Source organism: Mesocricetus auratus, unplaced genomic scaffold (genome assembly GCF_017639785.1).
Source record: "Mesocricetus auratus isolate SY011 unplaced genomic scaffold, BCM_Maur_2.0 Super-Scaffold_100013, whole genome shotgun sequence".
Classification (NCBI taxonomy): Eukaryota; Metazoa; Chordata; class Mammalia; order Rodentia; family Cricetidae; genus Mesocricetus; species Mesocricetus auratus.
Window position 1 is genome coordinate 31,002,226 of NW_024429196.1, and position 72,089 is coordinate 31,074,314.

Sequence of the window (72,089 nt, forward strand, 5' to 3'; positions counted from 1 at the left end):
GATGTAAAAACAAAAAGGGACAATGGAATAAGCGTCATGTAAACAGGAAGCATTGTGTACAATGTTGACAATACACTACTTACAAAGTGGAATGGGCTGTGTGATTCCCATTCCTTAAATATGAAAGTAGAGAAAATAACCATTAAAATTTTTAATAGGTATAGATGAAGGCAGCCCAAAATATAAAAAGAACAACAGAAAACAAATGTGGGGGACTTGCTTATCTCAGAAACATGGCTTTTCAGTGTGATACTGAGACATACAATTTTTTTCAATTGTCGTACCACATTCTACACATCATTATTAGGAATTTTTCAAACTTCCATTCCTTTATATGGAGACACTTACATGAGGTCTTAGAAATAGAGAGGCTCCCTTTTAAAAAGATTTTGCCAGTGTCTATTGTCAGCCTCTAATTCTTGCCTTTCCACGTGCTCCCTACCAGCAGGAAGAGCACAGACATCATAGCTGGTTTGATTCGCAGCTCTGAGTCACTTCCTGAGTCTGTTTGTGTTCAATTACCGTGTCAGGCCCTGCCAGATCCCTCCTGAGTAATTGTTCAGGATCCAAAATGTTAAGGGCCAACATTACAGAAATTCAGGAAACAAACAACAAAAGACCTAAACTGAACAAAAGCATTAAGTCATCACTAGCCTCCACCTGCCCATTTCTCTCTAGAACATTTCTAAAAGCTTTCAAAATGGAGTTGAAAACTACACCATAAGAAAAGTAAATAATTAATACCTATTTGCAATCATGTCAGAATTATCTCTAGTTAGTTCTTAAGTATCTTTATGCTATGTGTATGTGAAAACTGAATGTATAACATAAAATAATATATATTACTTATACATGTAAATATTTCTGTATGCATACATGTATTTATGTTGACATTTGTATATTTTACCTCCAGGAATAATTATACACACATCCATTTGAACCAAGGATGGTTAGCAATCATAATTACATTGTCAGATTTGTGTTTGTGATTTTTTTGCATATTGTATTGTCTGAATGTTGATTTTTAACTGCATATCCACAATTCACTCCCATCCATCAATGTTGTAGGAATACTGGTTTTACTGTAATTGTTATACTTAGTGGTAAATATTTGGGTTTTATTGACACAGAATGAAGGCTTTGTAATATTAATTTATTTCTATATCTGCAGTCCTGAGAATCACACCCAGGGCTTCACACATTAAGCAAGTAGATATGTCGAAGGTTTAGATCCCCAACACAGGCATGAGGCAGGTCCTATGTGAGATTTGAATACTGATATTGTCACTTTTGAATCTCAGGATCTCAGATTGATATTTTGAATCATTTTCTTTTTTATTTTGTTCCCTGGGAAAGAGTAAAAGGCATGCAATAATTAAAGCAGTATGTGTGGGATGACATGATAGAAAATCATATGAGTTACTTAAAAGCTAAAGCATATGAAATAATTTATCCTTCATAGATATCTCTATATCCATTTGTTCAAGCATAAATTAGGGTCATATTCAACTAAGGAAGTGAAATTTTCTTACTGTTCTCCTCATGGAAGCTGCATTTACCATGTGATTTACTAATACCCTCTTTTAACCTATGCCCCTCTGAAGCTGGCTTAAATGATTGTGGCCTTTACATCACCACCTTTTGCATTCTTCAAGTGCATTTCTGGGGCTGAACAACACCAATTTCATAGTTTTAAATATTTTTGAATGCCCATGTTATTTTCAAGACTTTCAACAAATATATGTAAGGAGAAACAATTAATATTGATACCTGTAGTTAGGTGGGGATAGAGTTCTAGATTCAATCAGTTTATGGTGACTTTCTTTAGCTGGTCAAATTGGAGTGTTATGTAACTCAAATCCTGAAGATGAGAACCTATCATTATTCATTATTTCACTCCTACTTAAATACATATAAAAACCTGTGTAGGTAAAGTGGATTTTCACACCTTTAAAATTTCTACTACTGCCACATGTGGTGGTCCGTAATCCTAGCACCCAGAAATCTAAGGAATGAGGCTCACAATTTTAATGTCAGTCAAAGTTGTATATCCAAACAGTGTCCCAAAAGAATTCCAAAATTCGGGTTGGAGAAATGACTTCTTGGTTAGGATGCTTACTATATAGTCATGAGGTCTGGAATGTGGCTCCTAGAACTACATAACACCCTTTTTTTTCTGACCTCCTGGAAAACACACACACACACACACACACACACATTTATATTTTTTCCTACTCTTTAGTCATTTACTCTTTGTTCTTTGCTCCTTTGGGGGTTTGCCATCAAGGTCCCAAATAAATCACACAGATGGAGGCTTATATTTCTTATGAATTCCTAGATTTAGCTTGGCTTATTTGTAGCCATCTTTTCTTAAGTTATCCCCTCTGACGTTTGCCTGTGGCTTTTACCTTTCTCTATTTATCTATATATTTTCCTTCCTTCTTATTTCATGTCTGGCTTACGTGGCTATGAGGCTGGCCCCTTCTTTTCTTCCTTCTTGATCCTTTTCTTTCCAGATTTTTCTTCCCATGTATTCATTTTGCCTGTCAGCCTCACCCATCTTGATCATTCATCACTTTATTAGACCAATCAGGTGTTTTAGATGGGAAAAGGAACACAGCTTCACAGAGTTAAACACAACATTAAAGAAAGCCACACATTTTTGCAACATTAAACGTTCCACAACATAAATGTAACATACCTTAAGTAATCTTCAGCAACACACATTCATACATATGCACACATAAATTTAAAAAAAAGAAGTCTTTCAAAAAACACTAAATCAAAATAATCCCCACTGTTATAAATAATGCCAGTTTTTTAAACCATTTAAAAACTGCACAAAATCTATAAACTGGACTAAGGATGAAGCCCATGCCAGATCCCTTGGTTAGCATATGTGAAGTCCTGAGTTCTGTGTCCTCCAATCCAACAAAAATTGAGGGGGGAGGAGGGTAATAAACTCCTAAAATTAATAAATTTGGGATATTGTGATTGATCATTTTCACTGAAGGACATAAAATTTCCTTGTCCATTCAAACAAAAGCCTCCAAACAGAGAGCCCAGGCCTAATATTGATTCTTTCAACCCTGAGAAATTAGTCACTACTGTACTTTTTCAGGCTGTCACTTTGACAACTTATTTTGGTTGAGTTAGCCTTTCCAGTTCTTTTCTTATCATGTCTTGTCTTGCTCTCACCTCCCACAACCTTTTATGAAATAGTGTAATTTGTACCCAGGATATGATCTAACTCCAAGTGTATCTTTGAACTTCTAATCTTCCTTCCTGCCTCTACTTCATGAGTTTTGAGACTACCAGCTTCAATTACTGTGCCTGCTATATGAGAAGCTGGGAATTGAACCCAGGGCGTTAGGCATGAAGAAAGCCTCACACTAACTGAGGTTTGTTTTAAATAACAACAACTCACACAAAGTAATTCCAACTACACTTTTAATAATGCAAAATACACACTAGTTGATGTAGCAGCATTTCCCTGAACAGTGTTTTACTGGAGTAACCCTACTTATTTTCCTCATACATGATAACACTTTATCAAAGATGATAATGTATTTCTCAGGGGACTGAATTCTTTGGTTAAACTTTTGTTTTTCTCAGGAAGATCTTGAAAGATCTTCCCATCTCATTTTCTTTTGCTTGTTGGGTTGTTGCTTTTGTTCCATTAAATGATCTGAAACAGCTAAATGGTGTAGCCAGTGCTTTTTATTTGAATAGTGCATAGGAAAAAATATAACTCTTCCTCAGAGGAACCGCTATGACAAACAATGTGTGCAAAGCAGACAGGAGCCTTGGAAAGCTCCCAACACTCAGAGTACTAAATGGTGACCAGTAGAGGAAGCTGGCAAGCTTTCCGATGCACACACCCCTCTCCTTTGTTGCTTAAAAAGGATTCCTTCATCTCCTTTAAAGCATCAAATCTCATAAAATGAAACAAGGCTTAATGAAACGTGCAAGTGACAGGTAAGGCAAGTGAAGACCTGTCCATTTTCTCTTCTAAAAATATTTTATTAATTCTTTGATAATTTCATACAATGGATTTGGAAAGGTTCCCTGATTTAGGAGTATAGAAATTTTCAGATTTTCCCAGAGGTGCTGAAGCCACAAAACAAGAGTGCACATTCCAGCTAGTAAAAGTCCTTCCCCATGGGAAGTTCTTGTGAGCTTCTCCCAGGTTTCCTGAACTCAAGCTCTACACACTACACAATAGGAGTTCCATAGTTCAAAACCTAGAAGGAATTTCCCAGAGACACACATGCCCATCTCAGCAACAATACAAGCTGCGCTACAAGGAGGACATTCATAGCTAAGTTAAAGACATGATCAGACTCACTACCAGAAAAAGAAGCTCTTGCTGTGTAAAACTTGGCAATGATTTTAGAAGCTAATCAGGAAGATCTCTCTGCTGAACTCTCAAATGTGTTGTCAACTTCCTTGGCATCTTCAGCTCACAATATCTAAGTAGTCACATCTGCAGGATGTTGTACCGGTAACTGGAAAATAAGGATACTTTGTCATTTTCCATATATGGCTTTCATTATAGATACACAAGGAAAAAGTGTTTGGATTTGACACTATGTAAATTCACATGCACACACAGACACATTCATAAGGAAGCACACACAATCATATAACTATAGATAGCTGTATGTACATAGACATACATTGATATAGTTTCAATGTAGAACATCTTAAAATGACCCATTGGTTAAGGGATTGATCCCAAGCATGATTCACTTAACCTTAAAATTCTGACATTGATGATATACTCAGTAGGATGAGTTTAACTTTTTGCCATTGTTCCCTTGGAGTGGATTGTGGGATCTACACTTTTCTTCTTTCACATTTTTAATCCAGCCTTTGGGGTATTTTGTTTTGTTCCATTATTCATTTATTTTAGAGTGTGCTGCCTCACCACAGACCCAAAATAAAGGGATCAATGAGCCATTAAAAGGAAATTCTCTACAAATTATTTTATGAGTTGATTGTTGTTTTTACTTACTGTAGTAACAGGAAGCTAGTTAAAGCATACACTCTATCTAATTATTGAATAGACAGATTGCAACTAACTGTGGTATGCTCAGGTTTAAGAAATTTAATCCATGTAACTTACAGTTCACACTGCCAGTGCTTATTCCATTGTCTTTATGACTGAAAAATATATAGATCTTCAATATGAATGGTAAGAAAGGCAAAGGTATGTATGTGTATGTTCATGTATCCTTTGGAGATATAAACCCATTTTAACTATTGCAGAGCAGGTTAGTGCATTTAGTACTCTTACATAAAATCTTGTAGTCGCTCAGTGGCTTCTTACCAAATATAAATGTTTATATGTGTTTACCTGTATGTTGATAACAAGTTTTCTTTACTTACCTATTAGTTTTTCTACAGAAAGTTCATGCCCAAATTATAAATTATTGTCAGTCTCTAGTCCAAAACAGCCAGCAATTATCTAGGCAAATCTATAACATGCTGAAAATCTGGAAGGATAATGAATTTTGTGATTTGCTTTCTATCGACTGTTCTACTAATGTAGTTTGACAGAAGCACAGCCTTTATAATTCCATTGTAAAAGACCCATAGGTGCATGCAGTTTTTTACCTCCTTTATTCTGTAGGTTCCAGAGAGAAAGTGCTTGGGGTGTGACCATAAAAATTTTACTGATGCCATTGTCACAGGCAGTACTTTAACATCTCTACTTTGTTCTTAATTTACACTGAAGACTCAGAGAACTTTATAGTTACTGTTTTCTATGCCTGAAAACAAATTTCTGGAAAACACTGTAAGATATTGCCCCTATAGTCCACTTTTCTCAAGAACCTTTTTGTTGATGCTAAATTCATGACTCAATCAGTAAAATGCTTGTTAACAAGTTTGAGGAAATTAGTTTGTATCCACAGCACTCATTTCATGCATTTGTAATTCCAGTGATGAGGAAATGTAAACAGATATATCACTGGAGCTCATTGGCTCTTGGGCAAGTCGACTCAACTTCATGTTCAGCAAGAGACTTTGTCTCAAAAATAAAAGTCCTAGAAAGTGGTTGCTGAAAACTACATCTATCTCTGACCACAAGAATGCAGGTATACATACATGAATGCATGTGTATGCATGTGTGTACACACACACACACATTCATATGCACACCACAAACACACACATGGGAGTTCATGGTTAACATTCCCAAAGCCTCTCAACATATTTTAGTCAGTCAGGGTTTCTTTTGCTTTTTGCCAACTTACAAGTATTTGAGGAATTTGTTTTTGTTTGTCTATACCAAGTAAAATATGAACTAAATGAAATACAAAACAAATAACAAAAAACACCAAAAGTAATGCATTGTCAGTCCCTTCTACTTCCTCAATGTTCAGTATCACATTTACTATATAGGAAGTGGCCAATAAATATATATCCCATCACTGTATCATCTATATCAGCTTTGACAATGTGACAAGGTTTCAAAGCCTAAACATGACTTTCCCACTTCTGTACATCCTACCATAAAACGTTGCTGAAAGACAATAGGATATGAAAGGTTCATCCCACCCACTTCTGAGCTCTGTTTCTTTTCTACTGTCTCCTGAAGAAATCTCCTAGAACAATCTCCTCATCCTATTTCCTTGATGAGCTCTTCAGGGTCTATCCAAAAGAAGTCTACATTCTCCCTAGTTTCACCTGGGAGAAATAAATCTCTTTGAGTTTGAAGAGTATCACACACTCAATAATGCATGATTCGTTCTTAATCATTATCTCTTTGCACCCTGGAAAGGCTTTTATGTGTATCCAACATCCGGCCATTGACCACTACATCTCTCCACAAATTCATCCCTTCATTAATCCAGCTGCCTGGCCTGCACTGAATTACGAAGCCAGGATGGTATTTATAGCTTGACAAACAGGGTCAATGAAAGCAATGGTTCAGCTTGTTCAAATAGAGAAATAAGAACTCAGGTGGAAACAGAAAGTATTTTCTGCTCTTGTATATATCTACCCCTTTATCCAACAGTTACTGAATTGAAAACATGCCATTGTGTGGAATAACACAGACATCAAAAGTCAGGCAGCAAGGGAGACAGGCAAAGTCACTCTATGTGAATATGATTTAACAATGCAAGAAACTAATATTTAGTTGATGCGAATCTAAAAGTTTAGATAGTGTTAGTATCATAAAGTGATTAGATCTAGACAACAGAACATTTAGGCTTTAGCTAGAGGCTGAGACATCAGTTGCTGACCTCCAGAATTCTATGAATTTTCTGAAAAAATGATAAAGCTCTTAGAGGAAGACCTACTTTTAGTAATGATAGAAGTTGTGACACTGGAGTTCCCATATATCTTACTTCAGGTTACCCTGAAAAGCATTCTGAGACAAGGCTTTAAATACAGACTGTTATAAAGTTACTTCCAAAATAAGCCAATACACCAGGAGAATAATGTGGAATGTGCTGTGAAGAACAGAGACTTTCAGTCTTTTGTGTTGTATGTTTATTTCACTTTCTTTCACGGGTGGTGATCTAAAGGAAACCTTGCTCCATGATTTGTTTCACTCCAAAATAGAAGTGTAGGCTTTCAAATATCAGCCCTCTAATCAGGGGTCACTCTCTACCTCTGGTTGTCTACAGTTTTGTGGAGGCAGGAGCCTAGTGCATCCCTGAGATCAGCTGTGGCACTTTCCAAGAAATTAAATTTCATATGCAGGGTGGGGTCCATAGTTTCTGCCGTTAGGTGTGAGCAAGTCTGGTTGGAGTTTTAACAGTACCAGAAAGAGCCAGAGAGCAAAAAGACAGAGAGAACCCTCATGAATAACAGATAGAAGGGGGCTTTTGCAGAGCTTTCAGTAGATCAGTGTAATTCAGGATGGGTCTCATTTGGAAGAAGGACAAGAACAATACCAGGGAGAGTCAGGCAGTGTGGCAAAGAGATTATATCTGGCTCTACTGTAATATCTTTCATTGTGGTGGCGTCAGTAAGAATGCCTTCCATAGGTTCTCAGATCTGAATACTTGGGCACCAAGAAGTAGCACTATTTGTAAAGATTAGGAGGTGTGTCCTAATTGTTGGAGGAAGTGTGTCAGTTAGGGTGCACTTTGTAGTTTCTTGTTTATTTTGTATTGATTTTTTAAGTATTGTTTTTAATGATTGTATTATTATTATTATTATTATTAACTACTATTACATCCAAAGTACAGTTTCCCCTCCCTCCTCTTCTCCCAGTCTCTCCTGCCTACCTCCACAATGTCCCCTCCATCCACTCCTCCATTTTTTATATTCAAAAAATGGGAGGCCTCCCATGGATATCAAACAAACATGGCATATCAATTTGCAGTCAGACTTGATATCTCCCCTAATATTAAGGCTCCTCAAGGAAACCTAATGTGAAAATAGGGTCTCAAAAACTGGCAAAAGAATGAGAGTCAGCCCTGGATCTTACTGTTAGGAGTCCCACACGAAGAACAAGGTACAAAACTGTCACATATATGCAGAAGACTTAGGTCCCATCCAGGTTCTGGTGATCAGGTTAGTCTTCATGAGCCCAGGTTGGTTGATTCTGTCAGTTTTCTAGTGCTGTCCTCGACCCTTCTGGCTCCTATAATCTTTCCTCCCCATCTTCCATAATATTGCTGAGCTGCACCTAATGTTTGCCTGTAGGTCTGCTTCTGTTTTCATCAGTTACTGGATGAGACCTCTCTGATGACTACAGGGTAGACACCAATCTTTGAGTATAGCACACATTTATTTTGCCATTTGTGCTTTGTTCAACTCTGAGTCATCCAACCTCTGATCCTGGCACTCTAGGCAACATTAAGGGTGTGCTCCCTCTCCTGGAATGGGTCTCAGGCTAGGCCAGTCATTGGCTGGCCACTCCCACAATTTCTGTTCTACCTTTACCACAGCACATCTTACAGGCAGGACAAATTTTAGGCTGAAGTTTACATGGCTGAAGTTAGTGTACCAATACCTCCATTGAAGTCCCTTATTGCTAGGAGTCTTAGATATGGTCACCTTTGTTGATACCTAGTTGTTTCCATTTCACTTCATCTCTACCTGACCTTAAAATGCCCCGCTTTCCAGTCTTATTTTCCAGTACTCCCTCCCACTCACTTTGATCGCTCCTATTTCTATGCCCACCCACCCCCAGTCCACTTGAAAAATCTATTGTATTTCCCCTTTCCAAAGAGATCCTTGCATTTCCCCTTGAGACCTCTTTGCTACTTAGCTTCACTGTGTCTGTGCATTACAGCATGGTTATTCTTTACAACTAATATTCAATCATAAATGAGTATATACTATGTTTGTCTTTCTGGGTTTGACTTACCTCACTCAGGATGATTTTTGACTACTTAAATCCATTTGCCTGTAAATTTCACGATGGCATTGTTTTTAAAAGCTGAAAACTACTCAATAGTTTAAATGTTCCAGATTTTCTTACCCATTCGTCTTTTGAGTTTGTTCCAATTTTCTTGCTATAAAGGATAAAGCAGCTATGAACATAGTTGAACTAGCGTTCTTGTGCTACAATTGAGCATGCTTTGGGTATGTGCTCAAGAGTGGAATTGTAGGGAGAGATCATGTACCTGCAGCGCAGACCATGCCCCAAGGGTACATGGAAGAAATCAGGAATAAAAGAGGGAAGGGAGTGGGCTCTAGCTCTCTCTTGGATCCCAGCCAAGGTTTGGAGACCATAGAGTGCTGACCTAGTTCTCAGGTTCTCATGTAAGTCACTTTTTTCTATCTTAATAAATATCCAACTACCTTTTCCTAGCATCCTTAGTGTGACTTATTTCCTTTCACATGAAATAGTTGGGTTTTAGGGTAGATCAGTTCCCAATTTCCAGAGAAACTGCCATATTGATGGCTGTACAGTTTACATTCCCACCAGCAATGGAGGTGTTTCCTTTACTCCACATCCTCAAAAGCATGAGCTGTTACTTTTGCTTTCTATCTTAGCCATTATGACCAGTGTAAGATGGAATTTCAGAGTCGTTTTGGTGTGCATTTAACTGATGGTGAAGGATGTTGAACAATTCTTTAAGCGCGTCTCAGTTATTTGATATTCCTTTGTTGAGAATTCTGTTTAAATTTGTACCCCCATTTTAAAAATTGGGGGTTTTTTGGTGTCTAGTGTCTTGGGTTCTTTGTATATTGGAAACTGAGTCCTTTTATACTGAGAGATATCAATGACCAATAATCACTAATTCCTTTATTATTTTTTGTAGTTGTTGTCAGTAGTGTGTGTGCGCGCTCGTGTGTGTGTGTGTGTGTGTGTTTCTGGATTTGGAGTGATTATAGGTCTGGTTGTGGATTTCTAGGTTTGCCTTTGATGGACAGGTGTTATCTTTCTTGGTTTCTGTTTCCTCTATGGTATTCTGGCTGGGGTACACTGTGGTTCAGTGCAGTGTCTACACATGAGTTTGAGGCGGGACTTCTAAAGGCCTGAATGGCCCCTGAACCAGCAGTGGTTGCAGCCCAATTTGGAATCTGGAGTTCTGGCAATGTCCATGGCCTTTGATAGGCTGGACACCCACTGAATTCTGGTGGGGCAGAAGGTTTATGCCTGGTTTTCAGAGTGCAGGCTTGATCTCTGTGGTTAAAGATTCTAGTCTGAACTCTAGTGGAGTAGGAAGATTCCACCAGTGGTGTAGGCTAAGATGTAGGGAAAAGAAAAGGAGGCACAGTTATTGTAATACTGGATAGGTGTGGGCAGGGGCAGGGTGCTCTTTTACCTTAGGTTAAGTGCACTGGTCAGGCCTCTGGTGGGATAGAAAGCTTCAACCAAAGGTGTGGGCCAGGCTTTTTGGTTTCTGAAAGCCCATTCCAATCCTAGAGTCTCTCTCTTCCTCCTACCTGCAAATCTGTATATATAAATCTCAGATCCTTCTCTTACAGCATGTCTGCTGTGTGCTGCCATGGTTCCTGCCATAATGAAAATGAACTAAACCTTTGAAAGTGTAAGCCAGCACCATTGAAGGTTTTACTTTATAGGAGTTGCTGTGTTCTCACAAAAAGACACTTAAGAAACTGTTCAACATCCTTACCCATCAGGGAAATGCAAGGCAAAACAACTCTCAGATACCATCTTTCTCCTGTCAGAATGACTAAAATAAAAACACCAATGACAGTTTATGCTGGACAGGATGTGGAGAAAGAGGAACACTCCTCCCTGCTGGTGGGAGTGCAAACTTACACAGCCTCTTTGGAAATCAGTATGGTGATTCCTCAGGAAAATGGGAATCAATCCACTACAAGATCCAGCAATCCCACTCTTAGGCATAAACCTAAAACATGCACATACATACAACAAGGATATCTGTTCAACTATGTTCATAGCACCATTATTTGTAATAGCCAGAACCTTGAAGCAACCTAGATGCCCCTCAGCTGAAGAATGGATAACGAAAATGTGGTACATTTAAACAATGGAATACTACTCAGAAGGAAAAAATAAACCACTGAAATCTTGAAATTCTCAGACAAATGGATGGAACTGGAAGAAAACATCCTGAGTGAGGTAATCCAATCACAGAAAGAAAAGTAGGGTATGTACTCACTCATATATGGATATTAAACATAGAGTAATGAATTACCAACATACAATGCACACCGTCAGATAAGCTAGGAAACATGGAGGACCCTAAGAAGGCATACATGCCCCCCCGAGAAGTAGAAAAGGACAACATCTTGGGAGCACAGGTTGGAGGGCAGAAAGAGGGAGTTAGGAGAAAGAGAAGGGGAGAAGAGGTGGGGAGAGGGAAGATTGAGTCAGGAGAACAAGAGAGGAGAGCAAGTAAAGAGGTACAACAATAGAGAGAGACATCATAGGATTAAAAAAGAAATCTGGCACTGGGGAAATGTCCAGAGATCCACAAGGATGACCCCCAACTAAGAATCTAAGTAATAGTGGAGAGACTACATTAAATGACCTTCCCCTTTAGTGAGATTGATTACTACCATGTATTTCATCTTAGAGCCTTCATCTAGTAGCTGATGGAAGCAGAAGCAGACACCCACAGCTAAGCACTTAGCCAAATTCTTGGAATCCAGTTGCAGAGAGGGAAGAATGATGAGCAAAGGGGTCAAGACAAGGCTGGAGAAACCCACAGAAACAGCTGACCTGAACAAGGGGGAGCTCATGGGACTGACACCGGGAAACCACCATAGGACCGAACCATGACCTCTGAATGTGGGTGTCAGTTAGGAGGCCTGTGAAGTCTATGGGACCTCTGGTAGTGGATCAGTATTTATCCCTAGTGTATGAATGGACTTTGGGAGCTGACTACACATAGAGAGATACTTCTCAGCCTAGAAAAATGGGGAACGGGGGCTAGGTCCTGCCCAAAATGATGTGACAGACTTTGATGATATCCCATGGAATGTCTCACCTTCCCTGGTGTGCAGAAAGGGGATAGGATGGAGGAATGATGGGTAGCATGGGAGAATGGGAGGAAGAGGGAACCGGGATTGATATGTAAAATAAGATTGTTTCTAATGTTTGTAATAGCCAGAACCTGGAAGCAACCTAGATGTCCCTCATCTGAAGAGTGGATAGAGAAAATGTGGTACATTTACACAATGGAGTATTACTCAGCAGAAAAAAACAATGGAATCTTGAAATTCGCAGGGAAATGGATAGCAGTGGAAGAAACCATCCTGAGTGAGGTAACCCAGTCGCAAAAAGACAAACATGGTATGTACTCACTCATATATGGATTTTAGATATGGATCAGGATAGTGCCAGTCTGCACTTCCACAAATAGAGAGTCTGGGAAACAGGAAAGAACCTAAAAGATATGCATATATGCATAGTACCCAAGAGAAGAGGATGGAGACAAGATCCTCTGAATGGATGGGGAACATGGCGAGGGGTGGGGGTTAGTGGGACCTGAGAAGAAAAGAGGGGGTGAAGAGGAAGAGAGTTGGTCATGGGGGAACAGGAAGTTGAGGGGGTGGGGGTAGAATAGGGGGAAGAGGGAATTATAGGATCGAAGACAGATCAGGCACCAGAGTGACCTCGAGTGATCTAAAGGGATAACACCAATTGGCAAGCTAAGCAATAGTGGAGGGGCCACCTCGAATGCCCATTCCTGATAATGAACTTGATGTCTATAACCATCCGGGAGCCTTCATCCTGTGACTGATGGAAGCAGAGGCAAACACACAATCACTGAACTGAACCCAAGGAACCCAGTGACAGAGAGAGAGGAGTGATGAGCAAATTGGCAAAGAATGGGCTGGCAAAACCAGCAGAGACAGCTGATCTGAACAGGGGAGAGCTCTTGGACCCCAGACTGACAGTGGGGAGGCCAACATGGGATTGATCTGGACCCCCCAAATGTGAGTGTCAGTGAGAAGGCCTGGGCAACCTATGGGGCCCTGAGCTGTCGATCAGTGTCTATCCCTGGTATACAAACTGTCTTCGTGTGCCTATAGCACAAAGAGAGATGCTCTCTCAGCCTGGACTCTTAGGGGAGTGCCTGGATCCTACCAAGAGTAAAATGACAGACTCTAGATATCCCCTATGTGGAAGGATTTGGCAATAGGGTCGGAGGGAGGGGGGGAAGGGGAGTGCGGGAGGAGGGGAGGGAGAGGGAACTGGGAGTGACATGTAAAACAAGCTATTTAAAATTAAAATAAAAAATGATAAAAAAGAAAAAAAAGATTGTTTCTAATATAAATTTTAAAAATTAATAAAAATATTTTTAAAAAAGTATTGCTGTAGTCATAATATCTTTGCACAGAAATAAAAAACTGACTGAGGAGATCTCTTTGAAAAAAGTTTTGTTTCCCAGTGTGGTACCATTGGGTGATGTTGTATACTATTAAGAAGTGCAGAGAGGTTCTTAGGACAGATGAAGACAGCCTGAAAAGCCACTATAGGACCACATTTTCTCTCCCTGGATACAGGTTCTTCACAAGAGTAGTTTGCTGTACATAGTTTCCCTGATATTCCATTTGCCAACGTCAGTTTGAGGCCCATATTAAAAGGATGCCTAAGTTAAACTGGAACTACCAAGATTGTGAAAATAAAAAGAAAGGAAAGCCTTTTCTTTTCTTAAGACAGTTGTGTCAGGTTTATCATTGCAGTAACATGAAGACGATTAATGCAGGCTTTTAGTATGACTGTCAGGCTTTGGGGGTGGTCTGAAATACTTGTGTTTTATTTTTAATACATTTTGGCGATAAAATTTATATGGTTTTTCATGGGGCATAGATTGGAAGTACCATCTGAGAAGATGGCTCAACCAAGAAACTGCTGGTCATGCTAACAGTACCTCCTGTGTTTGATCCACATCAGCCATGTGAAAATCTCATATGTTGGCTTATCTCTATTCCAAGAACTGGAGATGGGATGGGGGTAGAGATAGGTGGATCACTGCAATTTGCTTGTCATGCAGTTTCTACAAATATGCGAGTTCCAGGTTCAGGGAGAGAGTTGACCCCAGTCCTTCAAACATGCAAATATACAAACTTCTCCTATTGTATATTCCCTCACTAAAAAATAAAAAATTACCTATATATGCTATAATTGAAAATTGAGTTTTGAAAATATTTGACAAATAAGGGACATTGAACTATATCCACCTTCTATCATATCTATCATCTTTGTCTATCAGTCTTTTATCTATCATTAATCTGCTTATCTTTGTGCAAATACATATTCATACAAATTCATATATTATTTTATTCTATTTATTATTCATGAAATCCAGCCTAATGCCAAAATAGATTTATATCTCATATTAATGGAAATAAATAGGGTGATTGTGTTTCATATAGGCATTGTTCTCATGGGAATATGGTTACCCTTGTGTTAACTGTAACTGTTATTTGACTGCTATATACCAGATCATGATAACAAAGACCCTACTCTTTCCTAGATACACTACTCTCTATAATTTGAGTAAAGTCGGAAGTGTTTCCATGACAATTGCTACATAATGGCAGATTGTATATCATTATTTTTTATGACACATACCCACTAAAGATAACCTGATACATAAAATATCTGCAGATGTAGTGTTTAAAACTTCAGTTGGGGGCCTACTCATATGCAAATGTTATTCAAATATTACTGAACCTTACAAATTTTCCTACTCTTTGCCTTCTGTACTGCTATCCTTTGTTTTCCAAACAATTAATGCTTTCTTTTACTTTGCTTTGTTTTGTTTTGTTTTTCGAGACAGAGTTTTTCTGTATTGCTTGGAGGTTGTCCTGCAACTCGCTCTGTAGACCAGGCTGGCCTCAAACTCACAGAGATCCTCCTATCTCTTTCTCCCTAGTGCTAGTATTAAAGGCTTGAGCCATCAGCATCTGGTCAATTAATGTTCCTTTTCCTCATCTATAACACACTCGTGTAACTTAAAATGAAAGCACCTGCACCTGTTTATTTTTAAAATATTATTGTTAATAGCAAGTTGGTTTTCCTAAAAGTTTAAAATTAAAAAACACCACTTCTTGTCCCATAATTTACAGTAGCGTGGGTTAAAAGTACATTTTAACATGGCTGTCTTTACACTATGCTACTGAAGACAAAGAAAGTGAAGAAAGAGCTGTTTGGAAACTGTATCTTCATCTTGGGTTTCTTTTAGCTGCACTTGATGTTGGTGATTTCAACCTTGCAAACATGAACCCTTGTCTCTTATGTATGAAGAGAGAACAAATGCAAAGAAAAAATAAAATCTCACAAATGGTGCTCACATTTGCATAATTGAGCCTGTTATATTGTTTTCTACTGTGCACTTAAAAATAGATAACTTACCCAAGGTATGGGTATCACAGACCAGTGATGCACATGTAGAGAACTCAGTTCTCCATTCCAGTTATAGCAAGCATTCTGGTCTCTTTCCACTATTTTGTCTACCATTTTTTAAAAGAAACTTGCTTTAAAATCCTAGATTTTATTTTCTTAATTATCTCTTTCTTCATATATTTTATATTTTAAAAAGTCTCGATTTGCCCAAAAAGAAACATTTAATTGAACTTTTGAGAAAGCATACTTGCTACTGAAAAAAATTAATCAGCAAAATCAGCGAACTAATTTTAATGATGATTACTATTTTAATGGGTGGATATTTTTAGCTGCATCTGGAATGAGAAAACGCTCTCTGACTTGGTGAGATTTAAAGTGAGCACAAACTGCGTTGTGCCACATCTAACAAGCACAGCACATTATCTTAATTCCAGATAGAAATATATTTATAGAAGAGATTAAATGCTGCAGTGCAGGTAATGAATAAATGATGCAGGAGAGCAAATTCTGATAAGTGGGTAATGAGAGCATCTCTGAATGGCTGCAGCCAGCTAACTGTCCTGCCGAGAATTGCAGTGATTCCATTCTGTCCCATTTTTCTTATTTTATGAGGAAAAAATATATCTATCCATTTAGGTTAAAGCTGTAAACTACTGTATTATACCTGGTGGGATATGTTTATGACTCTCATTAATCAGACTTGAGAGCTGTGTGTCCACTCTTTAGTCAGAGCAGAGAATGGAATTTTCCATAGAACATCATGTTATGAATAGCTCTGACTCATGCCATGTTCCCATAAATAAGGTCTCTATGAAATGTGTACTGTAGAAGACTCAGCATGGAATATCCTTGCTGATAGTTTTTGACCTCGGTATCTGTTATGTGAACTACATTTTCTGTCATTTGTTTTCACAGTTGAGGCATTCGATGAAACCATAATATTTATGACTGCACATTTGTTCACTGTCAGTGAAATATATTGTGAGACTTCATTCTTCTATGTTGGTGAGGGACCTGGAGAACCCAGAAGGGAGAGGGTGAAGTTTTATGCAGACTTCCTGCACAAAGGCAATTGTGAGACTCGTATTTCTTCTTTAAGAGCCTTTTGAGTAAAATTAATTGTCTTGAAATATCTTCCAAGAAAACTACTGTCACGGTGTTCAGCCTCATGGAATCAGACATAAAAACAGTAAGAATAAATAATAATCAACAGCATCAGGTAGCCATGCTTTATCTGTACACGGGAGGTGATCCACTCATAAGTGCTTCTTGGTGTCCACCATGGTCAAGGACAATGACATCCAAGATGAAAGCAAAACCTGTGCCACACAGTTCTTTTTCTCTTCAGAATACTTGGGATAAATGAACAATTGGGGCTTTTGACTTCAGAGGCAACCAACCTGAAATAAAATATTTCATCTTTCGCAACAATCATCCATCACCCAGCAAAGAGACAGATCAACTGTTGACCAAAGAACCCTGAGCCAGGAAACAGCCACTGGAGCAGACCGTGTGCACCCCAACACTCTCAACAATAGAATAAATTAAATAAGCAAGTTAGTTTGCTTTCTCTGAGGGAAATTTTTGTTAGCAACATCTCCTACTGAAAACATTTCTTTAAATTTCTACAATAAATGAAATAGCAACCTTATTAGATAAATGTTCAGTTCCAATTTCAGGGGCATGATTTTATCTCTTTCAAAATATCTCATTATCTGTGGAAGTTGCTCCTCTAAAAGTTGCTTTTTGCACATCTGTGATCAAAGCCACCATACTATCCTCAAGCAACATAAACACAACACACCTACCTCCTCCCCAACTGAAAGTTAAGAATTGCTGTTATAATATACACCACAGTGGGAAATTATATTTTTCTATGCACATAACTTGTAGCAATGATTGAAACCTTGGTTTAAAGTTTAGACTTCAGCACTCCAAAGTGGAGAGAAAAAAAAAAGAATGTATGGCTTCTCACCTTCTTGCCTGCTGTATAAAGACGTGTTCTCAACATAACAGGAAGAAATTAATACAGATACAAAGGACTGTATGACCACTCCTGCAGTTCTGCTGCATTATGTCTTCCAGCTGGTGCGTTTATATGCAAGAAGTACAGAACACAAAGGACCATAAATATTTATATAATGAAATGTCCTCTTACCTCCCAAAGCCTATTGTGAAAAAGTCAGATAAGTCAGCCACTCACCTGCCACCCTGGCCTTTGATAACAAGCCACAAATTTTTTATTTAATTTCCTTCATTCAGGTTCCTGTTTTCCCCCAAAGATTTTCACTTCAGGAGTTTATAATTTGCCAAACCCACTTGTAACTCTAAAGATCACCCCCACGGACTTTGACTCTGGTTTCTGATACTACTCATATAATCAGCTCATCAGAACTGAGCCTTTTTCCTTCCTAATTCTACATCAACTCACAGTGTATAATCAAATGGAACTTCTCATTATTCAAATTTCTAGGACATTATCTGACTTCATTGTATGTGAATAGGGTGCTCTCTTTCTGTCTCTTTCTCTCTCTCTCTCTCTTGCTCTCTCTCTCTCTCTCTCTCTCTCTCTCTCTCTCTCTCTCTCTCTCTCCCTGTGTTAGTGTGTGTGTCTATACCTGTACTTGTTCCTACGTGTGTGTATGAATGTGAACAGCATACATGTATATTCATTGAGGGCAGACATTGACATCAGGGCATTTTCCTTAATCATTCTCCACCACATTTTCTGAGGCACCATGTGGATAAATGGGAGCTAAACCCTAATTGTGTGCTAAACAGCAACTGCTTTGTAAGCCGTTTCTCCTGAGACAGGGTCTGTCAGCAAACCTGATGCTCCCCAGTACAGCTAAACAAGCTGCCTAGCAAGCTTCCTGTATTCACCACTTCAGAGCTGAGTTTCATGCACCTGATGAAAGGCATGGCTTTTTATATCGAATCTAGAGGGTTGGTCTGAGCTTCCCGTACTTGTTTGTCAAGTACTTTGCTGATTGAGCCATCTCCTCAGCCCCACTTGCCTTCCTCCTACAACTCTCACTTATTCCTGTTTTGTTAGACAAGCATAAGTCCTAGAGAAATAAAGGGGTCCCAGATACTTGGAACAGAAAAGGTAAGTCAGTAGTTCCAAATTCTTGAGATGTCTGGGCGTAGGTCTGTGTATAAAAGTGTTGTGCCTATGGACACCATAAACGTGTGTCAGAACCTCTGAATTTGGAGTGATAGGCAGTTGTAAGCCACTCTGAGTGAGTACTGGGAAATGAACTCACACCCTCTGAGTGGACAGTATACCCCTTAACCATTGAGCCATCTCTTCAGTCTCTGAATATACATAGGAATACAGGTGACCTGGGAATTCTGTGATACAGATTCAGGCAAATCATGACTTAGATAATTTTCTATTCATGTGATAAAGCACCATGACCATAAAATATTTATTTCATTTTACAGATCACAGTCCATTATTTAAGGAAGTCAGAGTAGGAACTCAGATAAAAAAAATCTATAAGCAACTGAATTAGAATCCATGGAGAAATTCTATTTAAGGGCATGCTTCCCATGACTTGCTTGACTGCTTTCTTATATCATTCAGGATCGCCCTGGTGGCACCAACCCTTGTTGCATGAGTCTACCAACATCAGTCAAGAAAATACAACACAGGCTTGTCCACATGTCAATACGTTGGAAGCATTTTGTCAACTGAGGTTCTTCTCCCAAATGACTGTAGCCTATATAATATTGACATGAAGACTAGCCAGTACAAGTTATAGCTACATAACTTGCTATGTAATTTGTCACAAAACCTTTCCTTAGATAGTCTAAGCAAAAATACAGAAAAGGAATAAATTATGCAAAATTAGTTGATGAATATGACAAAGGAACTCTTTTGGCTTCATTGCCACTAGGTCAACCAAAAGTCCTTGATTAGCACCAATATTGTCTCCTCACTTCATTACTGTTTGCTCATAGAGATTAAGGTCTTCAGCAAGGCCCTGCAAAGTTACTCCTCTGTTCTCCCAGTGTCTGTCTGTCTCTTAGACTGTCTAACTCCTCCATTCAGTACCCTGCAGCTTTTGCATTGTTCCATTAATCCATTTTTGATGGTGCAGGACAAACAGCTTTTTGTTTTCTTTATTCTTATACACTGTAAATGGTCCTGTACACTAAGGCACCACTTGAAAACTATTAAAAACTTTGAGTTAGTCTCTCTTTTTTACACGTACACTCTCACTATATCACCTGCCTCCTGTGACAGTAGAAGTGGTCATGCAGCTCAAATTACATAACTCATGTCACTTGGCTTCAGCTTTAACAGTTTGGGTTTGGAACACAGGTTACAGAGTCTGCCATATCTTTCAGTTTCTTTACTGATTTTACCAACAATACTTAGATGACATTTAAACGAATTCATTCAGGAACAAAAAAAAGTCCCTGTATCACCACATGAATGGAAGATCTCTGATAACCAGGGATAGTACCTAAACCCATAACAAGGAAGAAAGAAACCTTTACTACATTACACCACTGAAGTATTGCTGCCTATTTGCTATAGCTTCTAGCATAATCCACAAACTAGCCAGGTGTTGACATAGCAAACCAGAAGTATTCCTTTACTCAGAAGGAAATGCCCAGTGCTCCAGTTTGCTTTCTGTTACTGTGATAAACACATTGTCCAAAGGTGGCTTGGGGTGGAAAGGATTTGCTTGGCTTACAAGTTACTACTCATTATGAGGGGAAGCCAAGGCAATTTCTCATCCAAGGTTCCACATTCCCTAGTATTCTTAGGTCCACATCAAGTTAACAAAAACTAACCGGTCCACCCTGCTTTGAAGATTTGGGATTTGTGTGACTGAAATGTACATGGCCTATTAGGAGTACAGTAGATGTATCAATGCTACAAGTCACATAGAAGGAGACCAGGTGAAAGCAGTTTGTAGAAATGCAGTGGCATGTACTGCATCAGCAGTGACAAGTGATCATCACTTAGGAGTGCAGAAACATAACGTAGTATTTTTCTTTCAGCAATTATCACCATGCATGCTACCCAAACTAAAGGGCAGATACAAGGAGCTCAATCTCTAATCTTGAAAGTCCACAAGCAAGCATACTGCCAGTGAGAGCAAAGACAAGCGTGAAAGAGGAGAGAATGCAGATAGGGCAGATTACTTGGGCAGAAACTTGCATGCTATAAGTAGCAGATATGTTTCAGATGTACAGTATAATCTATATTTTGACTTGTAGAGGCCAACATTTTGTCCTGAATTTGTCACAGTAGGAGATATGGGGAGGGGTGTGAAGAGTTAGTGTTTTGTGACTTCAATATCCCATTAAAACTTGCAGTTTCCTAACACTTAATCTTTCTGCCTTCCAGCCCTATGGTTTAAGGTGGTATATCTTGCTACAAAGTAAGTTTTTTAAATGCTTTTCCTTGTTAACAGAACTGAGATAAGAGGAAAGAATGACTGGGAGTAAGGGTTGGGGGGGTTGTCAATGATCAAGTTCTGAAAGTGAGACAAAGCTGGCAGTGAAACTATTCAGAAGTTCTTGAACCTTCCTGGTCATGGACTCAAGCTAAGGCCTAGGGCCGTGCATATTAACTCACTATAGATAACAGTGTTTGGGTGTACCATTCCCTGTCTGACATCACTAAGGCCAGGCAAAAGCAGACGGCCAACAGTCCTACAAATATTAACATCCTTTAATTTGCTATAGCTTCAAACAGATGAAACTTGGAGCCTTCAGCTGTAATTCACACTTGTGCCACTGGAATCAGTCACACCAGAGCACATCCTACACCTAATGACAGACAAATATTTCCCCTCTGTGGTTACTCTGGCTGCCCCTTGTGAATAGCTGCCAAAGAGGTATGCACAAAGTATCAGCTTCCTTTGGTAGTGAATTCCCCAAACATGAGCAAACCTCAGTGCTACATGAATACATTGGCTACTATAGTGATGACCAATCCCATTAAATTACACTAATGGATCATAGATAATGGAACCTTGAACTAGATAAAACCCATGTACTGTTGTGGTGGGGATAGCACATGGACATAGTCCTAAATCAAGTGGATGGTAGGTTATGAGATGGGTTTGCTTTTTAGTGAGGATTTAAATAACTGGTCAATATGGAGACCAGCTTTTCTTAGTTTCTGGCCTATTATTAGATTTATACTTAGTAACTATGTTGCAGGGAACATTCTTACACACTGTAAGACATTTATGAGCCTTGTCTAAATGACTGATATAGTCATGGTAAACAAAGAGGTCTAAACAATGCTAAGTATAGCCTCTGTTATGGGTTTCAGGGAGTTAAAAATAGTCACACCCTGACAAAAACTAATTCAAGAAATGTCCCTATGCCAATTGTGATTTATTTCTAATAAGGCATTTCTTTTTTCCTTATTTATTATTTTCATTTTTTCTATTATATGTTATATGTTTTTCTATTATATGTTATATTTTATTATTATATGTTTTCTATTATATGTTACAACAAGACTAAGACCAAACCCTTATGTCAAGGTTTTGACAAGGCTAGACAGGGCAACCCAGTAGGAAGAAAAGAGTCCCAAGCACAGGCAAAAGAGTCAGAGATAAACCCACAAGGACATCAAGTTATACAACTACAAGATATATGCAAAGGACCTAGCTCAGACCCATGCAGGGTCTGTGATTGTCACTTCAGTCTCTCTGAGCCCCTTTGAGCCTTGTTTACTTGATTCTGTGGGGTGTGTTCTCATCATATCCTTGACCCGTCTGGCTCCTACAATCAGCCCCTGAACCCTCTACTGGATTTTCCTGGCTAGGACCTATTGTTTGACCATGGTTCTCTGCACCTCCTTCCATAAGTTGCTGGATGATGTCCTTCTAATGAGTATGAGTATAGAAGAATATCATTAGGAATGATTTAATTGATTTTTGACAGTCATCTTTGGTTCTATGCTGGGTCTCTGGGCTTGCTTTCCTGCCTCTGGTTTCTGGTCATTCAGGTAGTATTAGTGGGTCTCAATTTAGACCAGTCACTGTTTGGCCACTTTCACACCTTTGCCACCATTGTCCCAGTACCTCTTGCAGGTTTTACAGATGATTTATGGCTGTGTTAGTGGTTAATGTCCAAGTCCCAATTCTGGGTGCCTTGTCTTGCTATAGAAGATGGCTGATTCAGGCTCTGTATCCCCTACTACTAGGAATCTTCACTAGAACCACTCTCATAGATTCCAGGGAGTTTCAGCAGCTTTAGGTTTCTACATAACCCTCAAAATGCCCTCCAAGTACAGTCATATCTCCAAGTAAAGGACATCTCTTCTGTTCCTTTTTCACTATTTAGTTAGTACCTGTCAGGAACGTCCAAAGAAATAATGCCAAGGTTCCTTAATTCTATGGAATCATCCACTTTTTGCAAAGGTGTGAAGATTGGTATCCAGGTATCTAATACAGACCTGTCAGGGGGATTTTACAAAGTCTGTCCATTGAAGGAACCTTCCAGTGTCCTAAGTTCACATGAAGAACTGTCTCAAATGTAAGTTGAATCTATGGAGGAAAATTGCATCAGAATAGTTCAAATAAAAAACCCAGACTTCATGATTCATTGGAAGAGCATCTCAGAAAGTGAGCCCTATTGTATAAATTCACATTTTTTATTTTTTTCCAGGATTCTGATGGTTCCACTGGAGATAAATGATTCTTTCTCAGAGGGGAAATAAGAAGCAGTTTAATCTTGGTCTTCAATTGCCTGAAACGATTCCACCTCTGTGAACTCATTTCATATTTTAAGCTACAAAAAGAGGACTAAAGAATTTAGCATATTCTCATGTGCCCACATAGTGCTAATAGAACAACTTATCTTTTAGAAATTTCCCACTATTCTAAAAGGGTATTCAGAATCATCTACCAGAAAATAGAAGGTCCAGATTTTTATTTTACTAAAAAGCATGCATACATATTTATTTGACTTTTAAAATACTATTGTTTAAAATCTTTTCTTTACTTAGACATTATCCTATTCACTGGGAATAATTTTCTGAACACTGAGAATGATAGAGTTACACAGAATGCTGCAGAGGTGCTTAAAGTTAACTGATTGAAATATCATAGAAAAGAACCCAGGATGGAAAGTAACCATGGTTCTATATGAAGAAAGCCTGACCAAGTCTCGTAACCAGTCAAGACTTCCAAGACAAGCAGCACCCAATCAGTCTAAGAAATGCTAGTGAGATGAAGTTGGCAAGTGTGTCCTAAGCAGAGCCAATTGCAAGCCCCTAGAGTTTTCATTACGGAGGCACTGTTATTTCCTGTTTTCAAATGTAGCCCATAATTTCTGTCTCTGAGTTTCTTTTCTCAGGGGATTAGCCTAGAAGTTTAACATCTGCCATAAGATCATCCTGAAGCATGTTGATAGGTTCACCTCTCCAGAATCAGTCATTGAAGAGCAGGGAGAATTTATGACTTTAATGCACTGATCTTGGGATTTTAAATGATGAGGACAATTTGAAAAATGATGAGAAAGTTCACAAAATAGTTTAAAATTGAGATACCATAATATTCAGCCACTGATGCAGACGGAAGATGGAAACTGGAGACACCTTTTCTAATTGTCTTTGACAAATGTAAGATTTAGTACTCAAGGTTAAAAGGAAAAGGGGTTTCAATTGTCTGTATCTTTAAAGCCATATAGAAGACTAACAGAGTGACTGCTCAACCTTTCTGATAGCGCAGCAGAATACATGTTTGTTGAACCAAGTAAATCTTGGTAAAGTGGGAAGCCATGGAGCAATCTTTCCTGAGCCATCCTTGACTCTTCTATATTGTGAAAGGAATATAAAAGGAATTTGTCCAGTGGTATAAAAACAAAAGGGAATGTAGCTTGCTAAAATGCACAAAACATTCGAAAATTCAGAGTAGAATTATCAGGCTTAGTGTCAATTGGAGTCTTACCTGGATTCCAGGGTGGACCAATGGCAAGATATTCAAGCAGGGACTAGTAGAAATCAAGTAATCCCTCAAGCCAAAAATGTACCATATTAAAACAAAATAACCAAAGATTACTATGGAAAGAAGGAATCCAATGTGAAACAGATATTTTCATGAACATGCAGGGAGCCATGGACGAGTAGCAGAAACTGTGAGGCCCTGACCGCTGTTTACTTGACTAGATATTGCAGAAGAAATATGAGAAACTGATTTTATGTATAGCACTATGTTCTCTAAGGAAACTTTAAAATCTATCTGAACTGATCCAGATTTAAAATTGAGTCTGTATTGATAATATTTTTATTTTACAAAAAATACCTAAGAAAATCAGCTTCAAAGAAGAAACGTTTATTTTAGTTCACAAATTCTTAGATTTTGTTCCATGATCTTGAGGTACTATTGATGGTGGCATGAGGATCAGTAGTAAATTGTCCTGCAAGTATATGGTGAGGGTAACTGCTGAACACCATAAATGGATCAATTAATTCATGAGACTAGAACCATTATGAGATATGTTCTAAAGACTCTGTTTCCGAATACTGCTTCATTGAGAACCAACACAAGAATCTTCAGCAAAGAACTTGGAAAACATTTATAAACCAAACCCTAACACTTTGCAGACTATATTCACTCACCGTGCCATATTTCATATCACTTTGATCATCTCCCTGTAATACCAACAGTTGGGAACATTTAAGTTTAAGGAAAATGATGCCTGTCCAAACTATAAAAGGGAAAGAGTATGGATCATCATTAAGGTAATGAACAGACAGAAACATATTTAATTAATGTAAATAATCCAAGAAAAGGAAAACTAATGAACATAAGACAGAGGCATTTTCAACTACATGATAAGAAGACGATGAATACCATAGAGCATACATGTTTTTGACAAAGCCTCTCTCTTGCAAAATGTAAGTTTCTTAGGAATTTGTTTGAAAGTGCTCCTCATCTCTCTCCCTCACTACACGTGTGTGTGTGTGTGTGTGTGTGTGTGTGTGTGTGTGTGTGTGTATGTGTGTGTTTGTTCATGGGATTCCATGAAAATCCATGGAATACTCTCTCACCTAGGCCCTTCACCAAATGATGTGAGAGACTTTGATTATCCTTCATGGAAGGACTCACCTTACCTGGGGAGTGGATAGAGGTGGTATGCAGGGGTGGGTGGGGATATGGGAGGATGGGAAGAGAGGGAACTGGGATTTATAAAATAAATGAAAATTAAAATAAAAAATTGTTGGCTATAGTGATATAATAGAAAATCTCATGAAAATCCTTTGGGATAAAAGCAGCTAAGATTTAATAATAGTATAGTTTTTTAGACTATTTCTGGATGTCTTAAAATATCCATTAAGAAGCATTTCAAGGCAATTAGAAACCCTGGAAGAAAGTCCTCAGACATTCAATCAACATAGCTGAATTCTAAAAATAAATACGAAGGAAAACAAGAATGGCCTCCACATAGAGGTGGGGAAATCTAAAGTACACAAAGAGTGGGAAAGCTGAGGAAGACAATAGATTGCATGGGAGAGAATCGCATTGGGCCTTCAAGGTCTCAGCTGCCTGGGGATGAGCTGTGTTTCCCATAATTCAAGAATCTTTCCAGTGATGATGGTAGATCACTGAAATAAAGAAAGGCATTAAAAGTAAATCTTACTTGTTATTTACTTGCTGATGTTGATGTGAGGTACCACAGAAAGTCTGGTAACCGTTTTGGATATCTTTTTATTTTTGAACCAGGTGTGTGTGTGTGAGAATGGCTTGAGACTAAAACATAGAACTGTTGCCAGCTTTCTTGTCCAACTATCTTTGGAGTGCTAGTCCACAAATAATGACTAAGGGACTTTTGTTAATTATGAAAACTTGGCCTTATCTTAGACTTTTCCCAATTAGCTCTCATAACATTTTTTATTGTGATATTTTATTTTTCTTTTCTAAAATTAATTATTATTTAAATTAAAAATGTTATTTTACATACCAGTCCCAGTTCTGTCTCCCTCTAGCCCTCCCAATCCCCCCACCATCTCCCCATTTTATCCCCATCCACTATTAAAGGAGGGTGAGGCCTCCCATGGGAGATCATCAAAGTCTGTCACATTTTTTGGGCAGGACCTAGGCCCTCCTTATGTTTCTAGGCTGAGAGACTATTCTTTCAAAGGGAATGGGTTCCAAATGTCCATCCATGCACTATGGCTTCAATGCCAGAGAATCCATATTCTACTCAAGCCCACGAACTGACACCCATGTTCTGGGACTTGGTTCACTGTTATGCATGTTTCCCAGCTGTCAGTCTAGAGTCTGTGAGCTCCCACTTGCTCAGGTCAGTTGTTTCTGTGGGTTTCTCCAGTCTTGTCTTAAGCCCTTTGCTCATCACTTCTCCCTCTCTACAAAAGGATTCTAGGAGTTTGGTTCAGTACTTAGCTTTGAATCTCTGCTTCTGCTTCCATCATCTACTGGATGGCATTTAAGTTAGCTCATTATAGGAGAAGAGCATTTAAGATAGCTTCTTCACTATTGCTTAGATTCTTAGTTGGGTCATCCTTGTAGATTCCTGGGAATTTCCCTACTGTCAGATTTCTCGTTAACACAATAAAGTCTCCATCTATCAAGGTATGACTTTCCTTGCTCTCCTTCTCTGTTCTTCTTCCAACTCAACCTTCCTGATCCTTCATATTCTCTTTCTTTCTCCCCCTTTCCCCTCCTTGTTCTTCTACCTCTCTCCCCCTGTCCCATGTTCCCAATTTACTCAGAAGATTTTGTCTCTTTGTCCTTCTTGGCGGTAGATGTATGTCTCTCTTAGGGTCCTCCTTGTTTCCTAGATTCTCTGGGGTGTAAAGAAAGAAAATTAAGAACATTAATAACTGTAAAAGAAAAAGGCCTATCAGAATTACACCTGACTTCCCAGTGGGAACTATGAAAGCCAGAAGTTCCTGGAGAGATGCTCAAAAGACACTAAGAGACCAGGGATGCCAGCACAGACTACTCTACCCAGAAAAGCTTTCAATCACTATAAACGAAGAAAAATGGTATTCCATTACAAAACCAGATTTAAGCAATACATATCTATAAATCAATTATTACAGAAAATACTGAAAGGAAAACTCCAACCCAAAGAATTTAGCTACCCTCACAAAAACATAGGCAATAGATAATCCCCCATTACCAACCCACCCTCTGCAAAAGGGAAGCACACACACAATACCACCAGAACCAAACAAATGCAAAAATAACAGAAATCATCAGTCAATGGTCATTAATTTCTCTTAATATTAATGGTCTTAATGATTCTCTGGATTTCCTCAGAGTCTGTTGTTATGTCCCCCTTTTCATTTCTGATTTTGTTAATTTGCGTGTTCACTCTCTGCTTTTGGTAAGTTTGGACAAAGGTTTGTCTATCTTGTTGATTTTCTCAAAGAACCAACTCTTCGTTGCATTGATTCTTTGTATTGTTTTCCTGGTTTCTACTTTATTGATTTCAGCCCTCAATTTGATTATTTCCGGGCGTCTACTCCTCCTGGGGGAGTTTGCTTCTTTGTGTTCTAGAGCTTTCAGCTGTGATGTTAATTCTCTGGTATAACTGTTCTCCTGTTTCTTCATGTGAGCACTTAGTGCTATGAACTGCCCCCATAGCACTGCTTTCAAAGTGTCCCATAGGTTTGGGTATGTTGTGTCTTCATTCTCATTGAATTCGAGGAAGTCTTTAATTTCTTTTTTTATTTCCTCTTTGACCCAGGGATGGTGCAATTGAGCATTATTCAATTTCCATGAGTTTGTAGGTTTTCTGCAATTTGTGTTGAATTCTAATTTTAAAGCATGGTGGTCTGGTAAGATGCATGGAGTTATTCCAATTTTTTTGTAGCTGCTGAGGTTTGATATGTTGCCAAGTATGTGGTCGATTTTTGAGAAGGTTCCATGTGGTGGTGAGAAGAAGGTATATTCTTTTTTATGTGGATGAAATGTTCTATAGATATCTGTTAATCCCAGTTGGGTCATTACTTCTATTAGACCCTTTGCTTCTTTGTTGAGTTTCTGTCTGGTATTCCTGTCTAGTGGTGAGAGTGGTGTGTTGAAATCTCCCACTATAACTGTGTGGGGCTTTAGATGAGATTTAAGTTCTAATAATGTTTCTTTAACGAATGTGGATGCCTTTGTATTTGGGGCATAGATGTTCAGGATTTGATAACAAGGAAAACTCTAGCTAGTCTTTAATGCCATTACAGACACAATGAAGTTAAAATACTACTTGAGTAAATAGGAAGTATATAACAGTCAACTTCAAAACTATAGAAAGATCAGAGACATCTGTTTGCCTGCACAGTAATTCCAAGGTTACTCTTTAATGTTGGGGCATCCATCTTCCAACTATAGGCCAAGATATCTGACAGACTTTTGGGGAAGCAGTAATTTTGAAGGACTGCCTTATAGGTTTTCTTGTTGTTGTTTCTTTATGTCTGTAGACCAGATTTTCAGGTCTTCCCAAAGTAAATCTTGTCTTTATTGATTTTGAAAAAATCCATAGCTTTCTGTTTCCTATTGAAACAAAGGCAAAGGTTCTCTACCAACACAACATATTTTCTGACTTCCATTTTGAAATTAAGACATTCTTAAAATATATTGGTTGGTTTAGTTTAGTAGTATCCATAACCCAATGTCTCTTAGCAGGTATTATTTTTTGTTCATTAGCATTTAAAAAATAAAGTCAGCAAAGCACCATACCCATTTTCTTTTCTTTCTTCAGCATCTCAGCATATATAAGCACAATGTATCTGTTTAGAAGTTTTCTCAGTCTGGACAGGAATTTTTACAAGTCTGCTGCCTTCTCTATGTGGACTTAAGTTGAAACTGCTAAGTTGATGCTAAACCCACTGTCCTGTGGCTCTGCTTAGGACATACCTGGTAGCTAGCTCTAGCCCCTTCATTTCCTTGAGAGCATAGCCTCAAGCCTGTGGCCCCAGCCTAGAGCTGGTCTATCTGCCCCAGCTCCAGTAACTTTAGTGAGATATCCAGCCCACCCATACCTGTAGCACTGACCATGCCCAACAGTGCTTCAGATATGGGCAGGGTAGAAATTTCACTATAAGTATGTGCTTTTACTTAGTCTCCCACCCCCAAGTCATAAGCCATCTACCAACACTCATAAATATGGAGCATATTTAAGTGCTCTATAGCAGGGCCTCTTTAAAAAAGTTGTGCTTCTATATAGCACAATCAATGAGCTACTCAAAACAATTATTTTAGTTTTCTCAGGTCCAACGTGGATTTATATGCCCCATTTTGAGCATCAAATAGCAAACTTTGTTGCCAGACTATCTTTGAACCACCAACCTGCAAATAATGACCTAGAGACTTATTGCTATGAAAGATTATCCTTATCTTAGGCTTCTTCCCAACTAGCTCTTATAACTTAATTTGCCAATAACTTTAATCTACATTCTACGACATGGCTTGGTTACCTCTTCTTCGTATGACACTTCCTACTTGCTCTGAGTCTGCTGATGAAATAGTTTGCCCAGATTCTCTCTCTCTCTCTCTCTCTCTCTCTCTCTCTCTCTCTCTCTCTCTCTCTCTCTCTCTCTCTCTCTCTCTCTGTCTCTCTCTCTCTCTCTCTGCCCAGAAGCCCACCTAATTATCTCCTGACTAGTTATTGACCATTCAGTGCTGGAGCTTTATTAAACCTATCTTCATATCTTCATATAGTATAAACAAATATTCCACAATACAGTACCCAGAAGTTTAAATCTTGGCAAAATACTAAGACCCTTTCTCCACCAAGTGAGTTCCAGCATAGTGGAGAGGGTGTGGAGAGTTTATTTAGAAGTTACAAATTCTTATTGGACTTTAAATCCCAGCACTCAAGAGGCAGAGACAGGTGGATCTATAAGTGTCAGACCACTCTGGTCTACAGAGACAGTACCAGACAACCAGTACTACAAAAATAAACCCTGTCTCAAAAAAAAAAAAAAAGAAAAAAAGTCAGGAAGGTAGGAAGGAAGGAAAAGAACTTTTAAGTTTACATATTCTTGCTGATCTTGCACAGGACTTCAGTGAGAGATCTACCAAATGTACCTGTGGAGTTGACCACGGCATTTTGGGTGTGGTCACAGGTAAGTACATGAGCATGTGGGATTTGATCTGGGGTCTGGGAGAGGCTTCTCGGTTTCTCATGTCAGTGACTTCTCCCCAAATAAAATTAGCCTGTATTATCCTAGTTCCATGTATCTTAATCTGTGCACCTACACAGGACCTAAATTTAGTTCCCAGCATCAGTATCAGGTGATTTACAACATTCTGTAACTCAAGCTCCAGGATATTTGATGCCCTCATATAGTTTCTGCTGATATCTGCATATGGAGCATACAGGCACAGATACATACACACTCATGTGCTTAGAAATAAATATTTAAAATGAAATAAATATTTGCATATTTCCTACGAATGTTTATTTATCGTGAAGTTCTGAGTGACAAAGTATTTTTAGAGCTAAGCAAATGGTCAGATTTTAAGTAGAAAAAAGGATAACAATTAGGTTGCTTGGTTTCTCCTAATCATGCTGAAGAATTTGAGAATGTGAATGATAAAAACAGGATGCTAAATTTGTAGAAAATGTTCTTTAAAAAGCACTCACAAATTTTGCTTGGAAACGCATTCGTTTTGGTTTCTTTCTCTTTTTTTATTATTTCTACATTCCAATCCCAGTTCCTCCTCCTTCCCCTTCTCCTGCCTTCCTACCTACCCCATCCCACTCCCATATACTTCGCAGAGGAAGTAAGGCCTTCCTTGGGGAATAAACAAAGTCTGGCCAAGCCCCTTCCCAGTGAATCAGACTGAGCAGGGTATCTCATCATAGGTAATGGGCTCCAAAAAGCCAGTTTCATGTACCTGGGATAAACCCTTGTCCCACTGCCAGCCATCATCCACATTCACAGGGCCTAGTTTTGTCCCATGCACGTTCCCTAGGTGTCAATCCAGAGTTAATGAGCTACCACTAGCTCAAATCAACAGTCTCTGTGGTTTTCCCCATCATGATATCCTATCAATAGTGGAGAGGATACCTGAACTGAACTTCCCTTGTAATCAGATTAGTGACCACGCTAGCTGCCATCATATAAGCAACACCCAGTAACTGATAGAAGGTGATGCAGTAATCCACAGTGAAGCCCTGGACTTAGCTCCTGGAGTTCAGTTGAAGAGAGGGCAGTGAAAGCACAAGAGAAATTGGGGGCGGGGGTCAAGATCAGGAAAGGCATTCTTATCTCATAGCCACAGGGTAAACTCTTCTGAAAATGAAACAAGTTTAGATTGGATCAATTATAGCCCACACTGATTTCCAAGGCTTAATGTTTTGTTTTGTTTTTTTCATTAAAATTAGGATAAGAACTATGAACAAGTGGGATCCTGGAATTTTGGATGGGTATATATGAACAAATTCTGGTGAAGCTATGAACACAGTGTCCTTACTTCTGGCAACCTTCTTGGTCTTCCAGTGGAGACAACCTGTTCTGCCACAAGTCTTCAATACCACATTCTAACATGTACCTACTACCAATGGCACTGGAATCAATTTCTGCCAACCCTTCAAGTCTACGTCTACTACAATTATTTTACTTGCACCTAAATCCAAAATTAGATCAATTCCAAAACTTGTGATTGACTATTATTCATGCCCAAGCAGTGGCATGCTTGGCCAATGATCATCATCAGCAGAAATAGGGACAACACTAGAAATATATTTTTAGCGCATTGTATTGAGATTGAAATAAACAAAAGTTAGACCATGTTGAAAGTATGAATAGGGTTTCCTGACTCAGTGTTTAACTTCAGAGCTGGTAACGGACTAAATCAGTTGTTTGGTTGATTGAACTGAGTCAGACACAAAGGTGACTTACCCAAATTGAAGTTGAAATATATAATATTGTTGTTGTATAGAGAAAGTCACTCAAAAACAAAAGTGGTTTTATGATGACACAACTTCTCATGCACCTGGACATGCAAGATTTCATACTTCGTCATGAGTCTTGAAGATATAGTCTATCATAACTGATGGTAATCTTACCTATCAAGGTACTTTGTATGATTTTTTAAATTTACTTATTTGTTTTATTTATTTTACATAATATTTTAATTTGTTCTTTAAGAATTTTATAAAAGTGGGATTATTTTCACCCTACTTTCGCACCCAGATTCCTGAATCCCTCACATACACATCTCCCTAACTTTATGTTCCTGGTTTTGTTTCTATAATAACTCACTGAATTTAATTTGTATTCCCCATATGCATATGTGTGTGGGGCCATCCACTGGAGCATGGCCAATCTACCAGAGACCACACCTCTACAGAAATTGCCTTTTACTCCCCTGACAACCCTTTGGCTATTTATACTACTTTATTTTTTGTATATTATTTATTTTTGCTTTTCTAAGAATTTTTTGTGTGCAATTAAAAACTCAGCATACAAACAAGATTGGTGTTGCTCCTAATTTTTCTCAGCTAAGACAACTGAAGCACATTTAAGTTCATGCATTTCTTTCTATTGTTAAAAATAACAAATATATGTGTTTAGCCAATCCTTTTGGATAGATGAGCCATCAAGAAGATAGGAGATCAATAGTAAATGTATCCAGCTGTAAGCAATGCATTTAACAGCATCTAAGGATAAATATTAATGAAAAATACTTCTCTTCAAAAGCTTGACATGAGAAGTCATTAGGGATATATCTATGATAAAAATACACCACAGTCGTACTTTAGAGTAAGTGAGATGTGTGGGAAATGACTTCTACAGAGGGGCAAAGTTCTCTGAAAAAAAAAGATAGTTCAATTTCCTCTCTCCAAGCTGTCTTTTTAAAATAACATGACATACCACACATTTTGACACAACTCCACATGACTCAGGGGCCTTTCTTTAAATAAGAACAGATCACATTCATGGAGGCTGAGTCACCTCTAACCCTCTGAACTTGGTGAGGGTTACTGATCAGGATATGCCTTCATTCCTAAGACAGTATGGGAAAGTTCTCATTTGGGCAGTTAACCCAACAGTTTGTCTTGCACTAAACAAGGTACGTTTTTCCTTCCCTCTTTGCCTTATCTAGAAAGGGAAACAAAAATTACTCACAAAATTTGAAATAAAACGTGTTTCTTTACAGTAAACAAAAATTCCCCATTTCTTCAAAATAAGCAATGATTATTTAGATTACTTAGAAAATAAAAAGTAACTCATCAACCTAGGGAATCCATGAATGATAGGATCCCCTGTAGGGATGCTATCATTGAGGGAAACCATTTCCTCTGATTTAATTAAACCAGGAAAATATTTGCTCTTCTAAGGCCAGCCACATCTTCTTAGTGAAAGTCAAAGCTGGAGATTGTTCTTGTGATAGAAAGTTAAGAAATGAAAGTATGAATCTCTGCTATACCCAGATGCTCATTACACAGGGTGATGTTTTTGATTTCATGATTCTGTCCACAATATTAAAAGTCTTGGATGTGTGTTTTTAAAATAGCTATAATATACTGGGATATGGTAATGAAACAATTGAACTTTCAGACGGCAAGGCAGGATGATTCCTTTTCTTGCTAAACTGTAATCTTAATCTTCTTTATTTGAAAATCAAAGATAATGTTTAGCTCAAATGTGAACAAAAATATTTCATGCGTGCAGACATGTATTGTTTGCCTTCATAAGAGTAAATAACAGCACATAGAGAGTTGTTGTACCTGACCAAGTTCTGAAGGCACTGGGACTTTACTCACTGGATTTTCCCTAGTGTATGGAATCAGTTTACAAAGAGTTGTGATCCCTTCCTTTGAAGGCTATCTTTCCCTCACTTGTATGTACAGTACCATTTACTATAGAATTGTGTATTAATTATCTCCCCTCACTGGACTCTGTTTCTTCCCCAGGTATTCAAATTGTAGTCTCCAAACAGTGATGGCTAAACGGATGTGATATTACTCTCCAAGTCTCTGTCTCATTTCCACAGGTATCATCACTGGACTGAGAGATAGGAAGAGAGAGAGAGAGAGAGAGAGAGAGAGAGAGAGAGAGAGAGACAGAGACAGAGACAGAGACAGAGAGACAGAGAGAAGAAATTTTGTGTCAAATTTTTAACTTCAGAGATGATTTCCTTTTTCCTCAAAAATACTCACCTCTTTGAGTCATACAATATAGTGAAAAGTTCTTTAAAGAAGTAGTCATGTTCCAGGTGAGCAGAAGTTCTACACAGGTCCGGAAGAACATATCCTGGTGGGAAATGACTGTGTTGTGTTCATATAAAAGGCTTGTTGGCAAAAACAGATGGTGCAGGTGTTTGCCTGAAGTCATCACCACAGTGACCTTCCTGTGACTAAAACAAACACCCATGTTGCTGTGTGTATCCTCCCCTGGTTTCCATTAAACGTCTTACTTTTGTGTGTATGCATTAGAATGCTAAAGATTTATATGACTGGAAGAGAACCAGAGTATTTGTGTGTGTGTTTTAGATGCTATTTCATTGATGATTTTTTCTTAAATCAATGCCTGTTGGCAATGTTTAATGGTAATAGTTCCCTTCTTGTTCCTCACCTTTATAGCCTTATTTAATAATACTTTTCATAACAGGAAACAATATTTGGTCATCCTAGATGCAACTGATTTGCACGCATTTGCTTTGTCACTCTGCCCTCTCCCAACCCTACCTATCCCCAATTAATATAATTAATCAGTTGGCAGTTTGTCCTGGGAGCAAACATTTTCACAATTTTAATACAAAAGAAGGAAACAAGAAAACATAATTACACACACACACAGAAAGAGAGAGAGAGAGAGAGAGAGAGAGAGAGAGAGAGAGAGAGAGAGAGAGAGAGAGAAAGAAGCAACATCAATCAGATAAATAAACAGCTCAAAGGCTGTTATCAGTGTTATCAGGCTGGGGTGCTAAAGAACAGACATCAGCAACACATATCTGGCTTCTGAGACAGAGGTACTGGAATAAACCCAGGACGGGGGGCAAATCTGGGAGTTCCAGTGTGAGAATGCAGCTTAGCTGGCCTCCCACACAACAGGAATTCCACCAGAAGTATGTGCTCTGGATGGGAAGACTCAAAGACATGTGCTCAGAATATCACTAAGGAAACACAGATATGTTATCTGTGCATGAGTTCTGAAGAGAGTGCAGTCAGTGAAAGCCTCCAATGACTAAAGCAGACAGCATGCTTTAATGACACTGATGAATCTGGGACTAGGAAAGAAGGGACTAGAAATAACACATTGTTTTGTAGGCTGGTAATCCTGTGCTGTACATCTAAAATCCGTATATGAGTGAGTACATACCATGTTTGCATGAGAAAGGGTAGTGGAGGTGGTTGGAAGGAACTGGGATTGACATGTAAAACAAGCTTGTTTCTAATTTAAATTAAAAATAAGAAAACAAATTGAAAGAAAAAGAAGTAATGCTTCGGTCTCCATATCTTTCAAAAAATGTCTGTGGCATTTGCAGGCAAAGAATGATCAAACTAAAGGAATTTTCGTTTTCCAGGTTTTGGCTGTCATAAAATCACCTTTAAAATATCAAGGCAGTTGTTCCTGCTTTTATTTCTGTATAACAGCTTGTTTTGATAGCCAACATACAATTTTCAGAATATGGCTTGGTACAAGGAACATGTTTGATCTTACAATCATGAAAATGTGTTTTGCCTCCAAACTCATCCTGTAAGAAGACACGTGTGTGTTATGTATGTGCGTGTGTGTGTGTGTGTGTGTGTGTCTGTGTGTGTGTATTTATAGAGCTTTGATCTAAAATGTGATCCAGTAGCTGGGCTCTGCTTAAATGCTCTTAACTTTCAACATTATAATAACACCCTGAAATCAATGTATATACATTTATAATTGAGTTTCTTCATTATGACAAGATCAGTAATATCTTAGATTATCTACTATGAAGTGATGACAATTGGATGTAAGATTTTTCTATTATTCTCAAGGAGTGTGGGTTTAGCACTTATTCTGTTAGGATTAGCTTGACATGTGCCTTTCTATGCATGTACCACAGATTCTTTCCCTCCATTGTCACACGCATTGATCCTTCCACTGTTCTGTTGTGGCAACAGTTTTACAAATTTATTTTTGGTTGTGAGCTTAGCCTTTAATGGCTGACCCATCAAATTTGATGGTTAAGGGAATGGCTCAGACATTAAAAGTACTAACTGTTCTTGCAGGTTTGATTCCCAGCACCCTTATTGTAGTTTACAATTGTCAGTAACTCAAGATTCAGTGGATTCAATGCTCTCCTCTGGTCTCTTTGAATTTTACATGCACATGGTACGCATACATACAGGCACACAAGCATATGCCCATACGATAAAATAAAATAAAAACTTAGAAAGAAAAATATTGTGATATTTTAACATACATGTGTACATATTTTAAATATTGTACCTCTATTTTTTGACTGATTTTTTTTCTTTTTCTTTTTTATCTAACTGCTTGAAATAGATGTGTGCTAAAAAAAAACAGTGTATAGCCCTAGGATTCAAAAACAATTATAGAACACAAGACCTTAAGCCTTATTCAATGAAATTGTTTTCCTGTTGTTAGTGAGTTATATGGAAGTTAATATACAAGATGAGTTTGAATTATTCATTGAATACTTGCAAAGTAATAACCATACAAAAATTTGTAAGCTTATATAGATCATTTAATAAAGATTAAGATTTATAAACAAATAATTCAAACAATTTCATAGACAGCCAAAGATTGAATTATCAAGTGTGTGTGTGGGGGTGTATAATGTGATGAGACTGAGTGGATACATGGGCCAGTGAATTAGCATAAAGCAGCAAGACCATGAAGTCAGATACCTTACCAAATAGACCGTCATCTTTTTTTTGTTTTAGCTGTCAAACATTTTTTAAATTTTTATTAAAATAAATTATGTCTTAGAAACATACATGCATGCTTCACATATCAATCCCAGCTCTCTCTCCCACCCCTCCTCCCTTGTCCCTCTCCCAGCCCTCCCCCAGCCCCCTACCCAACCCCCATATCATTCCACAGGGAGGGTGAGGCCCTCCTTGGGGATCTCCAGAGAGTCTGTCATTTCATCCAGGGCAGGACCTAGGCCCCTCCCTATGTGTCCAGGCTGAGAGAGCATCCCTCCATGTAGAATGGGCTCCCAAAGTTCATTAGCACGCCATGGTAAACACTGATCTACTACCTAAGGCCCCAGAGATCTCCAAGGCCTCCTCACTGACACTACATCTTATTGACTTGAAACATGATCTCTTTCTAAATCTGGAGCTCACTATTTTGGCTAGGCTGTCTTATCAGGAAGTTTTTGGAATTTACCTGCTCCACTTCTCACTGCTAGAGTTACAGGCATAAGCAGTCACACCCTGCCTTTCATGATGATTTTGAGTAGTTGGACACAGGTGTTCATGGTAGCAGATCAAGCCCTCTGACACACGATTTATCCCCTTAGCCCAAATGTGTAATCTTGGGGACAATAACATAGACCATAAATAATATTAATCACAAAGTATGGATTCCAAGATACTAGTTTATGAACAAATAATTTAATTTTTTAAAAAAGGAAATCTCCCTAAATTCTTAAGCAAAAATTTATTATCGCCTGTTCTTTAAGCATTTATTACATACCTACTCTGTAGTTTCTACAATACTAATTAACAAAGAAAGACACATATTACTTTATGGCTTGAACTACTGATAATAATGAGAAACATTAACTGAAGTCAGAATCTTATCAAACTGTATTATACATCCCTAAAAAATGGGAAATTTCATTTTAAGTGATAGATTATGTTGAAATATAAACAATGGTAGTTAAAAGAGCTGAAGAATGATGTGTATAAAAAATACCTTGACAAGTAATAAAACTCTTCTGATTTGGATAAAATCTCATCACATAGTCCATCACTTTTTAATAGGTCTTCATGGTACTCAACAACCTTTCTCTAAACACATTTGAAAGGAATTTCAAATAACAAGCTACAAATTAAAGATCATGTAGACAGTAGCATTTTATTGTCCATGCACATGCCTTACATACTACATAATTATACACTGGGATGTCTTTTTTCCAAACAAATTTTGTTTGAAACCATTTCATCTAGAAAATTATAAGCTATCTGTATTTCAGCTCTTATGTAAAAATTAATTTTATATTCTTATAATATTTATATCATAGCCTAACATAAAAAGGTATGAAATAAAGGAAAATATTTCATGAAAATTCATAGCTCTTAAGGTTTCTGATAGCATTGTTTTCTCAATTAAGACACAAGACCCTAGGCACATTACAGACAACATGTTTCAATCATAAACTGATTGCATTTGTCTACTAACTGAAATGCTATCTCTCAAGAAAACATAGTTTCAGGTAATTCGGATAATCAAATAGGCAGTATTTGTTCAATCTTTCTATCAAAATTCACCCAATTTTTGAATATGTAGGTGTATTTGGTGTAAGGTGATATATTTATGAGTAATCTTATTATCAGTAATATAATTTACAAGATTTAATTTGGCATTTATGATGTAAATCTGTCTTTGAGAACAACTCTGAATATTATGAAAGTGTGCCACTTAATTTACATTGGCAATAATGGCAGTTTTCTGTCAATTTACAGAGCAATGAGTCCTTACTCTTGGGATACATTTTCTAGTCCATTTGCATGAGGATGAAAGGAAAATTCATATATAATATTTACTAATGGAACAAGAAAAAATAGAATGTTAATGGAGGTTTAATCTTCAAAATGATTTTAAAATATTTGAAGTATATTTATGTATTTCAGGGATATAAAATTAATTTTATCAGAATTGTTTCAAGCAACCCATAATTTCCACTGCAAACTCCATAGCACTCCTTTAGCTATAAAGTAATTGCAATAACAAATAACTACTATTTCTCCCAATTCTAATAAACATATTAAAAAGTGTGTAATCTGATGTTTCTGTTGTTACTGATATTCAGTTTTAATTGGTGATAGTTTGATGTTGGACGTCCTTCTCTATGCTGTGAATGTGTGTTGCTTTTATTGGTTGATGGATAAAGCTGTTTCAGTCAATGGCTAAGCCGAATAAAGCAAGGGGGATATCCAAATAGACAGACACAGAGAGAGAGAGAGAGAAAGAGAGAGAGAGAGAGAGAGAGAGAGAGAGAGAGAGAGAGAGAGAGAGAGAGAGAGAGAGAGAGAGAGAGAAGGAGGCAGGGTCAAAGAGACACCATGTAGGCACTAGGGAGGCAAGATACCAGTGCATTACCAGTAAGCCACAGCCACATGTGAATACACAGATTAGTAGAAATGAGTTAATTTATAAGACAGAGTGATAATCAATAATAAGCCTAAGTCATTGGCCAAACAATTATAAAAATAAATTGCAGTGGCATCTTGTTTCACAAGCAGACTTGCAGTGGTGGCTGCATACTAGGGGCCTAGCTTCAGGTGACCCCCTGACTAGGTGAATCAGTAGAGTATGTGATTCTTCATGCTTGGCTCAAGGGTTCAAGGCCTACATTGGATGCCAATTGAAGCTCTGTTTAAAAGAGTCCTCAAGACCCAGATAAATGATCAACAGGTATTTTGGGGGGAAGCACATACATAATTATGTTAAAATAATTGCCACGGTCTTTCTGCTTCTGAAGATGCAGTCTCTGTTCTTCTAGATCTATAATCACAGCCCAAGAGAGTGAGACAGCACCTCCTCTTCCTTATAAGGGGTCACTGTTGTTAAAACGTTTAGGTTTATCCAGTAAGGAGACACAGACCACGACTCAAAGATCCCACGTGGAGTTTATTGGTGGACAGGGAGGGAAAAGGGGAGCAGAGAGAGAGAGAGATAAGAGAGAGAGACAGAGTAAGAGCAAGGCAAGAGAGTAAGAGAGAGGAAGAGAGGAAGAGGAGTAGGAGAGAGTAAACGGGCAGGGGTCAGTCCCTTAAAGGGGTCCTTTGCACCTGCCTGGTTCTCACGGAACTCTGGGCTGGCCAGAGTGTTGCCTGAGCGCATCCTGCCAGGTAACAGGGCAGGCCAGAGTAATGCCTGAACCTTTCAGTCACATCTCCCCACGTGAAGCCATGCTTCTAGGATGCGGCCACCACTGCAAGCTCATTGAGGAAACAAGATGCCACTACATTGTATTAAGTCTTTGAGTGGGTTATCTTATAAGTGACTGCAGGGACCCAGTGGGCACAGAGAAACTGATCCAGGAGGCCTGGGCAGAATTCATAGGAGTGCTCAACTACAATGGTCTGATAGCATGCAGGATGTTATTTAAATTTTCTTGTATCTGTTGAGATTTACTTTGTGTCTGAGTATGTAGTCAATTTTGAAGAAAGGTCCATGAGCTGCTGACAAGATAGTATATTCTTTTATGATTGGGTGAAATGTCTGTAAATACCTGTTAGGTCCGTTGGTTTATGACATCAGTTAGCTCTTTGTTTAGTTTTGTTTATCCTTTTGGATGAGATATTTATTGGCAAATGTTGGGTACTGAAGTCACTATCAGTGCGTGAATGTAAATATATTCATGTTAACATATATTGGACATATGTGACCACAGAAAACACATCACTAAAAAAATCCACTGTTAATTTCCTGCCAAATCATTCATAGTACCTGTGACATTGCAAAGAAGTCTAATCCAAACTGTAGTGACTGCATACTATTTTGTTACTCAGATGCAGTGTTGTTTCTTCTAGCAATTATCTGTTTGGTTTATATATGTGATATTATAAACATTAAACTAAAATCCTCAGAAACAAATTAGTGTGACTTTTGAGGAGGGTGTTCTGAGGCCATCAAACTAGTAAATATTGGTCAGATAAAGTTTCTGTATTTGTGTTACTGCATTAATTAAAATCACACATACTTTTTTAAAATTGTAACATGCTGTAAATGGAGATACTCCTTGTAGCCTATAACAACAGTATAATGTGATATTTTCTCTTTCTACCATCAATAAAGTTCCCAATTTATCAATAAAATTTTCTAGAGATACATTAATATACCCTTTTTCAAAGATGAAAAGTGCTGAACATACCTTGCTTTTATGAATTTTGGCATCCTATTATCCTCTCATGTGTCTAGATATATCTGTGCCTGCTGTAAAACAAAAAGTATTAGTTACTTTGGTGACTGAATACAATACAAATGAAGAAGTTAAGGAAGTTTTACATAGTAAGACATTAGGAAGATTTAAGAGGTATTAGGAATTTCATTTTCTGGTGATGACTGAATAAGGCACTAGTCTATGAGTATAGCAGAATATCATTAGGAGTAATTTTACTAATTCATTTATTCATTTGTTTATAGGGCATTAATATTTGGTTTTACACAGGTATCCAGCTATCTATTATCTGGTTCTTGATTACCCAAGCAGTGTTGTGTATGAGTTCCTTCACGGAGTAGGCCTTAAGTCAAATCAGACATTGGTTGACTACTGGTATTATGCTATACTCAGAGTAGCTTCCTCCAGCAGCAAATGGAAATAGATACAGGGGCCCACAGTCAGACATTATTTGAAGATGGACTTAATGGGGAGATCTCCATCAAATCCTTCCCTTAGAGCTCAGGGAATCCTGAAGAAGAAGAGGCAGAACGATTTTAAGAGGCAAAGGGAATGTAGGACACCAAGAGAACAAGACCCTTTGAATACAGTAAACAAGATACATATGAGCTCACAGAAACTGAAGCAGTAAGTACAGCAGGGTGTATATCAGGTCCTCTGCATATAGATTATAGCTATTAGGTTAGTATATTTATGGGCATCCTGACTGTGAGAACAAGTAGGACTCTGACTCTTGTGCCTACTCTTGAGACTCTTTTCTTCCTGTTGTTTTGCCATGTCCAACATTGCTATGAAAGGTTTTGCTTCATCTTATTTTATTTTATTTCATAATGTTTTGTTTTTGTCTCTTAGAAGCCTGATCTGCTCTAATAAAAGACAGGAAGGGAGTGGATCAGGAAGTAAAAGGAGGTATGAGGACTTGGGAGGAATAGAGGGAGGAGAAACTATAATCAGGATATATTACATGGGAAAAGAAACCATTTTCAATAAAAGGAGAAAAATAGAAGAATTGTATTGTCAGTGACATCAAATGAATAAAGAGCAAGCAATTAGACCTTAAAACTTCATGAAAAAATTTCAAATTATGTGAATTTCAGCAAAATACTAGACATAGTCACTCTTGGAAAAGATTTCTGGAAGACTATAGTGAAATCTGGGAAGCTAAAAATGGAAAATACTACATTACTATTTGGGATTACAGAGTTTTTGAGTCTTTGAAGATGTACATCCATCAGGATGCCTGAACCCCAACATTATCAACTTAATAAATTTACTAGATATTGTGTTGAGATAGGAAGTAATGAATGCATAAACAGCAAGATGACTTAGTAGGTAAAAGCACTTGTCACATGAGCCTAATGACTTGAATCTAATCCCTTGAATTGATGGTAAAATGAGAGATTCTACCTCTGACCTCCACATCACTGCTGTGATACATATGCTCCCTCACTCACAAACATGTACTCCAAACATCTACATAATAATGACAAGGGTTTTTTATTATATGTGAGTAATATATTTAATGAAAATTTAGACATGCTTTGAAGACACAAATTTCCTTTAGGCTTTTTTTAACATTAACATTTCAACTGTTGGTTTCAACTTCAGTTCTGCCTGGTGCAACACCCCAGAAGAAAGTTATGAAGGCACTAACATGTCCTGACAGCCAAAGAAAATCACTGGATGAACTCTTGGGGCAAAAATTTTACTGAACACCTAACTTAGCCATATTTTATACAGTCACAATGAGGGGCCAGATTGATGACCCAGCAGTTAAGAATCATACTGCTCTAAGAAAGGACCCCACTTCAGTGCTTAGGAAGATGAATGATGGCTCACAATATCTACAACTCCAGCATGTGTGGTGTGTGTGTGTGTGTGTGTGTGTGTGTGTGTGTGAATGTGTGCATGCATGCGTCTGTGTTTGTGTGTGTGCACATGGATTTGTATGCGTGTGGGTGATGGGTTTCTGTAGATTCTCATTAATGTATGTATACATAAATCTGCGGGTCTCTGATTCATATTCTGAACCTCTCAGTTGAATTCTGAATTGTCTAATAAAGGAGTCAAGCTACCCAGATCCCAGTGGCAGCACTGTGGCTTTGCCTTCCAATAGCTGGGATTACAGGCAGATGGCCACACACACTAGGCATTTGGGATCTGAACTCTAGTCCTCATGATTACAAAGCAAGCATTTTTACCAGCTGAACAATCTCCACAGTCCTATTTGAGTACTTTTGTTCGTTCTCACCTAAGGAAACACATTTGTGCTTAAAGGACACATATCAGATACTATAAGTTTTATAACATCATAAATCATACTAATTTATTCTAATTTTAAAATTTGTACAACATGCTGACTAACCTACACATTTGAACACTTCAACTCAGGCTTTTGGCTTTGTCTTTCTTCAATGTTCTTCTGAACCCCCTGTATATGTTTTTTTTTTCAAGGCTTTATTTTTCTGGTGATCTATTTCTAGGTAGATAATATATTGACATAGCTATAAATCAAGCAGTAAATGGTCACTGTTTCTGAATAGCACAAAGGAGAGCTAATTCATGTAAGTGCAATTCAATCTTGGCAGTGAAGAACTGCATGTTGACTCTACACTTAAAGACTTTTCATAAAGTGTTGTTAGATAGACTTTGCTGTAAGGTGAACACACTGCGTCAGGCATTTGTGATGATTGTAGAAAAGGGTCAACTGGATTGACATGTGAAGCATTCATATTTCTAATTTAAATAAAAATATACATTGAGGAGAAAAAAGAAAAGAGTCAACTGTATTTATTTCTTTTTAATATTTTATTTATTCTTTGAGAATTTCATAGTCTTATTGTGATCATATCCACCCTCATGCCCCATGTCTACCTTACTTTGCACTCCTCACCACAAACCTGTCCCCTTCCCAACTTAATGTCCTTTTTATCTTTTGTTTTTGATAGCCCACTGAGTCAGCTAGTGCTTCCTGACTGTGAATGAGTGTAGGAAGAAAAACATGAAGAAATCTAGGGCCAAGAAAATAGAGCTCTCATTTCCTGACATTGAAAGATTGGTTTGTAAATGAGAAACAAATGAAACCCAAGAAAATGGGATATGTTGTATTCAATTAACATTAAAACTAACAAGGATATGTGTTGAAAAAAATCAGTTGACAGCAAACAGGATATTGATTCTGTCATATGTTGCCAAAATTTAGTGCAACATTTTTCAACTGGCATCTTTTAGTGATGTAGAATTTTAGCTTCTCTTTATTCAATTCTAAAGTTTTTGTTCTGTTGTGCATAAACAGTGTATGAGTGTAATATGGTATATATCACAATCATCATTTACTTCAATTTTTTATAAATAGTATAAAAAATAATACAAAATTATAATTATGCCACAAAATTATATTATATAATAAATGAAATGCTATAAATGGAAAAAAGAACATGTTAGATACATAGTATATAGGTGTTAGAACAAACAGTGAGAAAAATGGAGCAATAACACAAATAAGTAGTGAGATGCTTTAGCATACTGAGAGTCAAGAAATTCTTCTTAAAGTATCATATTTTATTTCATGAAATAATAATGAATATTATTTGCAAGTGAAGATAATTGTAGGAGTTTGAAAACAGAAGTTACAGGGAGCCATGTATTATACTACCAATCAATTCTTTTTGTTTGTTTGTGTGTTTGTTTGTTTGTTTCAAGACAGGATTTTCTGTGTCTTTGGAGGATGTCCTGGAATTAGCTTTTGTAGACTAGTCTGGTCTTGAACTCAGAGATTCACCTGTCTCTGCCTCCAAAGTGTAGGGATTAAAGGCATGCCCCACCACTGCCCAGCTCACCAATTCATTCTTACAGACAAAAATGTTTTCTGGACTTAATAAATCAAAAACAGATATTTAAACAGTCCTATATTTTTTGTATGTGGTGGGCATATGCATGCTTGCATGTGTGTGAACACAATTGTGCAAGTCCAGAGCATCAGGTCAGGTGTCTTTCTCCATCTTCTATATTTAGGCAGGGTCTTTTGCTGAACCTGCAGCTTATAGGTTCAGCTAAGGTAGCTAGTCACCTTATTTGGGGATTCACTGTTTGGTGCCACTATACTGGAATTACAGATGGCCACCATGCCCACCAGTCATTTACCAGGGTACTGAGGATCTGAAATGTGGTCCGTTACTTACTATGTCATATCTTCAGCCCACATTCTGATTTTATTATCAGGATAAGAGTCCCAACTATCTCTTTACTGGTAAAGAATTATTTCTATTATTTTAAATTGTCTGTGTGTGGGTTTGCATATGTGTGCACAAGTCCTGCAGAAGTCTGAAGTCTTGAATTGTCTGGAGTTGAAATTACAGGCATTTGTGATCCACCCATTGTGGGTGCTGGGAGTAGCATATACTCTTAACCTCTGAGCCGGTTCTCTACCCCTCCTTTCTTCATTTTGTTAATGTGTAGTTGAAATGATGCTAATATTTGGGACACTAGCAAATATCTCTTACAATATTTTTCCAATATTTATAGTAGAACATTGTAAAAGTAAATTGTTTTATTTTATTATATCAAAGATAACTCAAACATCATACCCTTAATGTGACAATTGAAAGAGAAAAGTCATTTTAAATGGTTGATTTCTGCACCAAAATCTATTGCTCTACATGCTTTGAAGAAAAGTATATAGTAACAATTCCTGGAATTGGTTGTCTATTTAGATTTATCCCATGATAAACACCTGCATACTTTCCTTTTTCTTTTATGTCAATAAATATTTTTATTATTTTTTGAGAATTTCACACAGTATATTTTGATCATATTCATTCCTTTCCCCCAAAATACTCCTGTGTGGATCCCTATCTCTCTACCCACTCAACTTCATGTTCTTATTCATTGCTTTAAACCCAAGTCAGCTCGTATTGGCCAGCTACTCTTGGGTGTGGTGTCTATTGTGGTGTATAATCAATGTACTACAGAGCTCATGCCACAAACAAAGGCCAATAGCTCCTAAACTAAGGGTGGGACTACATTCCTACCCTGCCTTCCCCCAGGCGGGGATTTTGTCTGGCTTCAGCTTGTGCAGGTCTTATGTATAGATTGCAGTTGATTAAATTTAATTGCAACTGCATTGTTATGTCAAGAACATGCTGTTTCCTTGAAGTCGTCCATCACCTCTGGCTCTGAGAAATTTGTAAGTTTCTTTCTTTTCAGTTATACAGCCACAGACTTTAACATGTAAATAAGAGTGTTTCTAAAAATAAAAATCAACACACAGAGATAAAAATAAAAAAACATATAGTTTGGAAGAATTACTTGTTTTGGGATTATGAAACTTCATTTTCCGTTCTTTAGAGAGTGCTGTGACATGAAATATCATGCAAGTATTTATTGTTAGCACCACCAAAGGTAAAACAACTTCCTTGCTTGAAAGTCCAAAGCTAAGTTTGAAGTCCATATTTCACTTCCCCTTTAGAGAGTGTTTTACATAGCCAACATCCCCTTTTGAGTTCCTCTTTATTCTGGTTCATAGTCTTTTGACTCATCTCCCATTACTGGTCGTTAAACACCTTGTATACCAGTGCTCTTCAGGACTCAGGTACTCTTTTTATATGGTTAAGTGTATCCATTATTTCCTGTCAATCTAGCATGAAAAGAGGCACTGAGTTCACATCTACACCACAGCAGAAAAGAAGCAGGACAAGCACTTGAGTCATATCACAGGAGATTTTTCCCTTGACACCTCTCTGCTCTGATGTATTCCTTTTCCTAAGTAGACATCATGGGTAGACTAGAGCAGGGAGCCGTATGCACCCTTAGAAATATTCCTGCCCCAGTAAGCATGTATAAAGTATAAGCTCTTTGATACAGTCAGCAGTACTTCACCGTTTTTGCAGAAGTGTGATGCAAGGCACAGACAATATGTATTTGTGTATCATGCATGAAAGTTAACACATATAATGCACAGAATTCAAGAATAACTTCATGAATAGTAATTAAAGAATATCCCTTCTCACAGAAATATAGTCTCCAGGATATTCGAAGTCTCTTCCATATGTATTGTTTTTTTTCTAAGTTTGGAACAAATGCATTAAAAATATCTCAAATTACTAAAATTCCAGAGACAATGTTGGTCTTTTGTACTTCTAAAAATATTTTTATTAGAGAATGCTGTTGTTTTCATTAATGGTCAGATAAATACTTCAAAATCACCATATTATATGCTTTCATAAAATGATCCATTTAATATAGTTTTTTTCTTTTGTGGTTGTAATGTTTTCAACTCTATTTTTATTGTTCAGTCCACACTGACCTTCAGCTAATATTCAGATAATTTTGTTTGCCTAGTACCTGGGATTAATGATCATTTTGTTTCTTCCATTAAACCTCATAGCACTAAGTGAAAAAATACCACCTTCCATCCTTTATCCTTTCTTCTCTTCCTCCCTCCTTTCCTCACTTTCCTTCCTCCTTCCCAAATTCTGCTTTCTTCTTCTCTCTGGTGTTCTCACTACTCTATTCTCTCACTTCCTTTTTCACTCCCCTTTTCTCTCTCTGACCCCTTCTCTTTCTTCTTTATTTATTTCCTAGGAACTGCACCCTGAATTGGAGCATCCTGGGAAAGACTGAGTTACACTCCAGCCCTACAACATCATATGTTTTTGAAAGACAGAGTAGCCCTGGAGAGATGGTTCAGCCATTAAAGTCTAAGCTCACAATCAAAACGATCAGAATGATGGAGTAAAAATAAACTATTAGTCAAAGGTTTTCTCTCTTTTAGCTAAAAAATGAAGCACTTAATTTTTATGCAAATAGTCATATCTATAAATAACTTGTGAATTATTACAAATAGAAAAGCATAGTTACAGTGCAGTTTCTTTTTTCCAGTGAAACAAATGAGTTGCTGGACATTTATTAGAAAATGTGAAATATGATTTTATTCTTTGACATAATTATTTTAAAGATTATTTTTAAATCCTGTGCTCTTCAAAATGATGATATTGTTATATCCCATTGTAGTTGATGGGTAACAAAAGTTTAGTATCACACTAGAAACTGGTTGTGTTTATTCACATAGTCATGTGGTACCTTCCCAGTTTAGGTGTCCCTGTGGATCACTAGAGTCAATACAAAGGTTAGGAAGGAAGCAAATCAAGAACTCTTTCAGAGCAGTTCATAAATTCGTTCCTCTTGATTCAAACAAATGGACATACTTGTTGCTACATTCCAAGCATTCAAGTGCATCTGACCAGGTTACGACTCATGGCCTGGTACTGTCTACTCTTAAAACGCTGGGTTGTTTTGCAAGCTGAGAAGATCTTAACCACTATGGTGGATTTATATCAGTCTGAAAGACTAGACGAAGGTCGTGGTTGCTTAACAATCAGCTACCATGCAGTAGTATTCTACTCCTGGAAATAATAAAAGATAAACAAAACTGTCTAAGGGAAAAGTTTTCCACGTAGAGATTCAGTGAGGGTCATAATGTTCTCCCCACACACTTCTATTCCCCAAGACCTTGAGTGTTCTCCCATAAACAGTGCAGCCTGCAAGGCTCTGGGTTTTAGATAAGCCATTGACACTTCATTAGTATATAAGTCTCGGATTGTTGGTAATAGTTCAAAAGGTTCAAATTCCTTTTTATGACCAGATTGGTTAATATCTGTGACAGCCGAGTTCCCACTATTGTCACCTGTGAGAGCTGTGGCACCAGAATTATCCACTTCCAATATGCCAAAATGTCTTTGCTCACAGTTAATAGGCACTCGGGTGTTAGTGTGATTGGTTTTGACAGTCCTTATTCTTCCAGATTGCTTCAGTGAACCTGCAGCACAACTCAGTAGCATCTGTTTTCCCTTTCCTGACAACCCATCACATCAAAAACACTATCAGGATACATGATGATTCAGGCATAAAACTCTAGTAATAAGAAGAATGTATTTGACCCTTCATTCTGAGTCATCCACTTAAAAACTGAGGATATAGTAAAGACTTATACTAATGTAGGACACTGCTAGTAGTTCAAAACTATGCCTGTCTTCAAGTGAAGGGTATCTCTTAAAATGTGTTTTATGAACAGAATTTTCATTGTTGTAAACACATGCACTCTCAAAAGGCCTGTCTGAAAAAGATATTACAAGTTTGGGAAGTGAAATGAAAGGTCTTACCCAAACGCTTAAAGAGTAAATGACTTGAGTCATAGGATACTGAAAATTTTTATTGTATCAAAGGGAATTTTAAACGTTTTCAATAACCTTTAACATTTTTGACAAATTATGATTTCAGAGAAGGCAATTAGGTTGATGCACAACACTCAAATGTTTCCAAACAATTGTAAATCAGGTATGTATAAAAATCCAAAATTGACTTCTCAAAAAATGTCTTTAAAAATAAATAAATAAGTTTTGATATGGCATCTATTTATAATCTCATCTACTCATCTATTATGTCTATCTCTAGGTCTGTCTCTTCTTATTTATATATTACCTATTTACCTATATGTTCATATATATTTTATTATTTATCTACCTATCTGTCATCTATGTGTTTATATTTATGATAATCTACCTTTCACACTTACAATCTGTATATGTATTCACCTACCTGTCTATTTATATAACCAATTGTACATATTAATTATATACTCCAAATGTAAAATCAGAAAAATGCTCATGATATTATGTTAAAGATTTCAAAAAAGTTTTGCCAAAATTGAAGTATACTTAAATAAAGAAGGAGTGGGAACTGGAACTAAGGCTACTCAAAGAAAATGAATAGTCAGACCAACAGTAGAAGGCCAGTGTTGGCTGAAGAGTCCATTTGACACCTGTCTGTGCTACATAGTGACTTCAAGGCCTTAGTGAAATGTCACAAAATTTAAAATCAAAGAAACAGTGCTGGGGCAAATCAGAAGTAGTGCACTTGACTAGTATCTACAAGGTCACAAGTTCAATCTTTAGTACTGGAAAAAAAAAGGTAACCAACATTCTATATTTATTACAATTATATCGGATTCTACTTTTTAATTTTTTATATGTCCATGTATGCACACACAAGATACAAGTATTAAAATCAGGAGACAGCTTGAAGGAGTCAGTCTTACCTTCTACTACATGCATTCCAGAAATTGAACTCAGATTATAAGGCTTGGGGACAAAAGCCCTTACCAGCCAAGCCATGCTACTTGACTACCTTCAAAATTTTGATGCTTGGGGATGTACTCATATCTAGTGACTAAGAGTTCATATCCAAACTTTTCACTAATAAACCTATATCTTTTAATATGAATTACATATTACCTGAGGATGTGATATAGTCTCAGGTTTGAAGTAGTAGAGGTTAAAACATCTTTTTATACTACACATGTGATATGCACAGCTTTAATCCCAGCACTCAGTTGGCAGAGGCTGGTGGATCTCTGAGTTCAAGGCCAGCCTGTTCTACAGACTGAGTTCCAAGATAGCCAGGAGCACACAAAGAAACAGTGTCTCAAAAGTAAATAAATAAACAAATAAATAAAGTGATTACAAGCAAAACTCATCTGTAATGAAAAATAATAGAGCAAATGATAGGAAATCTTGTTATCCATTGTAAAAGACTGTCACCTTCCATACCTTAAGACTGTCAGCTTGACTCTAAAGGAAGCTTTGTAGAGTAATGGATTATGGGGAGTTTCTTACATGCAACAGGGAAGTAGCTAATTGCATTAGTCTTTGTTCACTATACAACTGTGATTTCATCAAGTTTAGGAGTAATATGAAACTATGGAATGGCAGATTTTATCACACTAAATCAATGAGAAAATTTTTTCTATAGAGATCTGATGACATATTAATAAATGGGCCAAATTTGTAAGGAATATTAACAAAATCTGCCTAAACTGGATTACAAATCTCCATTGAGTTTTTAAATTACTTATGTCTTCAGGGTACAGAAACACAAATGACTGGATGATAGCCATGTCACATTTAAAACTACATGGAGTAAAAATAAAACAGCAAGATCAAAGGCAGTGCTTAATTGATAGTGTACACAGACAAATTCCAGAATAGTTGCTTTTTAATTGTGTTTTTATAAAATATGTGCACCTCTTCACAGGGATAAATTGTGTGGGCTCAATCTCAACACCTAATGTAATCCAGAGTATGTCCCCAATAACTTTATTCTGAGAACAAATATATCCAGTGTTTATTTAATACCTTGCTGACTTGTTTTTGCCAGAAGAAGAAATTTACATAGATGTTTTATAGTTCAAGTTAGAAAATATTTTCAACAATTTGTTGGTTTTCCAAATACCAGTCATGGCAAATATATAGGAGTTTACTACATGTCAGCCACCATTCCACATTCTTGAGAATCAATATTCATCTTTCCAAAACAAGATGGCTAAACTAAAAGCAATCAAATGCCTGTGACAGCAATTCACATATTCAGTCAACATTACTTACACCACAGGTTTGGATACAGGCAGATAATTTCACAAAAAATCCATACCGACAACCTAGTCTCTCCTGGTTTTCCAGAAAAGCAGTCATTAATCAGGAAGCAATTTGAGTAATCTAATTAATAACAAACAACTACAGTGAGTCATCAAAGATCATGGAAGGTAATTTAGGATGCATTTTAAATATTCCTGTAAGTTCATTCCCTCTGATCTACTAAGAAATTTGTCTATGTGTTTGTGTGAGAATTATACCCATGAAATTCTTTCTCTTTTCTTTTCCTCGAGGGTAACTGCAGAATAGGTGATTGGCACATACACAGAACAAAGCTGACAGTGGTTTAAACTGATATTTTGAAGTTCCCCTGGTCTCTGTGAGTACATTCTTACCACTGAGGGCAATATTATCTGACCTTTCACCTGTGTTCTGCCTTGGATAATAGCCAAATATTTTAAGTGACCTCAAACAGTGTTTCATAAATGTGGTCTTTGAAGAAGGGTGTTTGCAATCTAGCTCTTGTCTCTAGAACAAAGCTCTGCATTTCTCTAGGGGAACTCTGTGCTTATATGATTGCTGTAGTGCAGAGAAAAGTTCAGGAATGCAATGTAAGCTGCAAACTAGACAGTTGACCCCTGACTTAAAAAGCATTTCTGAAAGCCTTATGAAATAAAGTTCAAAGACACCACTGACATTTCATATGGATTTGTTTAATGTATCAAAAAAGATACCAACAAGATGATGCAGTTGGCCTATTCATTTTAAGTTGCACTACTTGGGGAAAGCTTTCATGCCCTTCTTTGAAAATGTAAGCCACATTTAAGACTCTTTGCTAGAACTATGTTTTATTAGAATAGCTGAGAAGGACTCTGAATTTCCCATTTCTATTTTCGCTAATACTTTTAATGATGACACTGTTTGAAGAGTTAGAGATAATAACTTTGTTTTTTTCTATTTATTCTTCTCTCATACAATAAATCCTGACCTTCCCTCCAGTCTTCCCAGCACCCCATCACTTCCTCTCTCTCATGCATTCTGCTTCTCCTCCATTTCCCTTCAGAAAAGAGCAGGCTTTCCAGGGATGTCAACTGAACAGGCATAACGAGATACAATAAGACTAGGCACAAACCCTCATCTTAAGGCTGGATGGGTCAAACAAGTAAGAAAGGGGTCTCCAAGCCAGGCTGAAATGTCAGAGACATATTTCCTCAAGCTGTTGAGTCCTACAAGAACACCAAGCTCTACAACCACAGCCTGTGTGCAGAGGACCTAGAACCTACCCATGCAAGTCTGTGATTTCAGCTTCAGTCTCTGTGAGCCCCTATGAGTCCTGCTTAGTTAATTCTGTAGGCCATGATCTCCTGGTGATCGCCACCCAACTGGCTCCTTTGTTTAAAAAAAAGTGTTTGAACTGGGTGTGGTGGTCCATGAATTTAATCTCAGAAATTGGGAATGAAAATAAAGTGTTTTAATCCTCCATTGTACTGAGAGTTCAGGACATCCTGGACTACATGGAACACTACCAACACACACACACACACACACACACACACACCACACACACACACACACACACACAAACACATACACACACATGCACACAAATATATAATTAATACATGTGAAGAATAAAAAAAGGAATTTGATATGGCATTTAAAAATTCTTTAAAATGAACCAACTGCAAGTCCTCCAACTTTAAATCTAGAGAGGAATAAAATTAATAAATTACCTATTTCAGGTATAGACTGACCCACATTGTTAAAAGTTTATTATAAATATTTTATCTTGCATTATTTTTAATGTTGCTTAGAATTATTTGCTTTTGTTATATTGACTTTGGAGGCCTATTGTAGATTTCTTTGTGATAACAGAACATTCCTGTTCTACTTCAAATTTTACTTTGACTTTTATGGTACTGGCAAACATAACCACAGCAGATGAAGACAGCTCTTCTGAGATACATCTTAATGCTTGTGCTGTGTTCTTAGTTAAGGGTGCATTTGTCAAAAATTGAAACAACTAAAATCATTTGAAGTCACTACATTTCCATTAGTAAAACTCATTACTTTTTTCCAAGGATTTATCAGTAGTGTTTGGGTTTTAATATAAAATATACCCCACAGACTCAACTGTTTGAACAGTTTGTCCTGATATAATGGTAATGTTTAGACATTGTTTCTTGACCATGGACTCTGTTTAAATGAAAAAGAAAGGTGCTTCTTTGTAGTAATTCACAAATCATCTTGGTTTTCAGTATATTTTATTTTTACATAGAAGTAAAATGTGCACATACCTATATACATGTGCAGGCACTCCCATATCATGAAATGGTTATATAGGTCACAGGACAACACTCTGGAGTCAGGTCTCTCTTATACCTACTAGGAGCCAGGTATAAAACTTAGGTCATCAGGCCTATATGCAAGCAACTCTATTTGCTCAGCAATTTCTCTTAGGCCTCAATGTCTATTTTAGATATAATAAACAGACATCATAACCTATATACCACCAATGACAGAATTTTGAGCTGAAGTTGTTCAATGGAATTGTCTTTATCTCTTTGGCTTATTGGTTTTGAGACTATACTCTATCATTGTTATCCCAAAGCTTTCCTCTCAATGCCTCTACGCCTACATTCCAAACATCTTCCTGGAACCCGGCCTAATTTAGCAGAACTCTTGGTAATGACGACTTTAAAATCACTGTCTAATCAAGTTAGTGCTTGTCTCAAATTTATAACACAATTACATATCCTCCTCTGAGATGCTGCTGGACAACTGGACTCTGAAAATAACTAGGACCAGAGGCGCTACAAAGAGACTGATGCTTGCATTTGGCTTATGATGAGAGATATATAGAATTATAATGCTTTATTTGTCTAGAATAAACTAGTTCATGCTGAAGAAAAAATCAGGGAGGAGCAAATGAATAAGAAAACAAGGCATGATATTCAAAGTGAACCCATATCTGTTTTATCTGTGATTTTTCTCAGAAAAGAAGTTAAAATAAGTTACAGTAACTTTATAATTTTTTACTTTATTCTTTCAGTGCTTCCTTAATAGATAATTACATACATAGACAGAAATTTGTTATCTACACGGTAAATTCTATCTTTTGGCAATCAAACTTAATTTTTACAAACCAAATGATCTTTTACCATAACATGCACTTTTATAACAATCATTAATATGAGAATTTCTTCATTATTTGCTAATATTTTCCTAGTAAATGTTATTAGCTTCAAGCTTTTGTATGTGGACAAGAAGTGTTTTTAGTGAAATTATGTATTACATGTATACTGCATACCAGTCTATGCATACATATTTGATTTTGTCTGCCTATTTTTCCTTTCAAGAACTGGGAGATTACAAAGAATGCAATCATAACATAAAGGAGGCAGAAGTTGGCAGCAGTCACAAACTTTAGGATGGCCCAAAGGATTGGAGACTATGATGTGACATTATTTCTGGGCAATACTATGTTCTAAAGAATTCTCTTCTATCTAGGGAAGATCATTCTTTGGCTCCACCCATATATTCAGCTTTCTTTATTAGGATCCTCCATAGAATAAAATGTGTTTCATTCATAGATTAAAAATAATATTTCTATCTGTATTAGTTGCTTTTCTCATAACTCTAACTAAATGCCTACAAACAACAACTTTATGGGAGAAAAGATTTGCTTTGGATTATGGTTTGAAAAGAATGTATGTCTTGAATGGAAAGGTAGAATCCATGGTAGCTTGAATACCTCATATTTTATTAGAACAGAAGATTTAGAAAAATTGATAATTATGCTTTAATGGCTTTCTCCATTTTTCATTTTTATCCATTCTTGGAGTCAGCCCTTGGGATGATGACACTGACATTCATTGATATGTCTTCCTTTTAGATGTAACCCCGCCCCTCCACCCCACCCTGCCTAGTAAACACCTTTGCCAACTGTCTTAGTTAAGGTTCCCATTGCTGTGAAGAGACATCATGGCTATGACATGACCATATTTTTCTTTTAAAGAAAAACTATTTATTTGGAGTGGCTTACATTTTCAGAGGATTAGTCCATTGTCATCATGGTGTGACACGGTGTGCAAGCAGACATGGTGCTGGAGATGGAGCTGAGATTCCAACATTTTCACTTTCAGGCAACAAAAAGTGTTCTGGAACACAGTGTATTATCTTGAGGATATATGAGACCTCAAAGAGAGCCTCTACAGTGACACACTTTCTTCAACAAGACCCACCTACTCCAACAAGGCCATATCTCTTAATAGTGCCAATTTCTTTGGGAACTCGTTTCTTTCAAACTACCACATTCTACTTCTTGGACTCCAAATGTTTGTAGCCATATAGTAAATGCAAAAATGTTTTCGGTCCAACTTTAAAAGTTCCCAGTGCCTATCACAGTTTCAACAGTGCTTTAAAGTCTAAAGTCTCTTGTGATTCATGCAGTCCCTTAAGTGTCATCCCCTCTAAAATCAAAATCAACCAACAGATCACATACTTCCAACATAAAATGACACAGGATATACATTATGATTCCAAATTGTAGGGAAAAGCTGGACAAACTCCAACCTCAGCCTCTCCATGTTTGATGTTGAAGTGTTCTTCTGATCTCGAACTTCTTTCAGCTTTGATGACTTCAACACACTTCTTTCTCCAGCCTGTTAACCGCTTTACTTGGCAGGTATTCCATAACTCTGGCATCTCCAAGGTAATCCAGGTTTCAATTTCACAGTTTCACACATGGCCTTTCTAGGCCACCATTGACACATACTGGCCTCAGTGGCTTCCCTTATTTACTGAGACAAATTCCAACACATTTTTCTTCTACCATTAAAGTCAGAACCATGTGGCCAAAGTTGCCAAGTCCTGCGGCTTGTTGGAGATGAAACATGGCCTATTGTTTAATTACATATTCACCAGCTTCTGTTCTCCATGGTTTCTTTCACTGCCTGAGCTTGGCAGCCCTGGAACTTGCTCTGTAGATCTGCCTGGCCTCAAACTGAGAGATCTTCCAGTCTCTGCCTTCCAAGTCCTGGGATTAAATGTGTGCATCACCACACTTGGTTCTACTCTTTTCTTTAATTCCATCTTTCTATATATTCCATTAAGTTGGAAATTTAGCCATGCAGGATCTTGCCAGGCACACCCTTTAGTCCGTCTCTTAAACTGTTTATCTCCTTGACCACAAGACTTAGCTCCATCCCACTTCCTGGTGCTCTTTTTCTCCTGAGCTTGCTCCTTTCCATTATACATCTTTATAAATATGAATACTAGTAACCACAAAACAGAGTCTATATTAGGATGTTTTCAGATTTCCTCTGCCTAAAGAATTAATGCACATCTCTTCACTTTAACATCAGGCACACTCTTCAGACATGGGCTAAAAGCAGCCACTATCTTCCCCAAAATGTCACAAGAAAGATCTCTAGGCAACATACTAGAATTCTTCTCTGAAACCTTTTGATCCATGCACCCACAGTTCAAATCATACTCAAAATCACTGTCTTCCATGCCATACTGCTAGTACAAGCCATTAAACAACACTCAAAGTATACAACTACTTTTCTAACCTACATCCCAAGGTCCATATCGCTTCAAACAAAAGCATGGACAGGCCTATCACAGAAATACCTTATTCCTGGTACTAATTTCTATCTTAGTTAGGGTTTCTATTGTTGTGAAGAGACAGCATAACCATGGCAGCCCTTATAATGGAAAAACATTTTATTAGAGTAGCTTACAATTTTAGAGGTTTAGTCCATTATCATCATAGTGGGACATAGTGGCTTGCAGGCCAACATGATGCTGGACATGGAGTTGCGATTCCTACATCTTGACTTGAAGGCAATAGGAAGTGGTCTGGGACACTGGGTGTTATATTGAGCATTTATGAGGCCTTAAAACCTCCATCCACCTTGACAAAATTCTTCCAATGAGACCACACCTAGTCTAACAAGGTATACCTACTAATATTGAAACTCCCTTTGCGGGACACTTTTTCTCAAACCAACACTCCTAAATGTGCATTTCTTTACTCTACTAGGTATTTTTTTGTTGATAAATTGGTAATGGAAATGTTCATTACACCAAACAAAAAACCATTAAAAAACATTAATAATAATAATGTTTGACCACATTTCTGGACACTCTGGCTGAGTCAAAATGATTAAAAAAACATTGTAGTTTGTTTTAAGCCATTCTATAAAGTTGCACATTTAAAAAGTGTATTAAAACATTTATTAGATTGGGGTTAGAAACATAGTCATAATCTATATATTAGTCATTTATTTCCTTCATTTAACTACTAACATTTGCTATTTACTTTCTTAATTTGCTTTCTCATTTTCTCACCTTCATTTTTATTGTTCAGATTTCTTTATTTATCCTTGTCTCTTTATTTAGTTTAGTACAATATTTTTCTTTTCTGTAGTTTATGAAAATACTTTTTTCTTTGCTGTTGATTTCATGAGTTTTAATGCCTATGCATTTCCATTTCCTCTGTGTTTAATATAATATGTGAATCATTTTCCTTAGAAGTTATTTTCATAGAGTTAAATAATTCACTTTTTTGATGCCAATAGATTGCCCAGGTTGGGTTTGAACTCATGATTCTCTTGCTTTTGGTCCCTCATCATGTTAAGAGTATTCCCCGGCCCAGCTCAAGCTACTTATTTTAAAATCAAACTTCGTGTTTAATTTTACTTCACTCTAAGCACATCAAGTTACTCACTACATTCATTATTAAATATCATACACAATATTCCTTTGAATTATTTACATATTTATTAATTATCTTTTGTTTTTAAAAATGTTTAACAACCTGCCACAGTTTTATCCACGTATTCATTTGTTTCTGTCTTTTGATTTTATTTTTGTCTCATTGAGTCCCTGGCTCATGTCTTAAACACAGATGAAAAACATTTTCTATAAAGGCAAAACAGTAAATTCATTGATTCTGTTCAAAATTACTAAACTGTAGCCATTATAATTTTAAAAAACATAGAAAATGCATAAAATGGAACTAATTGCATATAAATTATGTTTTATTTATAAAGGAATGTGTAGGCTATAGTGGTAATATGATTCATAGTTGCTTATATGTGGTTCGTATTGATTTATACTTTCTTGTTACTGTGATTCTATCTTTGGTAGAGCACAGTTTGTATGACAGTATTTTACATATAGTTTATATGACAATATCATTTATATCTAAGACCTTTTATTAAAATAATAATGAAATATATATGGGTATGGAATTTGTACACTATGGGGAATGTGTAAACTATGGTATACACATTAACAATTTATACAAATATATAAAGTGGCTATGGATTTTTTTCTTGCTCTAAATAGAAGATTATACTGACACCATAATTTAGTGCTTATTTATATATATATATGCATATATATGTGAATACTGGAATTTTCAGCTGTAGCTGGGAAGCCTAATCGATTTTTATTTTTCTGATTTATCTGCTGATATGGCAGAATGGTGACAAGAGGTTTAAGTGTTGGTCAAAGCTAAATGTAGGAATGTGACAGATGTTTATACATTTAAGGAGTTGAGCCATAATTGTGGCATGATTCTCTTTGAAAGCAATCAGTAGTCTTAGACACTGAAATATGCAGGGGTTATCCAGTTGTATACAATTACACAAGAGAAAAAATTGTAGGAGTCACAGGGAATGGAGGACAATTGGAGAACCAGGCCCACCAATAAGCTAAGCAGTCTGACATGGGCTCTCAGAGATGGAAGCAGCAAGTACAGGACCTGCATGGATCTGCACTAGGTCCTCTGTGTAATTGTTATGGCTATTATGTTGGTGTTTTTGTGAGACTCCTATGAGTGGGGACAGGTGTTTCTCTGACTCTTTTACCTGCTCTTGAGACTCTTTTTCTCATATTGGATTGCCTTATCCAGAATTAATAAGAGGGTTTTGCCTTTGCTTAATATATCTTGTTTTGTTCAGCTGTAGACTCTTGGAGGTCTGATCTCTTCTGCAGAGGAAATTGAGGGAAGGTGATCTATGGATAAGGGATATTGTGGGGAACTGGAAGGCATGGAGGGTGGGCAGACAGTGTTTGGCATGTATTGTATGAGAGAACAAAAAACAACTCGCCCTTACTCCATAAAAGAGTAAATTAGAGCATAAATGTGTACAGTTCACTAAAAAATAACCCAGCCATTTATTTACTTGATCATTTGTTATAAAAATATCTTTGTCTGAGACAAATAATATTCATGTGATTGTCATCCTTAAAGTAAAAATGACTACAAATAAAATAAGCACATATATAGATCACAGACTGGAGTATGAATAAATCATACGAAGATATGAAAGGGGTAGAATTTGAACTGAAAATTGCATTACATTTGCGTTTGGCCTTTGTGCTTATACATATAGAGATAAACTGCTCATTAACTTATCAGGTTTTGACTATGAACATATACATTTCTTTAAAAGTAATGTGAAAAGCATTCATATAATTTTAACCACTATCAGTTCAATCAATAAAGTTTTCTTTCCTTATGACGTATTTCCAACCTGTGCTTTCTTTGCAACTATATTATGCATTTAGTGTTTAGAGCCAATAATAAATGTTTTAAATCCTGCTTGCCTTAAACTCTGATTCTTATGCTGTATATGTTCAGTGCCCTGTCTAAACTCTACTTGAGGTTGTGTACATGGCCAATCTTCACAGTAATCTTACAACTAATGATCCCATTCACTAAAATCTATTCAGAAAGTGGAACTCGGAGAGGGCATGAAAAATTCAGTCCTTGTATCTATTCTAGTTTGGCCCATGTAGTATCATTAGCAATGCTAAATGCACTTGTCTGCAGCGTGGCCAAATTATGAAATAATCAATGAAAAGCTTTGACTGTCATAGTTCATGTTGAATATATGCATATACTCAAACAGAAAATCACAGTCAATTAAAATATAATCATAATATTTGGACCATCATTCATTGATCCATCTTGTCCAAACTATTTATTGATTATCAGGTACTAGACACAGTCCATACTCTTGAGGTAGATGAGCCAACATATCACATGTGTTTGTTGCTTTCCTGGAATTTTGCAATATTAATATATTTATTTATTTACTGACTTTTATCACTGAGTCTAAAGCAGTTACGTATTCTGTAGAAGTAGTAAGCATGTGGATGTTTTCACAAACATCTTATTCGCCTGAAGAAATAAAACACATATTAAAAGAAAATGGGTCAGAGAAAAGAATAATTTTGTTCATTTCAAGCACAGATCAAGGATATTCAATTAACTGATGTTTGATCCCTATATGAATGCATAAAATGAACTCGGTACTTTCAGAAATCTGAAGGAAAACAAAGTCATAATTGCATAACAAAGGCAGCCAGTCTCAATATTTTAGAATAAATGAATAATACCTGCTTTACACAGCCTCATTTGCAAGAATAGAACAAACATTATTCTCGGGGAGGGAAATCATTTTTAAGGAATGTAGATAAAATTTTAGTTCCTTTTAGCTTTCCAAAGTTTCCTTTTCCCCTTTGAAGTATATTTTAAACTTACGTTCAAACTTTAAAATTTATATAATTGTAATATATGGTAAATATATTTTTATCAATTATTTTTCTAAATATCCCACATATGTGCATACACAGTATATTTGAACTCAGTAAGAGATCATTTCCTTCCTCAATATTCAACTCTTTGTATTTATATTTTAAATATGTCATTTTTTGCATGTGTGGCTACAGTTCTATATTACCAAGCTGTAAATTAATTTCATCAGTGGTTGCAATGTATTTATGTCTAACCATTTTTATCATCTGATCATAAACAGATAATAGGGTGCTTCTGGAGGATGATGAAAAGAGTGTACAGTGAAGAAACATCACAGAAAGCTGGTAAATTGTCATGTTAAATCATGGATGGTAATGTTTTAAAATATTTAACAAGTTTAGTTTTTCCTTTAAAAAAGTGGAAGAGTATACTCTCAAACAATTATGCTATGTCCCCCATCATGATCTGATGAGAGAGATCAAATATAATTATTAATATGACATTTATACAGTGTCTTTTTCTTAACTTCTTGTTTCTAGGACTGGACACCACATGCTAAGCAATAATTAACTTTCCAGTTAATCACACACGTTGACTTTACTGAACACCTACACGTTGTCTTTACTGAACATCTACACATTGGCTTTACTGAACATGCTTGTATATGCCATCTCCTCAATTCTGCAAAAATTTTCAACCATTTGCTTATAGATGTTAACTCTTTGACTTACAGAAGTTATACTAGGCTCTGTATTCAGTCATCATCATGGGAGAATTTTAACCTTGGCATTTTCTCATATTTTAGTTTTAGCAATATCAACATCAAATCTCCACAAGAATGTTCCATGTTCTGCAGATAACACATTCAAATCTTGGAGAACAGTTTCTGAACCAAGCAAGATAGTTTCCACTTCCTTTCAGTCACCTTTTTTTTAATTCTAGAAATCCTCTACAAAGATTCCTTTCTTGTTTCCTTCTTTCCAACTTCTTTCTTCCTTCAATCTTTGGATCTCTTATGACAAATTTAGTGTTCTTCAGAAAAAGCAAAATAGTTTGATGCAAATGTGTTTGTGTATGTATACATAGAGAAATATGTACATGCATGCATATACTTGTGTGTGTACATACATAAGATGTGTGTATATGTTATGTGTGTAGCAAGGCTTGCTATAAGAAACTGGACACTGGAGTATTCTTCAGCCTCTGACCTGCAGGCTGCAACTGCTGATTCTAATCCTATTGTGTAGGAAGACTGCTGAGTATACTGTCTACTAATATTGGAGAGAACAATGTATACTAATGAGTAAGGATTGTTTATTAAATAAATTTACTAAACAGAATAAAGAATTAAGAAAATACACAATCACTTAAATGATTTATTTAGCTCTTCGTTTATATTATATGGCCATATATAAGTATGTCTATATATACAATAGATATCAATATTTTGTATGTAGATGAATAATGCTTACTTTGTTCACAGTTCCTGCTGACCTTAAGTTTGAAGTCCTGTATTAAGAGATCTTCATGATCTTGTTTTTCATCTTGACTTTATGATGCAAGCTGAACATCTTGTTGTCCAATGTGCTTTTTTAACTTATCAAACCAGTGTCTCACGACCCTAATATCAGCTTGCCCTAAAATTTGTCTGTCATACTTTCTTAACAATGGACCATGCATGAAAATATTCATAAATGTGGTCCTTAATTGAGCATGCTCAAATATGTGCCCACCAATAAAGTTATTTTCTACATCAGTTTGTATAAGCTCTCTAAATAAATTTTCAGCTTTCTTGTTCAAGAAAACATTGGTGCAAAAGAACTCTGATAATTTTTACTTACTACAGATAGATAATAATTCTTTCTTTACTCTTATTTTCCTGCTGTGATTGTTTAGGCTTTCCTTTTGAAACCATGGTATTGAGTTACAACTTTCTGTAGAATTTTCTGCAGCTTCCCATCTATTATATTTTTAATTAAAATGATAAACACTAGTACTGAGTTATTTCAGAACAATAGATAATCAAGATTTCTTTAATATATTACAACTTTCTAAACAGGGAGTGCATTATCAATGTATTCATCAACAGACACATTAATTAAGAAATATAGTGTAGGGGTCAGGTGTGGATGAGATGAAACAGTTTGGGTCTTTAAGAAAAAGCACTTTTTTATTTCAGAATTTGCCCGCAAAGCACACAACTCACCTGAGATTTTCTCCTAAAATAGCCCAGGCAGTAGTTCTCTTAAGCAAACAGATATAAAATATGATTTTAATTACATTAAACAGATAAGTATACAAAATTATCACTTCCAGGTAATTAAAAAAAGGAATGAGAGGTGACTTAGAATCTAGACTTCTTTAGCTCCACTGGCATCTATGAGATACAAATGGGAAGTATATTAAAGATACCAATAGATAATTGAAGTGTGCATTTCACACAAATTGATTAATTTATCTTTAATGAGCTTACAAATATTAACTAATTATCTTCTATAATACTGGCCCTATGAATAAGCATTCCTTCATCTCTGTGCTGTTTCAAGAAAGCCAATAGTAAAAACGGAAAATTGTAGCAAAGGCAGATTTAAAGACTTAACGATATTAACACATTTGAGTGAATGAATCCTTTGGGTTTTATCAAGACAAAAACAACCAAAACTGGTCGCTTTGTATCTGATAGAATTCCATCTCAATCCTTGCAGAAAATAAAAAGCAATACAGCTGCTTTCACAAGCAACTGAGCAGACAATGCTTGAGACTGATGTTATACCTTGAATGAAAACATGATTGTTGCACAAGCCCCTCTCACTGACAAAGAGCAGGCACAGTCTCTCACTTAAAATCCCTAGTTTGCTCTACGAATCATGGTAAATACCAACTATTCCTCCAGGTCAAATATTCTCCTATAGCTTGTACCAAGCCTGTTTGGAGTGGAGTGACACAGAACTTTATTTCACTTAAATTGATTCTCTGATCAGAAATCAAAAAGGGAAGGCTAGTCAGGTTGCTATTCTTGGTGACATTTCATATTAGCTACAGTATTCATGCCCACATGTGGATTATGAGTTTATTAAAAACAATCATTGATAATTGAAGCATGCTTTACACTTAAATGGATTAACTTACATTTAAAGGTATTTACAAACATTAACTTCCTAGCTTCCAGTTTCTAAATACATCTATATGTATGTATGTATGTATGTATATATATATATGTTCTATATATATATATGTCATTTATGAGTATATACATGTATAGATGGACAAATAGATGATGAAGATGGATAGATTGATATATTATAGTACATAGATAGATTAATAGATGATTGATAGAGGATATGTACATAGATAAATACACTAATATGTACTTTGCTGCCTTATTTATCTGAAGATCAATGTCTCCCTGCCTTATTGCTCAAAGAATATCTAAAAGAAGAAAGTTCAGTCCCACTATTTGTAATTATAGTTCTAGAGGGCAGAGATAAACACATTTCTGGGCTCTCTGGCCTGTCAGTCAGGATAAATAGAAGAGTCCCAATTTCAATGACAGATCCTTATTTCAAAAATTAAGGTAGAAAAAGATAGATGAGGCCTTCTGATATCAACCTCTGACCTCTTTAAGCAGTTCAAACTCATTTATGTGTGCCAGCCAACATGAGTACTCATGAACACATACACAAGGAAGGGTAATTCCCTTCATCAGCTGACATTAGCACTTTACCTTTCTAAGGTTAGCAGATCCTGCCACTTACCCTGGACTTGAAGAGAGTTTTTAGAGCACATCCAAAGCCCACGTTTGTAGTCTGACCCTTTAAATCTGATCATAAGGCTCTGAGAGAGAAATGATACTGTGCAGAGCCTCAAGTCACAAGCAAAAGCCCTAAGGAAGATTGGATTCTTAAAAACACAAAGGTTAACAAGGCAACAATCATTTCTCTTTTGACCCAAAGGACAATGCAAATTCATCACTTGATGCTGGTAACAGAATTTCTATCAATCATAGTCATGAGTCAAGGGGCAGAAAATAATGACAAATAGAAGCCAGAAATAATAGGTTGCAGTTGAAAAGAGCAGATCTCTACTGACCAGGGTACAACAAGTCAATGAGATGTATCTGACATATACAGATCTAAGGGCTTAAAGGATGTCATGTGGTAACGTCTAAGAGATTTTAATTACTTGTAAGACAAACCCCAGTTTTGTACATGAAAACCAGTTGTGATAATATGAAATTATATGTTGAAAACATCTCAGTAATCTGTATATCAGAAACAGGTGCATTAGGGATAGTAAAGCTCAGGTTCCTACCTATGAACCTTACAATCTGGATTCTGTCACTGTAACCTACATGGTGGACAGCATTAAAACCTGAAAGGTTCTCTGTGACCATATTCACAAGTGTTCCTCAAAATAAAATACAATAACCTAAACAAGGAAGACAGATGTGTATTTATGTGTAAACATCCTTAAAAGCATTGCTTAAAGACACTCAAGTAAACCAGGAGTTAGTGGCACACATCTTTAATCCCAGCACTTGGTAGGCAGAGGCAGGTGGATCTCTGTGAGTTCAAGATCAGCCTGGTCTATTGAGCGAGTTCCAGGACAGACTCCAAAGCAATACAGAGAAACCCTGTTTTGAAAAATAAAAAAGACAAAACAACAACAACAAAAATAAACAAGTAAGATTAATTATGAATTTAATGTTGGTTTGCTAAGGAGTAGTGTCAAATTGCCTGTCCTTCTGAATGGTACCCACATATTAAACATGAGTCACTTCTGCTGAGTTCGGCTTTCCCACAGAAGAAACACTAGGAAAACATAAGTAAATGTGGTTCAACTTCTATTTGTGACATTTGGCAAAGTTTGGAGTTGTGTAGTAGTTTTAAAACCTTAACGTTATTCATGTTCTAAAGATACTTTAAAATTAATTTTCGCAAATAAACCATGATTACATAATTTTGCCCTTCCCTTTCTTCACACCATCCTTCCCATGTACCTGTTCCCCTTGCTTCCTCTAAAAAACATAGCTTCTTTTTTCCTTATTGTTTTGGTCACATATGTATGCATGTACATTCATCTACATGATGCACAAATATAAAATGTTACCTCATCTTTCCGCTTAGTGTTACTTGTAGGTATATTATTTCATGGCTGATATTTTGGTCTTGGATAATCAATTAGGGGTTCATTCCTAGGGAAACTATTTCTACCCCTTTCTGTATACCTTAGTTGTCTGCAGTTCTTTGTTTATCAGGAAGGGCCACTGAGAACTATACCCTCCACATTAGCATGTCTACTGTTATATTTCAAAATAATATATTTGACTATGGAAAATATGTAATGCAATGACATGAAATATTCTATAAATGTCTTGTGTCAACTGCATCACTATTAAAATTGTAGTGTTTATTGTTATTTTGCTTAAAATACAAAGATATTGAAATTTAAGTTAGTGAGAAAAGCTATGAGTACTATTACAAAAGCTGTACATTTTCCTATGAAAGAAAATGGAATGTGCATTTAAAAATGAGACAGTTAGCTAAATTAACTGATGATAGCTAGCTTCTTTTGATCTTGTGCATCTTCCCATGATATCAGGTAAGTGCATCCTCAACTCTCAGAAAGGAGCTGCTGGGAATCTGAAATCTTTTCCCCCTTTTCTCATCACTGGGTCACATATAGACACACGGATCATTACTTCTGTCTCTTGTGCATGCCTCAGTTGTTGATATAGATAGAAGATAAAGTGTAGTTTGTTCTTTAACATCCTCATACTAAGTGTCTTAGTAAAAGAGAATTTTAATAACATTTTTCTGATGAAATGGTTCTTTAGTGCTTGTAGCTATCAAAATGTACTTTTAAAAAAGTATTTTTATTACATTTATCTATATTTTCTGCATAAGTGGTACATGTTCCAAGGCATGTGTGTTTAAATCATAGAACACTTTTGAGGAGTACGTTCTTCTTTTCCAATGCTCAGACGTGGTGGAAGGTGGCTTTATCCCATGTGCCATCTCTCTGGCCAAAGAACTAGTTTTTTGACTCTCTAGGTGCCAGTCAGCTAAGCTATCATACTTTTGCATATCTAAATTAGGATTCATTAAAGGATGCAGGCTAATGAATAATATCATTAGTGCTCAGTTTGGCATTCTAAGTGATGCTATTTGGAGACTTATAATCTAGCAAGGCCAGACATGGTTTATATCTTATTTGGAGCAAAGAATATTAGTTTATGTAGCTCCAATCGTCTTCTATGACCTGTTACATTAGGGGCAGCATTAAAACAATCATGTTTAACAAATGTTGCTTAAGGATGTGAAATCAGATATATTTTACATCTAGTAAACTCATATAAAAATTTCAATAATTTTATTACTAAGTACACAATTAAGCTGATGTCTTAATACTAATTCACATGTGTATGGATTACTCATTTTGTTGAGTCACTGTAACTAGGTCAACAATCATAGTGAGATAGTTACTCTTCTTTCAAAGCTATTGTACATTAGAATGGGTCACTCTAATTGTGTGCTTGAAGAAGTTTATGATAGACTTTGTTCTCTGAGCTTTATTGTGTATAAACAATGGAGACATTTAGGGAAAAAATGAATTTTACTGTGTAATTCAACCGTATTCGGTCATGAGAAATGGTTAAGAAAAGAAGAGAGAGGAATAAAAAAGAATTCATGTCACTCTATAAAAAGGATCCTTGGGGTTAGTAGAAAGAAACTCAAGAGGTAATGAATGAAATGCTTATGGGAACCTGGCCTATCTTTATACTTCAGAGTCATGCCTGTAGGAATTATTAATATATTTTCAAACTCCAACTATGATTTGAAAAAAAAAGATTCACAGCCCAAAGAGTAGATTCACTTGAGTCTTCACATTGACTGCCTCCGAATTTGAAAATTGAGAATGATAAAGACAGTTTAGACTGGAAAGATTTCATTTCTCCTCCTACAGTGAAAAAATAATAAAGCAAAGGAACTGCAGAGTTCAATAAATGCACAGGCTGAGAGCTGACTTTCCAGATATCCTTCTTGCACAGAAGTCTGAAGTCTTTATGCTGATCTATGTGACTGTCTTACATCTCCTAAAACAATGGCCACTTGTCTCTGGTATCTGATAGTGACTCAGTGGGTGGCTCTTAACTAATGGTCTAAAAGTAGCATCTCCCTCTTGAAGGAGTAAAACTATATGCATGAGGGAGGTATAGGCAGGTTTATTTGCAAAAAAAAGTCTGCTTGCTTCTTTAGACAAGGCTCCTTCATTTCCCAAATCTAGATCAAAGTGAATATTTTGTATTTAAAATGTTGCTGTAGATATCAAGGGCACAAAAAGGTGTTAGTGGTGCTGTAAATCATATCCAAAATTAGCAGAAAGTTTGATTCCTTTTGATACTGTGGACAAACTGTGGGTTCTAATAATACTGCTAACAGATTGAAACAAATGGAAAGGAACAACACTTTCCTTCTTTGGAATTAAAGACAGGAAAGCAGAGTTTTATTGAGTGTTTCTATGATGATTTAAGAGAAATGCAGAGCTCAAGCCAGTCCTGCATAAGGACTTTTTAAAAGATCCTGGAGGCTCTCTTTTGTTTCTTTTTCTGTGTTTTCTCCAAGTTGATACAGATGAATCAGTATTTGTTTTTGCAGATCTGTGCCTTTAATGATGTCTAAGCCACACCACTAGAATAGATGAACTTAGCCTTAACTCTTGCATGTTTAGATAATATAAAAAGAAACAAAGGAAGACAGATGGAAGAGAGAGAGAGGCAGGTTGAAGTAAAATAATTATTTATAACATAATTAAATAAAAATTCCAAGTCTTACTCAAGTCCAGAAATGATATACTTGCATTAAATTATCTTCAAGTCGTTACTATATAGTATAGGAGAAATTAAAATTTACTAAATGAGTCCTATGTTACATTAAACTAAAAAGTCTCGAAACAATCTCTACTTATTTCCTCCAATTTTGATCTCAAAGGATTACAAATTGAGCTATGGAGAAAGTAGTCAGTATAGTGTCTGCCATACAAGCATAAGGACATAATTTCCATCTCCAGAAGCTATGAAAGAGGAGGCACAAGAGAATGCAGACGATAAGGAGGATGAAGAGGATAGAAAGGACAAGGTCAAGGAAGAGGATAAAGAGTTAACCGGGATTAAAGACCTATGCTTGTTATTTAAGTATTGGACAAATGGAGAAAAATGGATTCCTGAAGTTCCCTGGCATATTGGATGAGCTAAGTCCTCATATACTGTTCATGTTATTCCATTCTGAACTGAGGTACATTATACTACTAGGAATCATATCTACAAACAGACAGTGAACTTTAAAATTACGTTTGTTTTAATGTGTTAGGTTCCTCAAATTGTGATTGTTTTTGTAAACAGGTTCTCACCAAAGTAAACAAATGAAGCACACATGAACGTTAAGCCACTATAGCTGGTATCTCCAGTAAGAAGAGGTTCGGATAGGTGGATAATTGTCAAGATGAAAGCAGAGATAGGAATGATGCTTCTGCAATCACCAAGAATGGCCATGAAACCACAAGAAGTTAGAGAGGAGCTCACAAGAACACTGAAGAAACTATCTCTAATGATAACCCATTTGGATTTCAGCCTCTAGAACTATGAGGTGATAAATTGCTATTGTGTGTGTGTGTTTCTATTACAATAGCCCTAGTTACCTAATACAATGTTAGTATGCAATTTATTGTCCATGATAAATGTGAAAGTTTTAGACAAATTCTGGAAGAAGCCAGCTAATAACTTTGCATCATGGATAATATCAGTGTTCTACCAATGGTAATTTTAAATTTTAATGGTATATGATCTGTTTGCTCAGAATTATGGAACTTAGCACAGGTCAACTGGCTTCTTGGGGACTCTTTGCCTGTGTGTTTGGTATACATGGTAAGGCTAGACAGGGGCTCTTTGGGAAAGAGGTAAGGAAGTGTGCCCAGATATATATTCGTAGCTTGCATACATCTAAATTTCCTGTATACCCATCTTCATCGTTTGAAAAATAGGAAAGCACTACTTACACCATTCTTGCACACAAAAGGCAAACACTTTCACCATTCCTATAAATAAAACTGGCATGTTCTCTTTTCCACTGCCTGGAAATATATCAAAGGGGGGAGGGTGAAAACTAGAAGAAAGCGACAGTTTCCACCCTCACTATAAAAGTGCCTTACAATCCCTGTACACAAACATGTGATTTGGCTTTTGTTTTCCAATATGAACTATGCTTCATGAATCTCAAAGCTTGTTGTTCAACATGCCAAGAGTAGAGAGCATTTGGGAAGGCTGATTCACACACCCAAGCCCAGTGGCACAGCCTAGCTTAGTTGTTGACTCTTCTGTGGTTTCCTGAATCCATTAACAGCACGGAGCTCTCAAAGTGGCTGCAGGTCATCATCTAACAGTGCTTCCTAATGCTCAGCTATGCATGCCTCATCTGCCAAAAGTCTCCCCAAAGTCTCAAGACTCCATGTTGTGCTTTTGATCATTTCTTTCTTCATCTCTCTCCCATTTTAACATGTAGAACTGCTGTCTGACACATGCAGCTGACACATGACAGATGTCGTCCTTATAAGTGTATAGAAGCTAAATGTTAGCCAGTTCTGCACAGCAAGGAATTCTCATTTCCTCCACCCTCCTATCTCTCCACCCAAACAAATATGACAATGACATTCCTAAAAAGGGGAGGGGAAGTAGTTTGATGCAACATCAATCTTCTTATAGGAATGTCTATCCTTATAAGGAAAAAATGTCTAATTACCAAGCTCTTGAATGCTTGTTTAAAATTACCTGAAGCAGTTTTTACTAGTAAGTCCATCTTTTAGCAAAAGTTTACTCAGATCATCCTTAGGTGGCTTCGTTTAGAATTGAATAACCTAATGGCTGGTCTTCAAGGCATTTCAGCTGAGACACCTCCTGATCATGAGTCACTTTAAAGTTGCATATGTATGCTATTAGAAGCTACAGATCTGAAGGCATTTTGACAACTCCTTGGAATTTCTTTAATTGCAGAATGTGCTTGAACTTTTACCAGAAAACTTGTTTTGTAACTTTCGTGCTGGGGGAGGGCTGGGAAAGGGGAAGAGCAGAGACAGGCAGATCCTAGGAGTAGCTTCTAAAAGCTTAGCCAAGTGGATGAACTTCAGCTTCATTAACAAACCTGTCTTACAAAACCAAGTTGGAGACTTACTAACACACACATGCAGGCATGTGCCCGTGTGCCCACAAACACACACACACATACACACACACAGACAGACAGACAGAC

At 36.8% G+C, this 72,089-nt stretch overlaps 1 long non-coding RNA gene across 1 annotated transcript; it reads right to left on the bottom strand.

Moving 5' to 3' along the window:
- Positions 1–3,436: 3,436 nt before the first annotated feature.
- Positions 3,437–35,034, bottom strand: LOC121143526. The gene is made up of 4 exons (XR_005880759.1): positions 34,886–35,034; positions 23,205–23,295; positions 17,742–17,851; positions 3,437–4,508 (listed from the first exon to the last, which is right to left on the bottom strand). It is a non-coding gene; the product is annotated as an uncharacterized LOC121143526 (long non-coding RNA).
- Positions 35,035–72,089: the final 37,055 nt, after the last annotated feature.